Below are 72,089 nucleotides of genomic sequence, written 5' to 3'. Positions count from 1 at the left end.
ATATCCGTCCCTTCAAATCACATGTTGATTTGTTGATTTATTTATTATCTCATCTTGTTTTGAGAAAGCTAATATTTTTAAGGCATTTTTAAGGTATGACTCAAAAGAAAACACTGTAAATGGAATGAACATATAAGTTACAAGTGAAAACAAATCAATAACCTATTCCTTAATAGTGTTACCTCTGACATCAAGCTAAATAGTTCAAAAAATATATCAATATCTTGCATACATTTTTAATATAGAATTTTCTGGAAACAGTATGTGGGTGCGATATGTAGGATTTAAAAACTACGTCAGAAATATGTAAATTATTCTTGGCCAATTCAACCGCATATAAACATAGCGTGCTCTCAGGTTCAATTCATTCTGACACTACTGATTGTGTTTGCATTGTCTGCAGTATCTACGTGAGTATGATAAAATTTATGCTATGAATTGTTTGCAGCATATCTATCTATCTATAGCATCTCTCATGCATGAAAGTATTGATTATTCAAAATTCTTTCTTTGCATATACGCTTTTCATTTTTTTGGGTTTATTGGAACTGCTAATATTGGCCACATAGAATTCGTTCTTGTGTATCTAAATTTTGTATTTTGCTTTCTTATTTCGGCTGAGATTCAAAGAATAAAATGTGTACATGTTTTATCCTTATTCTGACTATACAATGTACTTAGATTAAATGCGATCATAACGTCACTATTTAACGTGCAGTCTTGAGTACCTATATGTTAGCTAATTGAAAACATGTTTTGCAATTTAAAACTACGAATAGCACTAATCGCATGGTAATTGTTTATTGACACTCGCGTATATGTCCGACTTTCTTTGATAGCCTATTTATGTTCGGTTGTGAGTAAAATGTAGTCTATACATATTAGCAACGTAACTCCGATGGTAAACACATCGTAGTGTAGTATATGCTAATATACAAGGTTTTGTATTTGTACGGCGATTTCCAAATGCATCTAAAATACGATAACAATGTTATAGATTGTTTTTAGTGTTATATATGTACCTTCCTCTCATTTGGATTGAAATCATTGTGTAATAACTATTCAAATAATATGACACATCGTGAATACTGTTCACATTTAGCTGTCTTTATTTGCTGTGACGACACGTGATGTAATGTAGTTCAGATATAAAAATGACTATGAACGTTTGTTGGGTAGAAATATTAAAGATCAATACAGGCTAGTACTGTTTTAGTGTTTGTCCCAGTTGTTTTTAGTAATTAAGATGTTGACCAACATGATTTATGTACACGCATACTAATGTTGATGTCCCACTCAACTGTACTATGTACTGTGTAATTACTTAGTGAATATTGTAGCTGCATATTAGAAAAATGAATGAAATTTGTGTTTTGTACTATATAAATATTATCTTTTTATAATAATTATTATTTAACCTGGCTGACTGAAATCAGAAAGCTAAGAATGATGGAAAACACAATAACTTATGACTGATAATGAGACAATCAATTTATATACAAATTATTATTTTCAGAAATCAAGGTATATTCAGAACTAAATCATGTTTATCATTTAGTGGTTTTACTGTGTCATTAGTAACGGTTTTAATATTTGATTCAACAGACTTGGTTACCGTTCAGAAGAATTGGTTACTATGCTTCATATTCAATCAATATGTATATTTGTTATGATGGCGATGTTTGTACATTGCATCAACACAGTAAGTGATAATTAACATACTGATATCAATCAAACTCATTAGTCTCAGCATTTTAAGTTATCGGATCAAGAATTTTAATTTGTTTTATACTTCACAAGGCAGCTTCTTCGGAACCACCTGAAGAAACGGAAAGTCCTAATACTATAGAGTCTGATATAAAGTTAACCGATGAGCAACTAGCTGAAATTAAAGCAATAGTAGTCGCTGAAGCAAGTGGGGTCGGTGCGAGAAAAGCTATAACTAGCCTTTCAAAGCGTTGGAATAATGCTATTGTGCCATATGTGATATCATCAACATGTAAGTATATGTCTGTTTGATAGTTTGTGCTTTCATGTATCAAGTTTTCAGTACATAACATGTATCTATATTATTACAGGTCAATCTGATGCTGCCGTAATAAAAAAAGCGATGACCTACTGGGAGAGCAACACTTGTATTAGATTCCCACCGTATAACTCGGGCGCAGGGCATTCTGATAGAATTAGCTTTAAAAAAGATAATGGGTAAGGTTACTAACAATTTTAGTAACAGTCTTTGAGCATATTAGTTAATGTCTGTGCCGTTGCCGTTTTTGGCGTTGTTGTGTGAAGGTTTATATTATTAGTGATACATTTCTGTATATGTTACCTTTACGTTGGTCGCACTGGTAATGGTGCTCAAGATATTTCTATCGGATATGGTTGTGCATATGTGAGTTACGTTTGTATTTAAGTGTCTTTTTTCTGGTATACTTTTGGTGTATTTTTTGTTTATGAAATAAATATGTGCGTGATATCAATTAAATAATAATTAAATTATAATTATGCTGAATAGTCATTGTTACGTCAATACTGACATAAAAATGCGACTGTTGAATTGACCATAACGTCGTTAGAAAGATATTTACGTAGAAAAATAGTACAAAATACTACACATTGATTTATCTTGATAATATGTAAATCAAGTTAAATGATTATATTATAAAACTCGATTAGTAAGCATAGAATTTTTGATCTTTCACATCGGGTAGTATGAGATTTCACATTCTGTGTAATCCAATCTCTGATAGCTTATAGCCTCTACAACACAGAGGCATGGAGACCAAATTTTGCAGCAATGAGCATTTGAGCATCTCAACACAGATACACGTGCCAATTGTGACAATTTCTTTCCTGACAATTCAGATATCAAGACAGAATATTCGATGGCCCAGATAATAATGAACATGACATATAATCCTCAATTTTGCTAAAGCATTTTGAATCAGTGGCGATCTAAAATGTTGTGCCATGATGTATTTTGACGATCTTCATTAATAAATATTAGTTTGTCTGAATTTAGGACCAATTTGTCAAACAAAACCACAACAAAACAATGCATACATAATACAAGGGTGTCAGAAAAATACATATAATGCAATATATTTTCAAGTCACACCACATTCATCAATTATCTTTTACATACTAGTAATTGATTATACAGATACTGACATTTTCTTATGTGCCCACTCACTTCTTTTGTATGTTGTTGCGTTAAACAGAAAGGAACTATTGCTCACAAAATTGGTCATGCAATAGGATTCTGGCATGAACAAAGTCGCACAGACCGAGATGATTACGTTACAGTCACAATTTCAACAAATATACCTCTGCGGATGTTAATATGTACAACGTGCCATACGACATTGGATCGATTATGCATTATGGTGCTAAGGTAGGACTATATTGTAAATATTAAAACATTAACTGTATTCACCATATGTGATCACTCATAATACGACCGGTCCTATGCGATATATCTTTACATTGGAAGCTTGTATATTAATTAACCCACCGAGTTATAAAGTCAACTTTTGTCACCATTCTCAAATGTCAAACCTACATACTCTTTAAGTTTCCAAACTTATGCCCATTCTACTCGCAATTGTCAATTAAATATAACCTATTTTGCCGAGAGAATAATTATGACTTTCAAAGGGGTATCGTGCAGTTACAAACTAAATATCCCCTCATACATGCAATGTGTGATATTTACAAGTCAAAATAAATTCAGTATTTCAGCACGAATGGACAGAATACAATAACAGCGAATAACCCAGCTGACCAAGACAAAATGGGCGAGCGTGATTATTTGAATAACGCTGATATTTTTTTAGCCAATATAATTTATGACTGCCCAGGTATGTATGTATGTATTTTTGATTTTTTTATTCTATTAATTAATAATGTTACCCAGTTCATTCATATTTGTGATGATGCAGATAAAAAAAAATGATCAGCATCAGAGCAAATTTTTCATTGTTTTACATGTGATTGGACACACTTCGTCATACTACTTTATGGACAAACTTTTATGAACGTGCAAATATCAGCACCGAATAGCATGAACACACTTGTACGGTTACTGGCAAAGCTCATTTAAATAACACCTAATTTTATACAGTTGTGTTTTCTTTGGTTTCTGGTGATATCCAGTTATAATTTAGTTTTTTCACTGTTTTTTTTAGCTATTCGAGCTCGTTTTGTATCAATGTATTACGTTATAAAATTGTTGTTGATAACAAATTTTTCAGCTCTGCCAAAAGCAAGCACAGAAGCAGTGTTTCCGTTTGATAATCAATGTAAATCTCCATATAAAGTTAATAGTCAAGCTAGTTTGAATTGGGCAAGACATGCACTACAACAGAATGGAGAAAATAGAAGCTTCTGGGTTGATGGCACGATTTCAGGCAGTACAATTACATTCAGTGATGGTTCAACAATGTCAGTAGATTCGTCTTTGTTTCACAGTAATGAACAAAATGGAAGTGGGCAATGTCTCCATTTGTGGTGAGTACAAAATACAAGGCCTGTTTTCATTATTACATTTTATTCCGTATTTGCTTTGTATGTTAAAACAGTTTGATGTTTATTTAAACACTGTCAGAATGACGATATACATTGCAGAGTAATTTAATTATCATAAAATAGCTATCTGAACAACTTGTCATGTAGTACGAAGGTCGTGAGTTTATAGGTGAGTAAATCATTTTGAGTACATATTGCCGTTATAAAGCGATCAAATACAATCATATTTACAGGTGGTACAACAATGACTGGAAATTGGATGATACGACGTGCGACTACAATCAGAAGTATCTATGTGCAGGTACAGTGATCGTTATGTGTATATATATGTATTATAGTTTTCCGCAAAAAGTTTCAATGAATACTCACGTTTTACATTTACATTTATACGGCAATACATTCACGTGTTCTGAAAATATTCCATTTATAAGTGATGTCTTATTAATAATGTTGTAATGGTCGTATATTCAACAGATTTACCGCGTCCTAGTTCTAGTACAGCGCATCCGGCTAATGCTCAGTGTGATTCTGGATCTCTATTCCAAGTTGTTGACCAGAACGATTTAGAACGTGGACAGATCGTAATTAAAACAAATGGAGAGAATAGAAGTTTCTGGGTGGATGGGAGCATATCAGGCAATACCATTACGTTCACTGGTGGTTCAACAATATTGGTTTATTCAGAATTGTTTCAACCAAATGAGCCCAATGGAAGTGGTTCCTGTCTCCATTTGTGGTAAGTGCATATGATATATACTATGTATTATGTTGTTTTTGTTATTATTGATAGTGGTACTATGGGAAATACAGAAAGACTAATTACATGTTTTAGCACAGTTTTAAAGTAAGACGTTCCTCAAAAATAAAAAAAAACTATTGTCATTATGTCTTCATTTGTGACATTTTAGGATAAAATGAAAATGTTATTCACAAAATGGTATTAAAATAGCATTTTAGTATAACTTACAATTGTATTCTATGACAAAAATATGTTAAAACTAAGCCAGGTGACTTATCGTGAACAAATGATATTTGTTATATCAATATGATTGTTTCATCAATAATTTCATTGGATTTGAAAAACAAATCTACTCATAAATATAAACACATTTTGACAAAATTGCATTTTACCTTCAGTTGCAAATTTATTAGCATCGTGCTTACAAATGCAAACAATTTCATCGGATTAAAAAATCTCTTCTGTCCTTATATACAGGTATTATAACAATACATGGAAATTAGACGACACTACATGCAACTATGCTCAAAAGTATTTATGTTCTGCTTAAGCTGTAAGTATCATACAAACTAAATAATTATAAATTTGATGTTAGGTCTAACTAAATCTTCTCTTTTCTCGCGCCCACATTTGTTGTAAAATTAACTAAAATTCTTGAAATTGACTGTATAATGTATTTCTGCTGGGCATCATGTTAACTGAATATTTTTAACTGTAGAGCTACCAGCCATTATTTGGGCGCCACTATCTGGCAGCTGAATAGTTTCCTCGGACATATAGCATGTATAGTGGAGAATAAAAAATAGTACATGAAACAATTGAGCATAATAATAATGACATCTTCGAGATTGTCACTGTTTTACTCTTGATTAATTGTAGCCTAATATTGTATGGCTGTAATTTTTTTAATGCAATTTGAATAAAAAAAATTAATAAAAATCTTGTTTGATACTGAAAGTAGATAATTATATATTATATAACTCTATTGGATGCATAATGGACTGATATTGTAGCAAACATCCGATTTGTCGTTTCATGAACCAATACAATTATTTATTAAGTTGTGAATCATTTGTTTTTGTACGTAAACTGAAAATCACTTTTTTTTCATTTTCTATATAACGAGTATTGTTGCATGTCTTCAACGTTTTTATGGATGGTAAACACATCTTTAAATCAAAGTCTTAATTATTAATTCTCTTATTGCAGGAAATCGCCGGAAATGAAGGGTACCTCATTCATGAAATCACTCCGCGAATATATTACTGCAACCGCATGCCTCGTAAATAAATCGTACGTGTAGTTTAGTTTCATGTCTAATGTAAATTTAGTTTATTATTAGTGTTATTGCATGCTATAAAACGTGTTGAATTGCAGGACAATAAATAATCTAAAGCATAAATATTGAGTCTTTTATCGTGATGTGTATCGTAGTGTGATGGCATGCATTTTCGGTGTATGATAATTCCAATTGTTTGAAACTTCACAAAGGAGCAATTGTAGTTCAGTATTGTACCACAGTATTAAAGACCTACAGTCTGTTATGAGTTGAATTATGTTGACACACAATTAATACTTCCCATGTGACCCACAAGGATGCGGTGCGACAAATGTGACACTTAAAATAAACTTGCTAAAAGTCAGGGAGAGATTCATCAATCAAAACGTGACAAGCGCATCCTGCTCTGTTGTGGCAGCCACCACATACCGACACTGCAATATGCAACACAAAACCGATCGTTGACAATTGTGTTACAAATAGGACGTAGTGTGCAGGAAACACACACTACACTTACACTAGGAAGATATCATGTAAACTACTTGATTACTAGTCAGAGAACACTTCCAGCTTTAAAATTCCTCGCTCTGCTTATAAAATTGCTTACAGTTCTACTAATTACTTAGGCGTACGTTATATATTATCCACCAATAACTATAAGCCATTGATTGATCACACAGTTTCTACGCTTCGTCTCTCAAAGGAAAGTCTTGCAGATGCTTACTGCATTATATTTATGAAAACAAGCCATGTATGGCACAGTTATAATAATATAGTTGGAACACAAACATGTCAGATATAGATCCAGAAGCTGATGCTTAATTTTGTGTCTGATTTTCAAACGAGTACGTGTCCATATTGAGAGATATTGACTGGAAAAGCTTTTTAAATACATCTCTATATCGATGACAGGATGTATAATGAATATCAAATTTGAACATGATCAATCGAAGCATGTCAGAAATATAGCAGTAGAACCGCATTTTAACAAACAAAATGGCAGCCAGTTGGCTATTTTAAATCAGTTGGCCATTTTAAATGACGTGCAGCAGGGTTCAATAATGTTTAATGTATGTATAAGGTTGAACAAAATCCAACTGTAAACAGCAGAGATCCGGTTGCGGAATGCCAGAAATGCTTGATTTTGATTATTTTGTATCACAAAATGCCATCTTGAATCAGATCATGAAACAAATCGGTGTGCACATGTATAATATGTACGTGTGAAGTTTGAATCTGATCGGTTCAGGCACGGCTAAGACACAAGTTCGGCCCCACACACAAGGGTCGTTCTATAAGTTCATAAAGTTTTTTGACTGCGTCCAAATGTGAACAAATATGCATTTACCATTAGGTAGGCTATACGCCTATAACACGATTGCTGTTGACGATTCATTGCTCGACAAAAATTCTGCGAAAGCAACATGTACGTGATTCTCTATCAATATGATTACAATTAAATTAACGAAACCATTTACATATATAACCTTGTTTCGAAATAAATAAACCAACAGCAGTTTAAGGTATTACTTCCCATCCAGACATCAGCAATCATTTGTGGCAAAGGTATTTTCCCACAATAACGTTGTATCTGCCATACAACTTTTTGAGTTACAGTACAGAAACGGTATTGTAATAAATTAATGCAACGACATTGCAGAACATGTCAACTGTAGAATGTACACACAATAGGTTGGAGAGATAGGAATATTACTGTATGGTGTGGGTGGTTTATGATTTTAAAATCATTTTTTATCATGAAGTATGATACAATGATGACCAGTAGAGTAATGTTTATGTTCAAAGTTAATAAATAAGTGCCAGTTGTTTCTTTTCCTCCAGACTTTATATTTTCAAATTTCTCAGTTTTGTAATGTCCAATTAAAAGTTAACCAAATCCATACATCACCGGTACTTGGCAGTAAACACAAATTTATACAGTAGTACTCTAATTAACGTATGCCCTCACAAAAGGCGTTAGAGAGAATATACGGATAAAACGCCCCTTTGGCTAACATCAAACACATGATGGCGGTATGAGACGATGCAACTTTAAAGGAGAGCATCAAATGATGTAGCTGGATCAAATGATTTTTAGTGAAAAATTGATCCAGTTATTCTACACCAACACACATATCCTACGTAAAGTCATGTCATGCATATGTGTGAATGGCCGTCCCATCCTCAAAACCAGAGTGACACGAATTCGTCTGATTAGCAACTGTAATTTCCAAAAGCTGAATATAGCCGTCAACAAATAATACTGTGAACAATTAAACTATTTTAAAAATATAGCTTGAGCATGATAGTGGTCGAGGTAGGTGGATATCCATCTGCGAAAGACAGATATCATGAATATTGATGATCTCGAAGCGCATTTTTTGATACACTAATAAAAAAACGGCAACTATGAAAATGTGATGTACGCGGAACTAGACGCATGCAATTGAAAGGGAAGCGATCATATCACACCATCATGGGGTAAAAACTGAGTGGAGTAACCAAAAGGTTGCAAAATGCTACTTTTATCTGACCATCTAATCCAATTGTCATTTGTGATAAATATGAATACCCAATACACTACTAGTTTACATATCAAAAATAACGTCATGTGTAATTACTGATGTCGTTTGAATCATGCCCTCCGGTGACTGAGTACTTCTGTATGTAGTATGTAGTCTATTTGTTTGTCGCCTATAATATAGCGACATTTCTTTAAAACATAATTTTCTTTAAGGATCAAATCACAATGATACAAACGTGTGACTTACTTGCATTACGTAAACGCTTTTTACACTAAAGGGAGATTTGTTATAGGAATTTTACATTACAAAACACACAAAATCTGCTAAGTTGCCTTCTGTGCATGAAAGCCGGTTATTGATTTTGCTGTTCTTTTTTCGCATTTTTTTAGTTGACCCCTAAAAATTTAGGTAAACATTCTATTTGTTTCGCTCAACAAGGTGATTGAAACAGATCTGTTAATGAATTGCAGCTTTTTTTTTCAGTGAAAAATGTTGCTCATAAATTCAGATAAGTAATATTTGTCATAAACTGTGAGAAAAATGTTTCCTTGGATCAGATTAAAGGTTGATCATTTTAATATTTTCACGTACATATGTATTCGGGACATTTGTATGTATGTTATTACCAGGTTTTGAAAGAAATATAAATTTTTATTTTTTCCCCCACCGCCATTCAGTTCAAAGTGTGATTTTATCTGTTTCAAGGACAATTATTTGAGTAAAATGCTACTGACTGACCGAAATTTGCTCACAACACTTTTACTCACTTTTCCATTGTAAATTACAATCACAACAATTACTATTTTGGGTATGTGGATAAAGCTACACACACAAATTCACTAACGGATACCACTTTGGAGTAGCCTTGGGTAAGGTCTGCAAGTGCTCCACTTATCAACTCTTGGTTGATATCCAGTCTATGTATCTCTCCCTGATTTGACAATGTTGTACGTTTTCTTCATGTTTTCTTCAACTTGCTTGTGGATTCTGATGTTGTCGGAGTTTGCTTATCGACGTGTAATATTGGCATTCTATTTTTTCTCGTACAGAATAATAAAGACAAAGGATTTGCTTAATCCCACAGCTCGGTTTTGATATTTTGAATACTATGACTTTTAACGAGTTATTTTAAGCGTCACATTTGTTGCACACGGATCACATATGACACAACGCACAGAACAGTTATGTGTCTACATAATTCTAACGCATAATAGACGATTACTGTGGGTCTTTAATGCTGTGGTACAATACTGCACTACAATTGTTCATTTGTGAAGTTCCAAACAATTAGATTTATCACACAACGGAAATGCATGCCACCACACTATCACGATAAAAGGCTTATTTATGGTTCAGATTATTTAATGTCCTGCAATTCAACAAGTTTTATAGCATTCGATAACACTAATAATTAACTAAATTAGCCATGAAATTAAACTAATATTAAGATATTAATTTAAAGATGCAATTTGTATGATACTTCATACTGTCCACCAAATCGGATTAGTATTTACCATACACAAAAAAGGCTGCGTTTGCTGTAAGACATGCAACAATATTCGCTAGATAGAAAATAACAAACAATAATACGCATGTGCAGTGACTTTCATTTTACGACAACTCATATGTGTGCTACAATGTCAGTTTATTTTGAATCCAATAGAGTCCAATATATGTATCAACTTTCACTATCTAACAGGAATATTAAAAATGTTCTTGTTCAAATTGCATTTAAAAAAATATTCTGAAGATGCCATTATAATTATGCTCAATTGTTTAATGTACATATATTTTTGTTTTTCATTGTACAGGCTTCATGTCCAAGGAAACTATTCAGTTGCCAGATAGTGGTGTTCCAATGATGGCTGGTAGCTCCACAGTCAAGGACACAAATATTCATTTAACATGAGGCCCAGAAAAAAAAAATTGTATGTAAGCGGTCAATTTTCACAGTGAAATATAATAATTTAAGAACAAAAAAGTGTGAGCGCGCATTGCTTTTGTAAAACAAAATGGGAAGATTTGTTTAGGCTTCACATCAGAATTATTTAGTTTGTGTACACTGCAAATCTAAGTGTTTTAAAATATGACACATTTTGTTCCCACCTTTAAGTGACTTATATTTAAACAGTTTTTTTTCTTAAAATCGCATATGAGTTATTTTACAACACTACTGTTTTAACGAAAAACGACGAAAAACTGTGATAATAACCTCAAACAACTAATTTAGTAATTTTATAAATTTATTAGTTGTCTGGGTAATAACCAAGGGATGAGAGACTTTTTACCTCGTCGAAAGCTACGGTAATTGCGACCCAATCAATTCCGGGAAACGCAGTGACCATGCAGTGAGGCCCTAAATGACACACACCTTTATGCATTTTGGATATGAATTCAGTTTTATTACAGACTTCCGGGTAACAAACATTCGTAATGTAATTCACTCTGGTGAGGGAATAGTCAAGGATAAATAAACATGGCGACAATAATGCTACATTTTATTTCCTGTCTTTGCTAGTTTTCGCGCCCATATAAACTTATGTTAGTGAAATATGTTGTATTTTTTACCTACCTATTTAATTTGTTTTTTGCAAACATGTTTAGGCAGAAAATTTGGATACTTAGAGGCGCCCGGGAACCAAAATTTTGGACGTGAATCCCTCCGGCGACGAAAAAACGGCGATAATATCCAGGGGGAGATTTGTTACCTCGGCGATAGCTACGGTAATTGCGACCCAATCTATTCCGGGAAACGCAGTTACCAGTGAGACCTTAAATGATGTAATTCTCTCTGCTGAGAAAATAGTCAAGAATAAATAAACATGGCGACAATAATGCTATATTTTATTTCCCGTCTTTGCTAGTTTTCGCGCCCATGGGGTTTTATAAACTTATGTTAGTGAAATATGTTGTATTTTTTACCTACCTATTGAATTCTTTTGTTGCAAACATGTTTAGCCAGGAAATTGGGAAACGTTCTTAGGGGACATACATAAATGTTTCGTAAATGTAAAGTTACACCAAAAATAAACGGCAAGACTCAGAATACGACAGTGGCAGACACCAAAACGTAAAGGCAAATAAACACGTGAAGCATAATCATTTTTTGTTGTTGGCATTTTCATTTATTAACATACAACATCCCCCGGAGGGGATGAAAAGGATTACAAATCAGATATTAGTAAAAGAAAAATAACTACATGAAAAGTGAAGAAACATAAAGCATAAAGAAAATAAAAATGATAAAAAATGTGTATACAAGGAATGCGTTACTGGCTTAGTTTATGAAGGTGCTGCTGTCTTATATTAAAACAGTTTTTTTTAATATTGAGCTAAAAGCAATTGATATTTTCCGTCACTTAGTAATGATATGAATTTATCTTCATTACTAATTTTGTCAAAATATGGTATACATTTATTAGCTACAATGTAAAATTAAGTTAAACCTATTTCATTGTAACGAGTACAATTTAAGACAAAATGTTGTTCATCTTCAACATGGTCATTGTCACACATATTGTAGATTCTGTCTTTAAAATCCAATCCCATATGCCGGCCTGTTTTAATTTTCAGACAGTGGTTGCCAAGTCTAAATTTTGTTAAGGATTTGCGAAGTTCACTGTTTTTCATAATTGTTAAGTAGTTTTCTTGTTCTATTTTGGTTTTAAAAGGTTTCTAGGTTCTTAGTTTATTTTTAGAATTAGATTTTTCTGTTGTTATTATTTATTTCATCTTTCCACTCAATTGTAAACTCTTCTTTTAATTTCTCATCAATTGTTTTTAATTTTGATGAGATAATATTTGTTACATTTAAAAGATAAGAATGGTTTATATTTTTCAATATCGAATCAAGTTTTTTAAACCATTTACTTTTAATAATTTTATTGACATGGTATGCTTCTTGAAGTAGAGTATTTCTGGAGTTTGCAATACTATTGGCATATTTTATCATTTGTTTCTTAATAAAAGAGTCAAGAGGCAATTTTCCCAATTCACTATATATTGCCATGATAGGTGTATTTTTTGGGATACCAAGAATGTACCGATAGTATGTAAGCTGAACATCCTCTACAATTGATTTTGTAGAACTTTCTTCTCCCCAAATGTCGCTCCCATACACAATAACTGGTCTGATAAGCTCATCAAACAGTGACAGTAGTATGGACATGTCCAGATCACCAGATCCAATTTTGGCCTTTAATGAGAATAAAGCTTTTATTTCTTTTCTTTTTAGTTTTTTCATGGCATCTTTAAATTTACCATTTGGACTCATAATTAAGCCAAGATAATTGAAATCTTTAACTATATTGATTTCTTTTCCTTCATAAAAGAATATTTCCTTGTTTAGGAGTCTGTTACTTTTTTATTGAATATCATTATTTTCGTTTTATCTGTGTTGACTGACAACTGCCATTTTGATGTGTAGGCAGAAACTTTATCCAGACAGTTTTGTAATCTCTTTTTGGATTTTGAGAGAATCACAATATCGTCTGCATAAAGAAGGCAATTAATGGGTGTGTTGTGTAACAGTGCAGGGTCAAAATAATCATTATCAAAAATGTCAGGCAGGTCATTAATAAATAAATTACACAGACTTGGACTATGGTTGCATCCATGTTTACTCCGATATTTGAACAAAATGATTCTGTTAAACCGTTTCTTGTTTTCACCTTATATTTCACATCATTATACATATCTTTTATAATTTTGTACATATTACCGTTTACACCATTTTTTAACAATTTATAAAAAAAGACCATCATGCCAAACACTATCAAAGGCTTTTTTGAGGTCTACAAAGCAGGCATAAATTTTATTTGATATTTTTGATTTATTTTTATCATTTGCCTGTTGGATGATCTCCTTGTCATGATAGGGGTATTTATTAATAATCGATTTCAGTATAAACAGATTGTCTGTTGTCTGACGGTCTTTCCTGAACCCAAATTGTTTATTCCAGAGAATATTATTTTTTCTAGATATGAAACTAGCCTTGCGTTTAAAATACTATTAAATAATTTACCTAAACAACTTGAATAAGCTATTGCCTTCTAATTATAAGGGTTTAAACGACTGTTTCCGGTCGTAGCGTAAAATAGGGAAATATACCATTGTTGTCTTTTGAGGAGAATGGAAATCAGTCGATTTGAGGGTGTCACAATAACCGAGGGAGCAAATCGTTTTTATGCTATGAAAAAGTAAAGACCCTGAACGTACTTGTTGTACTTTAGTACAACGTCATTTTTGTTTGATTACCTAACGCTTTTAGGTTAATGTGATGCAAGTTACAGAGCACATACCTAAGCGGCCGTCCCTCAGCAAATAATTAAGCCAAGGCATTTTCCGTGTCAACAACGCAAAACTACCCGTTTTTACGTAATCTGAGAAGGTGGAATTTGGGGCGGACCATTTGAAAACCTGAGGGGCGGCTTGGAAGATTTCATTAAAAAAAAGTTTTCTTGGCTCAGCTGAGAGAAAAAAAAATCATGACACAACAGTCTGAAATAAAAAAAAATAATAATTTTACCTTGATGGGGGGAAACAAATCCAACTGATATTGAAGGAAATGAAAAAAAATTAAGCAAAATGAAAAAAAAATGGCATCTGAGTGAAAAATGTTTGCATGCACATGTTTCCGTGCAATCGATTACACACAACTGACTTTATTAACAACTTTAATAACAAACAAATCAGTGTACATGTATATAAAGGGAAAAATCAGGGAAAAACAAAATTGTTTTGTTTAGGTGTACCATTGATTTTGCCATTGGAGGTGGACTACTTCATAAGGAATGGGAAAATGAATAATGAGGACACACCATTTTCAGTTCATTTGAGTGGTAATAGGTATATACTCTTTAACTTATAAACTCTTTAATTTATAAGCTGAACTAAGCTGGTGTTTGCTTTTGATTGGGTATTCATTGAGGTTTTACATGGTTTATTAATATGAGCTACTGTTATTCTCTAATGTTCTTTTCTTAAAGTGCCTGTGCAATGCCCACCCACACGTTTCCCATTTTAGATCTGTGTCCCACTGAAATGGGCAGTTTTTGATTACTGATTACTCGTATCCAAGTAAATTTGAGATATTTCTCGTGTTGTAGCCACGCCCACCTATCCTGAAACGATCGACCAATTGCCAAAATATGAGAGGAAGCCATACCCCTGAGCCGTCATAACACTGGTCATTCATTATACTTTTAAACGATATACATTTTTCGGTCGGCGTTTCTTTTTTTTTGTCTATTTTTATTTTTGAGAGAGAGTTTTTAGAAGTTGTTTATGATGGTTAAACGTTGTGTTGTGGGCGATTGCAGTGATACATATAGTCATGGTGTAAGTATTGACACGTTTCCAATCGACCCGAAGGTGCGACATCAGTGGACGAAAGCCGTGAAAGCAACGAGAAAAGGTTGGGGTGGACCTTCTCCTTACAGCGTCATATATAGTGTCCACTTCAACTCAGATTCTTTTTTTCGAGAAACTGTCCTCGTCCATAAAAAAAACTAGGTTTTAAAGAGAAACGCCGACAATTTAAACCTGGCGCAATACCAACACTTTTGAAAGAAATAGATTCTGGTGACCAGCCCATGGTCACCGAGGCGAATTTCAGAAGAGAGAGAGACTTCGGGTAAGTGTTTCAAATGATTTGACGTTTTTGCGATCCCGATTATCGTTTTATAGAGAGCTTTTAGTCCGTGTTAAGTAAAAGATAGCAATAATTTTGATAGTGACCCGAAAACGAAGCGTCGGACAAACAGGAAATTACGCAGTCCTTACACACTGCTAATTGTTTTTATTTTCACAGGCTAAAAGTTTCTGAATTATTCGGTGATTGGTGTTGAATGTCGAATTCACACCTCTGTTACCTTTACTTGCAGCTTGATCTGCGTAATAATTTATGGAATAAGAATCCGGGCTGGGATGTCAATGTGTTTCCACCAAGTAAATTTTTAATATGATGTCATAATTATGACAATCACGCTAACTCGAATCCACTCTGAATTTGTCTGTATGTGTGTCGCTCTCAATTATTTTTGTTATCCACTTAACGCCGCCATTCACGCACTTGTCCTCGTCGTGACCCGACGCGTTCAACAAAATGTCAATTTATTTCCACGCGCCTGTCATTTATTTAGTAACTGTGATTTGTCGATTTTTTAATTATTTCTCTATTTTATTGATCACTGTAGTTTAATGTTCAGAATGTCAAAATATGTTCTCTTTTTATTTTCATTTTGAATGTTTTTTTACTCAGACGATCGATGAAATAAAAAGTGTAGTGACGTGCCTAGTAACCTGCTAAATAACGAGACAAATCAGGCGTCAAGTTCGATCGGTGACTGTGACGATCACGGTGACCAGCTACACCAGAAATTCTTTTATATTCCAAATGGCTTTGAAATGAGCTATATGTAATACATTCTGCAGGAGGCCTAGTCATTATATGTTGTGCGTGTCGATGTGCAGGTAGTGAAAACAAACATTGAGGACAAAAAAAACACGTGACTTGATCATGATAAAAAAAAAGTTTACAAAACAGGTGTAATGAAAAAAAAATCTGTACACCAGTATATTAAAAAAAAAAAATAGCTAACAATCAATCTTCAAAGCCCCCCCCCCCCAGATTTCAAATGGTCCGCCCCTTACTAAACGATGTACAGAACGACGAAGCTGAAATATCCAAGAACCAACACATACCAACAATTCGTGGTGTATTTTAAGTTTAACCGGACCGGAAGTGGGAATTTGTTACTACTTTAAATATCAAAACATATTCTAGTATGAGGTAGTAAACAACGCCAACAAAAGGTTTACTATCTGAAGCGGCTCGCCCGTGAACCCGGAAGTTATGTGGACCTTAAAAACGTAAATCGGGCGTACGGCACAAATCGGCGTGTGTACTTCTTTGAAATTATGTCGATTGAGACGATTTTAAATATATCAACGCTGTCGCTAATACGAAAATACTCAAATAAACCTCACAAAAATACAGCTGCGAATGTGAGCTGAATGAGGTCAACCTAAAACCGTTGGTCGTTGCGGGCGTACATATCAAACCCTCGGCGTTGTTACCGTACAGGCCAGGCCAGGCATACAGATGTAATTTCTTGCTTAGTTTTATCTGAAGTTATTCACGCAGATTTACTTAGCTAACACCGTCATGAGTTACGTAAGTGTAAAATTATCTACATATATGTTTATATTAGTTAGTTTGTTAAAAAACATACTTCCAGATGACAAACTATTCCTGTTTTATGGTATCTACCACTGAGGTCACGGTGTGACCAAAATAACAACAGGAACTTTTTACACAGATTTGTACACCGTATTTCAATTCAATGCGATAACCATGACATCATACCGTAATGTAACAATACACAATATGTTCCATGTGAACGTTTAATACATGATTTAGAAGTTATACACATTTAAGGAAGTCTTTCCCTAGACCATTTTCCCGGAAGTCGAAGATACGGCATGCCCGCACATACTGTTTCGGGGTGTAATGTAAACTTGCACGCCTCATATTCTGCTTGCAGGTGGATTGCCATGTTTTATGCCGGCCCTGAACCAAACACTTGAACCAATCCCAATTTCAAGCAATGTCAGATATTAAAAATGTAGACCATATTAATTATTATTAACATTATGGTATCATTCATTTTGTACTTATTTGGCTCAATCTGGAAATAGGAGAAAGAACAGAATTGTCAACTGGGAATTATAATAATTAATGTTCAATTTCATCATGAAAAACCAGCTAGACTCTATATAGCCTGGTTAACTTTACAGTTTTTATGAGGGTGACACATAACAAACTTGAAACAAAAGAAACCGTTCAATTCAAAGATCCTGCGTCTTGCTATTGCTATTGCTAAAATGTTGTGGTCAAAAATGTTAGAAAGATTATTTAGTTAGAAAGTTAGAAAGATTATTTATAAGAGATGCCCAGGTAACCAAAATATGGAATGTAAATCCCTCCGATGATGAAAAATTTTTGATAATAACCAAGGGGATGAGGAACTGCATTTTATATATATATATATACTGTATCTATAAAATTATTTCAGACATCATTTTGTCGAACTGTTAAACTTCCACAGCGACATTTCTAATATACCCGGTATAAGCTATTCGCGGTTCAAAAAGACCGACCGACAATAAATATGAGACTGTGCTTAGCATGAGAAAGACAAATACAAACTTGTAAACTCGCCTAACAACTTCAGAATGTTTGGCACCAAATCATGTTTATAATGTCGTAAATATCATGTTTATTGCACAGTTTACTGCCAGGATGTGTCTGTAAATTCATAAGACGTTATCCCTTTGTTCAATAGACCTTATTTTGGTCTTATTGACAACCACATGAATGAACTTTATACACACTAAACAACACTGTAATTTATAGAAACTTCCACAGAGACATATCTAATATACCCAGTATATGCTATTCGCGGTTCAAAAAGTCCAACCGACAAAAATTATGAGACTGTTTTTGTGCTTAGCATGAGAAAGACAAATACAAACTTGTAAACTCGCCTAACAACTTCAGAATGTTTGGCACCAAATCATGTTTATAATGTCGTAAATATCATGTTTATTGCATAGTTTACTGCCATGATGTGTCTGTAAATTCATATAAGAAGTCATCCCTTTGTTCAATAGACCTTATTTTGGTCTTATTCACAACCACATGGATGGAATTTACACAGACTAAAAAACACTGTTATTTATAGAAATTATAATTGAGGTAATTAGCATAACAAATTTCCAAAGTACTACACTTATTGTAAAATATTTCTGCTGAAAGGATGATTCAGTGAAAACAAATCCAGTGAATATTCCTTTTTTGTACTCATTAAAAATCAGTAAAAAACACTACATACAAAGCACTCAAAAGGCCAATGCGGAGTATTGTTAATACAATAGCGTTGGTGTAATGGTTCCAGTGTTTTCATTGGCTCTTGTATGTCAAACATTTTCATGTTTGTCGAGTTCCACATGATGTTTTGACACTTATATAACCTTTGTATGTTCAAAAAGTTGTGATCTTGGTTTGATACAAGTTACTGTAGAAAACAGATTTGCATATAACTTGTTTGCATATTCGAACTAAAAGTCCATGTCTAAGTCACCCAACTACTTTTGTCAGTTAAAATGTTAAAATATGCTTGATTGGCATAACAAATTGCCATATTAACTAGCAAGGTATGTTCTATGGCTGTCAGACATGGAAAATTCAAACGCAGACTTTGAAGCCAGAAATATTATTCATATTCCACAGAAAACAAAAGAAGTCAGATAATAATAGTTTGGTTCTCATTAACAATTTGTTTTTTGTAATAAATTATAGAAATTCACTAGTATAGTTTTGAATAAAACCCAGCCTATTTTTTGGCATATACAATCTGCAGGTCCTAGTCTTGCTGTTTTTTTGTAATTCTTTGATACTTTGTATGTGAAATAAAATTGGGGTCACGGTCCAAATTTGAGATAAGTGTGACATTTCATTACATTGATTACATTATTGATTACGGAGTTGTATTATAAAAAAACTGATTGCTGCTGGGAATAGCTCGCTGTAAAACTACCGCTGATTAATCTCTACTTGCGCTTTCAATCATTTTACCGATGTATAGCGGTTAACGATAACAGAATTATGAAATAGTAAGTAATTAACAAACAAACAAACAGTATACAAAATTACAAGTTTTGTTGTATATCGCTGTGGTAATAATCTGGAATACAGAATAATGATTGTTTAAATCATGTCTAAAAGATGAACAAATAACTATCATATTTATTTAAGATCAAAAACAATTCCAGTTTAATTATACATTTACCAGCATTGACATGTCAAAATTTTCACAATAAATATAGCGAGTGCTATGTTGTCATTATTGAATAGTGTGGTAGTAATTTTATTTGGTATAAACAAATTAAGCACAAATAAAGCAGACTATTGTTGGTGTAAAAGTGTTTGGGACATTGACATTTAAACTCAAGTCTTTGAAAACAGTTATTATTATGTGCTGTACAATGTGTCAAAATTTATACCCAGCATTCCCTCTACATTTTACTACTATGTGATACTTGTATTATATTTAAGTCCATTAATGTCTGAATCTATGTTTATTTATCATTATAATTAGACGGTGTATGGTGCTGCTTATGATAATGATATTGATGGTGTGAGACGTTTACTAGCAGCAGGTCGACCAGTAGATGAACCAGATCCAATTTGGGTATGTCATTGTTTTGTTCAACTTGTGTAAAATTGTTGTAACATTTTACTGTAACAGGCGGAAATATAATTCACTACGTTCAATTACCCACCATAAACTCCGGTCAGTCAAAATGACTATTTTGAACTGTAGGCATTAGTCTGCGATTCAGCCAATGATGGAGAGAGAAGTTTAGGTAAGGGGAAGCCCCATGACCTCATAGATTTTCTTCCACATCACATAACACTTGACCGAGGCGAAGAGGCCAGCGCCATCTTGCCACATCTTCACTTCCATCGCAGCAGAACAGTGTGGTTCAGTCAACAGATTTTTCAACTGAGTTTTCTGAGGTACCCGTCTGTGACCATTGGTAACAGAAAGATGTGGTGTCTGGTAGGATTATTTTAAATTCTTACTAGGGGCCCGTGTTCTTTTTGTACCCACAACAAATACTCGGATGACGCATTTGACTTCTTTTGTAGGGCTTTTTAGTTTCAGTTTCAACTGTAATTCCGTTCCACTCATGCATGCCTTGTTCATTTGTTAAGCGTAGTTGAATGGACCAGAAGGAAAGTAAGCACTCCAAGAAGAGCTCATCATCTCCCGCGTCGTCGCCTTAAAAAATGACTCGTTCTTTCGGGAATTGCCACATAGCAAATGTCTCCATTATTTAGAAGGCGTTTGGAGTTTTATGCAATGACTGTGTGTGTTTTAATTGGAACCCGAAAACCTGTTTCAGAACTGCATTCATGCAGAGACTGACTGCATTGCCCAAGCTCGGGCTAGTCGCGCCGGCAGTTTGGGCGAGGCCGTGCTCCTGGAGCCAAGTCCTCCATTGGGGCCTGTTGCGGTTCCTTTGTGGGTCCATCCTTGCCGGGTACCGGGCTTGCCTCCGAGATTCGGACGATGTTCGAGGGCCTGTCAGGACAACTTTCGTCCCTTTCAGGTCAGTTGGACAAGCTGCAGCAGGTGTGTATCGTCTCCACTGCAGATGCCTCTTGGTCAGCAAGCAGGAGAAAGCACCATAGGAAGTGACATTCGCGTTCAAAGGGGGCTTCCCCTGGGATTTCCCAAATCCCAGCTCTGACCTCCCCACTTATTGGGAAGCAGGTTGGGCACAGGCCGCTGCTAGTGGGTCTCTGCCGAGGCTTAGCCCACAGATGGTCGATGGGGTGTGTGTGTCAAACCTCCGATATAGTATGGAACCAAGCAGGGCAGGGCATTGATTTTGTCTCTCCCCGAATTCCTACCTGCCAGGGATCGTCGATGGAGCCAGTACTGAGGATCTTACTTTTTTCCCAGAATACTGCCTCTGCTACAGGTCTCTCCCTCTTCGATGACCCGCAGCATTCATGTAGGGGACCAACCCGACTACCAGGCTACTAGGCGTTCGGACATGCCCTTGCTCACTTCCTTATAAGTAAAAAGGGGGTTTGATGATGTCTGACCTTGCGAGCTCAGGTGGCCCCTCTAAGTCCTTCTCTGAAACGACTTTGTGAAGCACACCGTATGGGTGATAGGGAGGTCATCAGTCCTAGTGACCTGATGTTCATACCCTCACCCTCGGTCCTGAAGCAGTCGCTCTCGTAGCGCCGTGGCTTCTGGGATCCGAGATGGTGGGATCCAAGGCAACACCGACTACACAGCTCCCCTGGCCCAGTAGTTTACTGAATGTGGCTGGGCGCAAAGACGGTGTTGATGGGAGGGCATTGGTCTCTTGCGGAAGAGTATAGTCGTATATATGACCACTGGACCAAGCGCTATCCGATTTGTACTGTGTTGGGTACCGGCGCCAGCAGAGTCAGGAGCCAAACGTCATGCCCCCAATGGGATCCTGTGGTTCCTTCCCCCAACCCAGGTACCACGAACTTTTGTTTGCACGGGATGGGTAAAGGGGGATGGCCACACTCCGTGGAGTTTCTCAGCAGCTTAGTCAGAAACAGTCCACCACATCCTGTGAGCAGAGTTGTGACCTATTGACTTTCGGGGCCAGCACACTGGAACGTATTATGGTGCGTTTCCAGGACTCTGATGTCCCAGAGGCAGAACACATTTGTTAACAGGACATCATATGGCTATGTGTGATACCCTGCGGTGTCATTTAGCTTTTTTGGTAGGGGCTACCTCTGTGTAGCAGGATGCCGTTTTAGTGGCTTGTGTTTACGCCAGCAAACTCAGTCACAGGGTGCGTCACCACCTCAGTTACGCAGGCTAGACCTCCTCCATCTTTGAGGGGAGATGGAGGGAAAGTCTTTAAGCTTTGGGAAGCTGCTGACCAGCTGGTAAAGATGGGACCCCAAGCGGAGAAAGTTAGGAGCAGCCAGGAGGCAAGCAACCCTACTCTCCTGGGGGAGAGAAGGGTGTCGGCGCATCTCCCAGGAAGAAGGGAACTTTTAAACTCTTAGGTATCACAAGAAGACTCGCCTCAGCAGAGGAGAATTTGTGCCAAATGTAGAACCGCCAAACCCGTGGCCACATATCCCTGTCATGCACAAGTGTATTCTGGCTAGGAAGCAGCGTATAACCGACCCCTGGACACTCCAGGCTCCTCCTCTCCTCCTCCCCTGTCGATGTCCCCAAGAGGTAGACAATTTGCTTACAAAGGATGTCATACACAGGGTAGAAGACCCGGCAGTAAGTCAGGGCTTCTACTTGCATATGTTTGTAGTTCCAATGCTACAGGTGGTCGGCGTCTGGATCTAAGCAAGCTAAATCAGTATGTGTTACTCGAGATACCAAGCACTGTTTTACTCTCTGTGCACCGTTCGATTGGTTAGCTGCACTAAGATTTGAGCGATGCTTACCGGCACATACCGATGCATCCAGCAAGTAATTGACTCTTTTGAATTCGAATTTGGTGTGCTCTTCTTCTGGTTATGCACACCTCCATACGTGTTTACCAGAGTGTTGAAATAGGGAGGCTGCTGCGGCATCAGTCGTCGATACACATCAACCCGTACCTAGATGACTGGTTGCTACACAACCCAAAAAGGGGTGTTGGCCAAGCAGGTAAAGCTAACACAGGATTTACTACACTAATTAGGCTTTCTAAGAAATCTAAAAGTCACAGTTGGTGTTTCTGGGCATGGAGTTTGACACAGAGGCAGGCTTTGTGCGCCCATTGCAGGCTTGTTGCCTAGTAATAAGCAGTCTAGTTGTACATCTAGTCAGCATTCCCTCTATGTATCTCCGAGAACTGACAAGCATCATTGGGGTGACGTCAATTTGCAGGGTAGCTGCACTGCGCAACCACCCAGTACAAAGAACTTTTTGCAACACCGGCCTCACCTCAGCCGAGTTACTCTCTCGGACCAAGCGGGATGCCTTGCCCTGGTGGGTGGCAATTGGAAACCTCAGGCAGGGGGCCCCTTAGACACTCGCCAAGTTGTGACTCTGGTATCGGATGCCTCCCTCACAAGTTGGGGAGCACACCTATTGGACGAACATGTCCAAGGAAGTTCTGACCTGCTTGGATTCACGGCGCCATATCAATTGGTTCAAACTGAAAACAGTACACTTAGCACTGATAGACGTTCGACCCATAATTCGGGACCACATAGTCTTTCTCTGCTCAGACAACACAGCTCTGGAGGAAAGCAACGTTGAGCTAACTGCACACCACCTTCCACTCTGTGACGTGACACTCCTGTCGACTCCCGGAGCATGGGCCATGGATGCATTATTGATCCTGTCGGTCCACACGGACGCATATGCCTTTCCTCCCTTCCTGCTGATTTTCCGGGTACTTGAGAAACCTCAACAGGATATCACCTGCATCTTGTCGCTGGTGGCGAAGAAAGAAAACGAAGAAAATTTTAGTCAAGACATTGGTAGTGCTTCCAGACATCCCAGATCTGCTGCCCCAGCGGAATGGCACACTATCAATGAGCCCAGCAATGCACCACTCACAGTAGACCCGCACAGATGGAAGGTTTATTTGAGCGGATTGCCAATGTCCTGGCTGGGGCAAATAAAGGTACCACCAATGCAGCCTATGACTTCAAGTGGCGGGCATGCATTGATTGGTGTAGTGGAAAATTGATCCATGCCACCCTACTGTTGGCCAGCTAGCTGATTCTTCGTCCACCGGTTTGATGAGTTAGGTTTATCTTATGCAGCAATAGCTGGTTATAGGTCAGCCTTGTTCATCTGCCATTGAGAACAAGACTAGCCGATTGTCCTATTATTAGAAGACTGTTTACTGCTTTTCATAATCGAAGGCCGAGATCCCAATCTAGGGAACCTCCCAATTGGGACTTGTCGGTTGTGCGGTCAACTCTAAGCAGACCACCCTTTGAAACGGTTGTGCCACCTTCATGGACAATCAAGCTGTGCTAAAGACACAAATCAGGTTTTTCTCCAAGAACCAAATCCCAGGGCACGATCCACAGCCGATCGTCATCCCCTGTCTGGCCGATTTTGTTGGAGTGGAGGATCAGGAAGAGTTAGTTGCTTCCATGCCCAGTTCGAGCTTTGAGAGACGTACTAGGGAGTCAGGGCAGGGCAACAAGCACATGTTTATGTGTTATGGCTTGGGTAAGCAGGACAGACCAGCCTCCCTGACTTCCATTTCTAGGTGGATCACTTCAACAGTGTTTGGGGTTTACGACCGGTTGCCATCCTCAGCACAGAGAGCGCATGAGATTCTTGCGATTGCAAACTCATTAGCTCTTGCGTCAGGTGCCTCCTCAAACACATTCTGAGGACAGGCTTCTGGAGAATGCAAAACGTCTTTATCAATTATTACCTAAGAGACATGCAATCCATTGAGGAAGGTATTTTTAGGATGGGTCCTGTTGTTGCGAGTCAAACTTGGATTGTTGACCCAGCCCGAACGACCACAGGAATCCCTGCACATAAGCGATATAGCAGTCTTGGCTACAAATTTGTGCAGAGAAGTTTCACCCATCAGCTCTCCTTGGACATCGGCCTCTCTTGGAATGCTAGTTATCCCCAGAAATTGGGTTTGGGTCTAGCGTCCTCGGGAAATGCCAACCCCCTCACCCGATCAGCAGTACGCTATTACTATGGGGTGACACTGGTGAGGTAAGACAGCGTATTCACTGATCGTAGCTAGGTGGTAGTCATACGTACTTTGAGTACTCTTCTGTTTCTGTTTTGCTCAGAAACCTGCCACCTCCCATCGTCTGACTCTGCCTGCAGTTCAAAATAGTCATTTTGACTGACCGGAGTCTATGGTGGATAATTGAACATAGTGAATTTAGGCAAAGGGTTTTAAACCCGCAAATTCACATAGTTCATACCCAATATAGACTGTGGGTCCATCCCCACCACCAACCACCCCACTTTCCGCAGCGATTGGCTCAGTCCTCATATACAAAGAAAACAGGGGAGTGAAGATGGGGCAAGATAATAGGCCTCTTTGCCTCGGTCACGTGTTACGTGACGTGGAAGAAAATCTATGAGGTCATGGGGCCTCCCCTGACCTAGATTTCTCTCTCCATCATTGGCTGAATCGCAAATTAATGCCTACAGTTCAAAATAGTCATTTTGAACTAAATCCATAAAATAAAATACAGTCAAACAAGTTTCCAATATGTGGTTTTTGTATTTAAGTTTGACCACTTTTTCATATACAGTATTTAAAATTTGGTGCATTATAGCATTTTAAATAAATGATGCAAATTACCAAATATTTAATTTAGATTTATCCACCTAAACTGATTTAATGACATCCAAGTGTATTTCAAGTGTATCTTTGCTAGTGTATTTATTTATCATACTTGACAATAAATGACGACCAAACATGTTTGGAATGGTGTATATCTGTTTCTTGAAATTTCATGTTGTACAAGATATTTGGTTGTGAGCCTAACCTGTTGCTCAAATATTATCCTTATTGCCTCATTGATTTATGGTCAAATATATTATCAAGTTTTTTAAATATGTTGAGATTACACATTTAAAATATATGTTCCCCATAATATTTATAGAAGTGCCAAATATTTACTGCGCTTCTGCCATGCACCATTTATGACCATACACTTATGAAAGCTGCTACTTTGCTTATTAGTTACATTGATCCCAAATCACACTCATCTGATTATTTAAACAATGGTAATCTGAATACTATAGAAGTCAGCCATTCTTACAAATGTACACTACTTGGTTGTCACTGAGTGGATACGAGAAAGCAAGTAATCCATGACCTATACATGCAGAGGTCAGTTATAGAAATGAATGTGCTTTTTTACATTTATTATCAAAGCGCAAGTAACCTGGTCTGTGTAGCTGTATCTTTGACTTGTATTTAGTAATTCAGTACAGTTTATTTTCATTTAATGTTTTTTTTACACAACTGAATCTTTGAGCTTTTTGGCTTCTGACTGCTGAGCTTCTAAAAAGTTCTAGATTAGAGCGACCAATCATAAAGAAATGGTTTAAACTATTGGGCGTGATTGAAATTCCTTGCCCAGTTTTGGATAAGCGAATTAAATACATGTTGGGCCTTTGTATAATGTATTAAACTAGATACAGTCTAAGATCGTGAGACTTTGCAAAAACTGTGAATATAGACTAGTGAATCGGTATGATGTTTTGTGCCTGATAGGTGTGTGGGGAGGGGGGGTATTTTCAGGCCAGTCTATGTATGCATATTATCACAAAATTATGAAGACTGCCAATTCTGTATCGACTACACAGTTACATTCGCAGTGATTTACCAGGCCATTATTGGTTGTACTAATAATGCACACGAATACTGAAATACAGTGCTAAACAATTTATAAAAAAATACAAAAATGGTGCATCATTGTATGACAAACAACTTGGCCATGCAACATTTACCGCAGTTTAGTAGCAAAAGAAAAAAAAATACCTTAAAATGAAGAAATGTTATCTTCCATTGAATTTGACTATCACTTTTTTCATATGCACTATTTGAAATTTGATCCATTATTGCATTTTGAATGAATGATGCAAAATACCAACAATTACTTAATTTAGATTTATCCACCTAAACTGACTTAATCACATCCAAGTGTATTTTAAACCATATACGTCCAGCCCAATTAACTTGAATTATAGTGTTCAGTCCTATTTTGCATATTCAAAAGTAAAAACTTGTCTTGGTTGGTGTATATATTTATTATAATTGATTAAAAATAAATGAGCCAAATAAAGTCAAAGGTCTTCAAAATGGCGTATATTGGTTACCTTAGATTTCATTTCGAGAAATATTTGGTTGTAAATCTTACCACAGTCTCTCTGTCCCCGGTGTGTAAACGGTCATTGTATTAGGTGTGAATTGGCCTCCTTCCCTGGCAAAGGCGCGTTGCGGGTATGCGCAAAATATTGTCACGTGATCAGTACACAGTCGGTCACTATTTTTGACATCGTCATTGCTATGTGGTTTTTACAACTTAGTTGTTTATTCCAGAATTCGAGCTTTTTCACATATTTTTTAATCAAGATATATGTATAAGGTCATATTTTAGCCGGCGAGTAGTTTTTTAATTTATCTATTTTACCAGCAACGACACATTTTTGCAACAAATTGTTCTACCTTCACCCGAAAATTGTTCGTGTTTGGTAATTGAAATGATCTCTATTTTATTGACCCTTCTTCACGACGCGAAACCAATATTTGTCCCCGATTTTGACATATTATGATCGAAACATATCATTAAAAATTGGTGGGCCGATTTTTTATTTATCACATCGCATGTATAAGAGGGGGAGTCGTCACCTACGCATGCGTCAGATGGCCATAGCGCTTCATTGTTTACAAACAAGCGTCTACCCATGAACCTTTGCGTTTTAGCGTGTGTTGTTATCGTCGCTTGGGACTCAATTCTGGCGCGTGCGCAGGTTACGACCCGCCCGCTTTAATGTTAAATTGGGCGATTTTTATGAACCCTCTTTTCGATCGTAAATGCAAATGGCGACGTTTTGAAATGACAATGTACGCTATTCTGTGTTAAAAAAATCATTTTTATACAAAAATTGAAGCATTGTTTTAAACTGGTGTATCGAATAATGTCAGTAGTTGTTGTATAGTTGACTTGAATTATTATGAGCCCCCGATAATCAGAAATATCACAGTTTTTTCGATCGACCACGTTAACATTAACGACGCCATTTTGACAAGATTTGTTAGCAATGTCAGCATGTTGGTACGCGTTGTTTTTTCTCTATTGAAATTAGAAGATGAACACAATTCCCGATATTAATCTTTACATGGTAGGCTGGTTTTGGTACATATCAGGGTTCAAAAACCCAAAATTCCATAGTGCTAATTTTGTTTACATGTTTTGTTTACGTTGTAGTTGCCTCAATTTGAGGTCAAAGTGAAGTCATACAATGAGGTATCGCTTTGCATGACGGTAAATTTGCTGACATGTGTTATAAAAATTCTTGCTTTGTCTGACCCCCATTTTGACAATAACCTGATGTACCTTTGCGTAGATTAAGACCTTCTGTAAAATGTTGATTTGGTTTGTAACAAGTCAACCAGCCATTCTTGGTTGTACGCAGAATGACTGGATTCCAAGCTAATAATGTATGTGACTACTGAAATCGTGTGAAACAATTATTTGGTATAAAAAAGAATGAAAATGGCACATAATTGTATGACAAACAACCACAGTTTACCGGTAGTAGCAAATGTATACAACTACAAATTGGAGAAATTTACTTTTCATTGAATAATCTAAATATTTAACAAAATAGCATATCAATTATATTAATTTGCCAAGAAAATGGTTTCTGAACTAAATTCACCGCTATTTTGGGGGGATTTGAACTTACTTTAAAATGTAATTTTCAACTAACTTTAAAATCATGACATCTGTTTTTTAATACTGTTGAGATGAATTTTAATTGTACGTTGAAATAATGGATAACTTGTAATTACTGTGTGGTCATCAAATACACAAATTTTAAATTATAGGCAGGAACTATTGTTTGATATGTCGGGTCTGCTAAACATTGTTTGTAATATTTAAATTATTCCTCTACATGGTTACCTAATGTATGCATCACATGTTCATATTACAGTATAACAGGACTACATTACATCATACTGCATTGTTTGGATATACAGCAATAGCAGAAGTGTTGATTTCAGCAAATGCCAATGTGAATGCTACCGATAGGGTGAGTATAATTACTATATCGCCTTGTTAGAGTATAACTTACAATGTGGTATATTGAATATCACGCACATATCACAGACATACTTTCCATCCAGGTAGTTGACAAAGGCAAATGTATGTCGTGTGTGTGTAAATACTTCCATGACTTCTGTTTGTAAACTTGAATTGTTGATTTAGATTAAAGTAATTTACACCAAAAAGTAAATGTCATACATAGCACATCAGCATCCTGTTCCCATGGTTACTACCAAATAATGTATTTATATACATAGCTACTATATTCATTGGAAGCCCCAATTTGCAAGTTCTAATCATAACATTTCAATGAAACTTGGTACATAGATGCTCTAGAACAATGCATAGATCTGATCAGTTTTTGGTTAAAGTCTGTTTATATTAATTACTTAATTTGCATAATAATTAGTAACTTTTCTGCTTTCCATTGATATCTCAGGTACTTATCTTATAATAATAAATCTTGATACATGTGACAACCATGTTTTGGGTTCAAATATCAATAATTACCTAATTTGCCTAAATTAATTTTCGGCTTTCCCACCATTTTTTTTAAAGAATTTGCATACTATGCCTAATCATCATCATCACTTTTCGTTGAAATTTATTGATTATCTATTTTTTATAAGGAAATTTCTGATAGCTTAAAATATCAGATTTAAATTGCCTGTGTGGCTGAGGTGCCCCGAGATGAATTAAGAATACAAACCACAGATTTTCAAATGTATTTTCTGTGAGAATTGTAAAATTCTAAAATGTGGATCACATTGTTTTTATGTTGTGCATCTTAAATAGCAGACCAATATTATTCACCTCGCTTGAGGTGTGTTTCTCAAATAATACTACATGCTCTATATCAATCTCAGTGTCCTTTATAGCATAATGTAAAATTAATTGTAAAAATATCCCAAATAATAGTATAGTAATGTAATACTGCCTATAAGGTACTCCTCCTCGGGCAAATCACCAATATGACTAGCTATCCACTGGCAGATAAATTTCTGTCATGTCATTCAGTCATCTTTGTTTCAAATCTCACCTCTGTACTTCCACCAAGTACAGCAATCTCTCCATGATAAGCAACTACACCTGCAAGTACACTGTAACCTCAATATAGTGAATACCTTCATAATGAATTTCCTGATATAATGAACACAATGCATATCTTCCGCTCATAGCAATGTAATATGTGCTTTTTATAGTGAACACTTCACTATAACAAACTAACTAAAAGAGTTTATTATAAAGAGGCTACAATGTATAACTAAAATAATAACTGCTATAATTATTACTATATGCCAGGTTTGGCTGCAATCTTTTTTGTATAAAAACATGTTCCCCATTTATAGCCACAGAAAAATGAAAAATGTTTAATCAGTCATGTGGTTTGGCCGTCATCTTGGATTTTGTGAAAATGAAAATTGTGCAATTACATGTGTTATATTGGTCCGATTGGGGTCAAATTTTATATGTGCTTTCTACTTTTGAGATACATTATTACACCTGAAAGGCACATGGCTAGGTTGTGTGACTGGGTGTCCATGAGTGGGGGGGCTTCTAACCTCATTAATATGCATAACTGTTATATATCAAGCACTGTTGCAGTTATAATTACAACGTTGAACATGAGGTTTGATTAAACTAACAGTTGACCATATATGGTCATGTGAGCTCATTAATATGCATAACTGTCATATCTGAAACACTGTTGCAAAACGGGACATGCAAACAGTGTCATAATAAACAGATTAAACATACGATGTAACTAACATAAAAGATTGCCGTAAATAATGTACCCTCATTAATATGCATAAGCACATGGCTCATTATATATTCATTATATATATACCATATCTCGATAACCAAACCAGGTAAATACATAGAACCAATAGCGTTTCGACCTTATGGTACAGATCATTCAAACTACCTTAATTGCAATCCAGTGATAACATATTTTATGGAATATGTCTCATACCTTGGGTCCCGCTGACGCCGCATGCGGCTTTAATTAGGGACCCAAGCCCGAAATCGACGAGTCACATGGTTTGGCCGCCATCTTGTATTATTGACAAAAATTACCAAAAGTGTGTGCATTTGTTTCTCATTAGTGCTTCAACCAATCAACTGCTGATTTTGTATATAACATGAATAGCCATAGCTTGTTGCAAGAAAAATCTTATAATTTTTATGAGTCACGTGGTTTGGCCGCCATATAGGATTTTGTGAAAAAAGAACTTGTGCAATACAGTTAAAAAAGCTTCTTAAAAAAAGAAAGAAACGAAAGACATGCAAATCAAAGTTTAGAAGATTCTACAGGTGATACTTCACACTTTTGGAAACTATTGGGTGAAATGTAAGAACATCAGTGAGTAGTTTTCCCAGAAAATCTGCCTGCCAAGGAGCAAAAGAACTATTTCAAAAATCTACTGGAAGAAAACAATTTAATTAAATGCAGCAAAGAATTCTTCTATGGGTATTACAGAGGAGCTAAAACAATGAGAGAAATATGATTCAGTAGAGTGATGAAACTCTAAATAGCAAAATTAATTAAAAGATAGATAAAAAAGGCTTAATTCCAACCATTCAGAAAATTTACATTTCTAAATAAAGTTAATAAAAATACAATAAAAGTTAAAATAATAATAATAAAATATTTTGATTAAATCGTGTTACAAGATACAGGTAGTATGATAATGCCACTATAATATTATGGTGTTTTGATTCGAGTATAAATTGAAATTGTTTTGTTATCAAATTTTGTGAATTTACTGTTTATTGAGTTAATTGTGTTGAACAGTATGTTTCTTTCTTTGTTGATTAATTTAGAGTTCATCAAATGATGTTAAATCATCTTCTATATTATGTTAAAAAGTAGGGCACAATATCTTACTACTTACTACTACCAATTTTTAATTGTGGTAATTAAGATGCCTGAATCACGAAAGACAAGCATAATAATGCCATTAAAATTAATCCGGTTCAAACAAAGGTAATTCTATCTCAAGCTGCCATGGAAACTATTCACAAACATTTTAAACACTAGGCTAATATTATACTTAATTATGAATAACCTATAATCAAAACAGCAGTTTGATTCTAGAAAAAAATTGTCAAACTACAGACAACCTATTTATATTAAAGACAATTGAGGACAAATATCTGTACCATGAGGAACATTCTAAAAGCGCTAAATCTGAGGCCAAGAAATCTAATAAAATTTATTTATTTATGTTTCATTGACACACAATTGGCTAAAAACATCTTTTTGCGGGGCCTTCAATAGGCATTTTTTGCTAGCTTCTGGTCCCTGATAATAATAAAACGTATAGTATAGCTAGTGTCTAGTTGAGTCTAATCTAAAATAAAACTGAATTGTAATTTTTGTTTATTTTAAGAGTCACCTCTAAACTTGATTTTAGAGTTCTGGTGAATAAATCATACAAAATCCAAATCGTTTTAATATGATACTTACAGCGAAGGTCTGAGGTTTTATACAGAATATGCAATATCTGAATGCAACTTTAAATCAAAGAATATATATATAAGGTCTTTTAGCTATTTATCAGTATTTGGAGCTTGTGTTTCTTATTCAATCTAAAATTGTTGATAACTAGTCCTTAGTTGGCATCACAATAAAAAAGAATTGAGTTGTCGAGTCGGAGTTTCAGAGTTTCAATCATGATTTACCGGAGCTGAACATCTTGTAATTCGGAATGTGAACATATATTTGCTAGCTTGATCTAAAAAATGTCCTTCATGACAAGATTCACCTCCATTACAATTAATGTGGCCTGTACTAAAAGCACACACATAACTTAATGCATATTCAGGTGGCCCAAGTTGTCCATATCACGTATGTGACATTGGGTGCCCTGTTCACCCAATCTGTCAGCTGCCAATTAACCTCAAGTTTGGCTGCCCAACCCGAATGTCAGACCAATCAGAGATAAGCTTGCTTTCTTGACACTTTTTTTTTTTCATTTTCCAGGTCATTGAACCCAACCTTGCGTTCAATCTTGTTGAAAGATGTACATAGTAATACATACTTTAGTTGCCAGAAAATTAATTGTAATTACACATGTTTCTTTCTTTCTTCTTTTTTTATTGCAAATACACCATCGGTCAAGTTGATGCACAATATTAATGTATTGAGATAATGGTCATTATTACTCCTATGAATAGAAAAATCATGAAAACCTATAGTGCATTTTTTCATGTGCTCAAGTGAATGGGGCAATACAAAATGTTGGAATTATGCACTGTTTCTGTTCTGAGTACGTGTACAGGTCAATGAACCAGGTATCACGTAGCTTATTTAGTTATTGCATGACATGACCTAGATTTCTACAATGATAAATGAATAAATCGTGTTTGAACTGACCAAATCTTCTTGTACATTAGAAATGCATGTTGTACTCTTCATTATATTTGTTTTCCAGAATCTGAATACTCCCTTACATTTGGCTGCATGGAATGGACATACATCTGTTGCAGATTTGTTATTAAAACATGGTGTTGATATCACGGCTGTCGACAAAGTGAGTATACCGTGGTGTTGAATGAATGTACGTTTGTTGTGAGAGCAATGTCAAAGGTCACCAGTAAATTATGATAACATAACAAATTTTAGCGGTTTAATGTTGATAAACAATGTGCAGGCATGTGTACCACATTACCTCAGCCTGGAACTTTGCATGTGACACTGTCATACCCCCATACAATAATTGCTTTCACATCCATGTGTATGTACATACATATGGATGTAAAAATGGCCCAACAAACCTGGATTTTTTTTGTGTCCTATGATTTACAAACTACTGCCATACGGCAGAAACTGAATTATAATTTCCCTGTCAAGGAATCATTTTGTACACATTAATTAAACATTAATAGTGATCCAGGCATGTGCGCCACATCAACTCAGCCTAAAACTTTGCAGGTGACACTGTCATACCCCCATACACTCATTGCTACAGACAGTCTTTTTTGTCCTATGATTTACAAATTGCTGTTATAAAACATGAACTGAATTATAATCTTCCTGACAGAGAATCATTATGTACATTAACTTCACTGTAAATCACATAGATCAATAAATATATAGAAATTATCAACATCAAAACAAGTCTATGGTTTATTATGGTTTCAACGATAAAGCATGGATTGTACGTATTTGTTTCTTGTGAGAACAGGGCTTATGGCAGGAATACACTGCCACGTTTATTATATGCAGATGACTTAATTCTACTATCAGAGAGCAATTCAGGTTTGCAGAAAGCACTAAAGAGTCTTCAAATTTACTGGAAATTAAATAAGCATTGATGTAAATAAATCAAAAACCATGGTATCCAACAAAAGCGGAAAACACATTAAAAAATAAAATTTTCACATAGATGATGTAGAATTAGAAACAGTGTCAACCTACACTTATCTTAGAATTAAATTGAAAACAAATTGTAAATTTGACTTGGCGCAAGAAGATCTTAAAATTATAGCTATGAAAATGAAACTAGTTATTATTCTCAGATACATATATACCAGTACAAAAACACCTTAAAATGTTTGATAGCATAATAATACCTATATTTGTATACTGTGCAGAAATCTGGTCAGATATTATAATTAAACATCAAAAGCTGTATATAAATATCATGTCACTAATAGAACAATTACACATGAAACATTGCAAATACCTACTCAAAGAATTAGATTAGCCGTGGTTTCGCGGCGTTTTGAGTCCGGGAAGGTATTTTGCTTTGTCTGTCAATTATATACACATCGTCGGTATACAGCCGGACCCTATATACCGACGATGTGGCAGACGAGGCAAAATACCTTCCCGGACCCAAAACGCCGCGCAACCACGGCTACCAATTAATTACAGCATGTATAAAACAGATGATAAGATGCTGGTCTAGAATAAACAAAATGTCTGAAAATGTCTCGGCTTAGAACTAGACAACTCTGGCACCTACTACTGGGTTTCTGAACTTATCCTCAAAGATCTAGATCATTTGTGACATCAAGAAAAATGCAAAACGTGAACAGTGTAATTATAGATGAAGTAATATCAGAACAAATTTGAAATTTTTTTTTAGACAATAACAACGGGGAAATCAAAAAAATAAATTGCGCACTTACAGAGAACTGAATACAGACTTTGGCTTTGAAAACTACTTACACGTAGACAAAAATACCCTTCACAGGTCATCAATGACAAAATTAAAGATTACCGTTCACAGACTACAAATAGAGACTGAGAGATATAACAACACAGATATACGTACCTGACAGAAAGTGTCTATTTTGCAAGAAGAACACCATAGAGGACGAAGAACATATTTTTGTTAACATGTGATCTTTACGCAGGAGAAAGAAAAAAACTTTATCAGCAGTTATCACCCCCATACTTAGCAGAAAATAAAGAAAAACTAAAATATGTTTTAAATAATAAAGACGAGAAAACAATAATACCAATAGCAAAGCAAAAGAAGAAAAACTGAAAATAAAGTCAGCTACCTCAAGATAGGTCACGTACATGCACTAGTAAACCAAATATTCACCAACTCAAATAAGAAAAACAGCCAAATTTATTTTTCATTATTTTTTTCTACTTTAATTTGCTTGTTAGTTTTGTTATTTTTCTTTGTTTTTGTTTTGCTTTTTATGAGTCATTAAAGGAGGTGAACAACATAACGCGATTACATTATACTGATTAATGTAATGTTATTATTTCCTTTCCAGGACCAGGACACTCCATTACATGAGGCTGCATGGAATGGACACACACCTATAGTTCAATTGTTATTATGTAAAGGTGCCAATGTGAATGCTGTCGATATAGTGAGTATGTTGCTGGTACCAGTGTAGTATATCAACCCACATGCATGTAACAGATTTGTTGGGGAAGAAAATCTATTTTGTAACTTCATATAAAAATTGTTTGGGGAATTAAAAAAAAAGTAGTATCTACGATTAAAAAATTATCCATGGAAGAAAATTGCCAATAATATTCATCAAATAGAAGTAAATACAAATATTTTTGCAAGAAATATTCCATACTTGAGGCAGTGCCATTGTAGGTTGTTTTCCAACAGTCGCTGTCTGAGAGCGTGTAGGTGGGGGTACAAAATGACCACTACCCGGTAGCTGTAGTGAATTACACCATAGCTAAGCGCATACACGTCAATGAAATGTGCTCTACAAGAAGTGCATCTCCAATGTAATTCGAATGAGTTTTGGAATTAAATTGAGAAAAATATCTAGCAAAGTTCAAAATGTATCTCAGGAAAAAAATTAAAAGATTTTCCTAAGAAATGTCATATTTCAGGCAGCATCATAGTGGGGAGTTTTCCAACATTAGTTGTATTAGAGCAAGGTCCAACATCATTACAATAATGGACAACACTGTAGCTACATACACAGAAATGTGTTGGTTCTGGGTCATAAAAGATATCTGAATTAATGACTGTAGAGGTTGTTATGACAAGCATTAAAATCAACTGCCCCTATGCCCACCGATTTTGCCTTGGAGAATAAAATGTTTCCAATATGCTAAGGAAGTGCGATACTTTTACGGTGTAAAATTTCACAATGTTGGCAACTGAAACCTTAACCATAAATGCCGTAAAAGAGTTTCACTTGTCGGTCACAACTTCAATGCAGCACATGCTTTATTTGCCTCTCTGGAGGGTCTTAATAGCTGCCATGTACATTTTAAAATGTTTTTCACACAATATTTGTTTCAAAATTACAGTACACAAGAACGCAGTCCGAAAACGGGAACCTATGTTTTGACCTCAGTGCGTCCGTGTGTGCGTGCGTCCCGACCTATATCTTAGAAATGCATGGACCAATCACAATCAAACTTCAGACATACATCATACATGATATTATACATATGCACATCAATTTGTTTCACGATCTGATTCAAGATGGCCATTTTTGTACTGAAAAATCATCGAAATCAAGCATTTCTCGGCTGTTTAAAGATGGATTTTGATTGGTATATACATTGGACATTATGGGACCTTGATGCAAATCATTTTGTTTGTTAGATAAAATTCAAAATGACTGACTGGCGGCCATTTTGTTATAATAAATGGGCTTCTAGAGCCATATATCTCTGACATGCTTTGACTGATTATGTTCAAATCTACATATTCATTATACATCATGTTATAGATATACATGTATTCAAAATGGCTGATTTTGTTTTAAATATGAACAAGTACTTGTTTGTCAATCAGATACAAATGTCAATCATTTTAATGTTTAACAATCATCATAATCATATTCCTGACATGGTTATATTCCAGCTAAATATATTACTATAAACAAAACTATATATCTTAAATTCGATAACTAACGGGGATAGTGCCATGCATGGCTTGTTTGATTACTGAGTTTAATGGAAAATATAGGGGGAAAGGTATATTTGCTGGAATTTATTTTCATTTTCATTGAATCATTCCTTCAATGAAAATAGCAAAAATAAAGTATTTACATCTAAGGTCTATTGGATGTATTTCATTTGAAGAACGAGTATGCCTAACACATGTTCACACTGGAATTTCCTTGCTAATCTATTTCTTAGTACTGGCTATTCCTAAAAAAAGCTTGAGTGAAATGAATACCGAACATAAAAACATAGACCATGGTAATCATGTGTAAAATACGCTACGACAATGTTAATGAAAGTGAAATGCGGTAAATATTTCACGCCATTTCAGTTTACCTATCAAAATTGCTAGTTACCAGTCTTTGAAAAAAAAATTCATGCCGTTTATTCGCCGAAATAAATGCCAACAGATCGTACTGTGACATTGATAATTCACTTTAATTGGCATGTTGATTGGTTAATAACAGACCTGACCCATTAGGTCAAAGGATGTTGACTTTGACTGTTTTCCAACAGACTCCAATATTTTTAACCTCGTAAATTAACCTCGTAACCTCGTAATTATTATTGTAATAAATATTGTTTGTGACCATATCTGTTTCTTCATTGTAAATGTCAATGAATATGCTCCCAATTTGTCACATAGTGAACTAAAATTTTCATTAGCTCTCTTTTCCGAGGGGTGCACGGGTAAATCCACATAATTATACAACATTTTTTTAAACAATGTGATAATTATATGCTACAAAAAGTAGGAAATTAAATTTTGTAACTATACGTTATTCCCTTCATTTAATTTCATTCTTTATTCAACCAACCATTTAGTTGTCAATTTATAGTTGTAATTAGTTAGATCTCGTCTTCCACCTAGTACTTCATTGTTAAATGGCTAGTGTCTCATCAATTAGTATTTGTTTCCACTCGTCATGTTCGTCAAATTATGTATTCATATTTTGTTTTGCGTTACTGATTAGTGTACAAGTACAAGATTATGTTCAACGACAACTTCATCGGGTATGGGAGAAAATGTGTTGATATTTTTCTAGAAGAGTCAATTTTCATTTTGCTCAGTTTGGTGAAGTAATTTCTTCATTTGTTTATTTTAACATGGTTTTTAAGATTTCATGAAATTAACATTTAATTTTGTGAATTTCCAGTGAACCAACATTTGTTCTATTTAGTCAAAAAATAGATTTTGTTTGACGTCATCATGCATGTCAGTGTGAGACCTGTGCCTCGCACATTTGTTCTCCAATTTTGCATACTGGTGAAGTGCGCCCATAAATGGTAGTATGGGGAGAATGTTTTTGGATTTAAATTGTAGGACTTACAACATTGTAGTTCCACATCACAGCAGTAACAATTACAATCTCACTATAATATAAGACTTTAATCATGGAATATGCCAGTCACATTGTAACCACAACCGTGCTCACCTATGCAGCATCTGTAATAGCCAAGACCACCCAATGATTCATCACAACAACAAGCCCTCAGCTACGCCAGCATAGCCCTTTCCGAACAGAGGAAAACAAACCAACAGCACGCCACACCCCTTTCGACCAAATGACCATACCGCCTAGCATCAACTCAATCCATCCATCAACACCACTTCGACTAAAAGAATTTGCAAAAGAACACCATAACCATCCAGACAAACCATTCGTTGCTTCCATCATGCACGATATATCAATTTTTTCTGGTACCATTACACACGAATCACATCCAACGCAAAGACTGCACTACAAAACCCTGAAGCTGTCAGCAAGGCAATCCAGAAAAAAATCAAAATTGGACAGACCATAGGACCATTCCCATCACCACCACTAAAAAACTTTGTCACAAACTCAGTTGGCGTCCGCACCAAAAAGAATAGAATAGTTAGGCTAATCTTAGACCTCTCACAACCAACATCAAACAGCGCGTCAACGATCACATTCACAAAAAACAATACTCCCTCACATATGCACGTATTGACGATACCATTGCTATAGCAACAAAATACGGTTCAAACACACTAATGGCCAAGATTGACATCAAACACGCATTTTGGTTATGCCCTGCCAGACGACTGGCACCTGCTTGGTTATAAGTGGAAAGGCCACTATTTTTTTGATTTGGTACTTCCATTTGGCTTACGGTCAGCACCATATCTGTTTAACCGTATAGCTGAAGCCATAGAATGAACAGCGCGCAAATACCGAAGACCTAATTCACTACCTTGAAAACTTTTTCACAGCTAGTCCACACAACACATCCTCCTGCCACAACATCATGTGAACAATGCTACAAACCTGCTTGGAGTACCAATTGCAGACAAAAAATTGAAGGTCCATTTCCTGTCCTCACCTCCCTCGGTGTTGAACTCGACACAACCCAATGCTCATTTGTCTCCTGAAAGACAAACTGAACCATCTCTACAAAGTACTTCCGTTATGGATCCAGTGAACCAAATGCACTAAACGAGAGCTAATATCCCTCATCAGCACCTTATGTTTTGCCTGCAAATGCATACCAGCAGGAAGAATCTTCCTAAGATGCATGATAGCGCTGAGCACTACAACCCATCACATCAATGGTAGAATCACCCTCATCAACGCCTTTCGACTGGATGTTGCATGGTGGGATAAATTCCTTCCCACCTGGAATGGTACTGCATCCTTTATCCAACCAAAATATATGCCGACACCAGCTATGAACCTGTACACAGACGCATCATCTACGCATCAACATCACAGCTGCATCCACAAGGAGAACATATCAGGTATGACAGACCAGGTACCTGGACTTCTGCTTAACTTACCAACTACCTCCCATGCCAGTTACAACTAGCGACACCATCCTATTTGTCACACACCTTGCTTTAGAGAAATTAGCCTACAAAACAACCAATATAGGCATCTGCGATGCAGGCAGCTACTCCTCGCACAGCTCCAGATCCGGTGCAGGCACCACAGCAGCCGCCGCCAACGTCCCAGACTGGCTGATTAAAACCCTTGGCAGATGGCGTACCAATGCCTACCAGGTTTACGTGCAGACATCTACCAGCATTCTTCATTCAATACCAGCGCTACTGGAAACGCAACACAAACCCTAATATCATCAAGCATTATCAAACTCGTTTACTTGCAGAGTACAGGGCATGTTTGCCCATAAAGTACTTAATTGATATCTTTCGAAATTTTTCCACAACCTAATTGTCTACATTTTAACTTGATCTAGTCGGCGTCTTGATCCAAGCATCTAGTCATTTCTTATTCTATCGTTTTGCCTTTTCCGGTTTATGTACCATTTCATCAGTCACAGGGTCCAGGCACCCTCCACTTTAATTTGGGGGAATTGCCATGCAGAGCATGCTTGATCTACTCGGGTATGACGTGACCACTACCATGACCTGAGTCGAGCCTCAATCGTCTCTCGCCATGGTGTTCATTGCCATGATGCCCGCTTGTGGAACAACTTTACGACAGGTACCGCTCATGCTACGCCTTCCATCTCATGATGCTACTCAAAGAAACAAGTTCCATCATGAGGTCGGACTGCGCCACAATGTCCGCTTGTGGTATTTACTTGCCCCGCACTTCACCCAATACCTTGCGTCTGTGTCTTTACTTAGCATTAATTTTGGATTTAAATTGTAGGACTTATAAATAATAAAAGCATTACTTGTCTCAGTGGTTAAACAAAATTGTCAAAAATGACGATAGTCAGTCTAAATAAGAACATGTCTTAACTCATACCTTATACTGGGCAAAGTTGTCGAAAATGATACCTCGCTATCAAAATGTGTATGGAAACCAGACCTGTATTGGGCGAAATGCATGCTCAGTGCTGTTCAAAAATATAAAGAAAACATGTTTACACTGGCGGAGCCAGAAATTCGGTAAGGGGGGGCGCTCCTATTGATGTAGCCGAAGTTGGGCTGGGTTTGTCAAATCCCGAATTACCGTCAGACGCGATTTAATTCTATTTGCGCGTGCGTAACCAACCAAGCAACGGGCAAGGGTAGAACAAAAATATAAAATGTAAAAATAGCACTTGTAGACATGCAACCCGGAAGAAGTCAGCGTCATATTTTAAACAGTTTTTAAAGATATCGGAGTGAGTGTTGGTGGGAACAAACGAAGGCAGCGAGAAGAACTATTTAAGACAGCTGAGAAACAGTTGATTTCCAGTTGAAAAAGATGATTTTTCATAGAAAATGGACTGGAATTGAGATGGAACGTGTGTGTTTCACACAGTAAATATGACCGTGACATAGTATTTCAACTACCCATAAAAAATGTGAAAATATTACGCTATAGCCAAAGATAATTTGCATGCTCGTTATTCTTGCTTAGACAGAATAGTGTGCAAAATTTCAGAGGCTGGTACGAGTTAGTTGAAAGATGATGGCAGTTTTATTTCAGGTGATTTTTTAAGTTGCGAGTTGGAAACTGTGATGTTCGGTGCACTGCGATTAGAAAAATTCGGAACATTCAAAATCTGTCCTACCTTTCGGTTTGTTGACCCCAGATCACGCAACATGCGCAAGGGCACAAACGATGCACGCGCGAACGTTATCAATTCGGAACCCTCAATTGATTTGTCTTTTCTTTGTGGGCGTGGTTTATCATAGTATAAACACAATTCAATAGACATGAGTTGAGATAATGGCAAAGGTGAGTCAGGCAACGTCTCCTGATAAAAGGTTTTTAATCAACAAGTTGCCTATCACCATAGTTAGTTGCCCATGTATCCATTATTGTCTCATATTTGCTTATTGTGTTGATGGTGCTGATTACAGTATATTCTATTTAAAGGCCACTGTTATAATAGAGTTTGCATGCCATGGTTAGCAAAATAGAGCAGACTCTCAATCAGATTTAAAGCAAGTCTGTTTCTGTCTTTATTTTGTTCACCAATACTCATTTTTTTATTATGACAACTGCGTCGTCTAGGTACAAAAAAACACGGTATACTAAAGAACATGAGTAGAAATAATGATTTTGAAAAAGAAAATGTACTTTCTATATAAATGTACTTTTCTTCAAATATAATTTTTTTGGAATAAATTTGTTGTTCATTTAACATAACTCACAATCTTCTGTGAAGTATGACTAAATATTGTATTGATATGTGGTGATGTAGATATATCGCAATATTTTGTGAGATATATCTATAACTCTCATACAGATGTGCTATGTATAACTTCAGTTCTCTAATTTTGATGAATGTTTTTGTAATTTTTGGTAAAAAAGTGCTATTTCTAACTTCTTGAAAACTACCAGCTCAATTGTGTTGATACTTGGTATGTATATGCCCTGAGTGGTCCTCTGTCAGATTTTGCATTTTCATGTCAGTATTTTCAATTTTCTAATTTTGGCAAATATTTTTGTTTCTGTTGCTTGAAAACTACTAATTACTTTGATACTTGGTATATATTGTACTAAGATAACACATTTTATTATCATTGGCAACAACCATATAAACTACCATAGTTTAAATTTGGGGTTAGTTCAGTCAGTCAACATGGGTATTTCAGATAGGGCATGATGATATTTTTTCTCTCTATGTATACACCTGACATTCACTTGGTCGGGTCAGAGACAAGCAAGTGTGTCCATACAGACAGTCAACAAGGGTATATATACATCAGGCAGGGCATTTTTTTTTTCTCTCTATGTATATTTTCAAAAATCACTTGACTTACCAGGTTTGGGACTGGCATCAACAGTCATACAGAACGAGATAACATGTGTACATTAGAAAGGGCATGATGTTGTATATTTTTTTCAAAGCATATTGTACAGATAATAGTTTAGACATTTCACAATTTATACCACATTCATGTCATTTAACACAATTATTATTTGTTTTTGCTCAAGAAGACCCCACTTTATTGTGCATTAGAAAATAATCATAAAAATTCAGTTGATGCATTTCTGTCAGCAGAAGTCATAGACAGAGTTGATAAGGTAATGTTTGCCAAACTGTTTATTTTGCGAATTCACATATGCATTCCTAATTACGTCTTGGGTCACCATACTAATTATGTTCAGCTTGTACAGTCGTATAGTTTTCTTTACATCTTATTTTTGTCATTTCGTCACCTGTTATTATACTTGTTTCAGGACAACAAGTCTCAACTACACTATGCAGCTGAGTATGGTCATACTAAATCAATTAAGGCACTGTTGTCAGCAGGGGCTAAAGTAAACATAGTTGATAAGGTAATCTGTAGTTCAATGCTGTTCACATTACAAATTCATGTTTCTACTATTTACATATTGTGTAAATGAATTTATAATAATAATAATAAATGTGTTTTTCTATGATAACTGTACTCGCCGTCATGGGTGTATAATATTATTACATACATGATGTCGTGCTACAAAGTTTATGAACTGCTTAAATGTATGTTATTGATAGAATAGAATTAATAGAATTCACCATGATCTTTTCCCAGCAATGTGTTAACAAATATTTTGTTAGCAGTGCAACAGAAAGTTGTGATCATGTTCAACATCTGGTGAAGGACACACCTTGCTATAATTACTGTCCATGCGTAAAATACAATGAATGAATACAATAATTCATATTCATTAGGCCGTTATGATGTGATGGCATCTTGGAAAGCTCTTTTATTTAATCTTAACAGTGAATGAAATATTTATTCTTCAGCCACGTACAGTAAATTAGGATGACTTGTATGACTAAATGTATTGTGACTTTTATTGTGTAATTAATCACGTCTCAATACAGGAAGCTATCACAATAAAATTTGCATAAAAGCATAACGGTGTTTGCAACAACCGATGCGTAAATATTATACATCTATTTCCCACTAGACATAAAAGCCCAAACATTTGCATTGCCATTCTATGTTCTATTACACACACATCATTCTGTGTAAAACAGGAAAATTGTTTGAATCATTCTCCAAGCATCAATCGAGTGCCCCTAATTTAGTGGTCACACTTTACAAATGTACTAATTCACTATCTTCAAGTACCCACCATAGACTCCGGTCAGTAAAATGACTATTTTGAACTGTAGGTATTATTCAGCGATTTAGCCAATGACGGAGAGAGAAATCTAGTTCAGGGGAAGCCCCATGACTTCAAGATTTGTTCTTCACGTCACGAACCACGTGAACGAGATAATGAGGCGACGCCATATTCCTTAATCACTTCTGTTTTTTCTCCGCACCGTGCGTGTGGCTCGATAAAAACGGTGTGTTTCAGTCATCCAGATTTTCTCCTGTCCGGGTTTTTGATTAGGCTAGCTGTCACCTGCGTGGCAGCCAACGCTGTGGCTGGTAGGATAAGTCTTTTTTATTTTTTACCCCTGTGTCGCCATTTTGTGTGCATTTCTTACAAGAAAGAAAAAACCTTGATTGACGCAAATTTGTCCACTTTGCATGTCTTTTTCATTTTTACCAATGTGTTTTTTAGAAATGTATAGGAAGAAAGGGTAACACGCCAGAGTCTCCTCACCTCCTTTGTTGTCGCCCCAAAGATCGGGGTGGTCGTACGGTAGTTACCACCAGGAATTACCAGCTTGGAACCCACATAGCAAATGTTTGTGTTTGGACTGTGTGCAGGGCTCGGGGTTTTACCTAGTGAATATTTGTAACAACGGGGGTTCTGAGGCCTGGGATACGTTCCATGGCTGCGTGCAAATTGACGCAGTCGCACGTGCAGTAATGTGAGCGTGAGTGAGTGGAGTGATAGCATGAGCGAAATGTCCTCCCACTTGTCTACCGGTGCCTTGAGTGCCGCAGCGACGAGTGAGAGGCCCAAAAGTGGAGGTACCGAGATTCCCCTCCCCTCATGCTGATCGTAGGGCTTCCTTGCAGTCTTCTATTGCAGGCAGCAGTTTGCCCGATAGTACAAGCAAAGGCGAGGATGTGCCCCAGAGGTTTTTACTTCTATGGGGCCTGTTGTGGGTCCCTCTGTGGATCCGTCCTCGTACGGCGCCAGGTTTGCCTATGAGATTCAGGCTTTGGTTGAGGACCTGACGGGAGAAATTGCATCCCTTGCAGGTTGGGTAGACCAAATGCAGGGGAGCAGGTTGCCTCCTAGCAGGCCTCTGATTACAGAGGAGACCAAGCAGGGCAGGACATTGGTTTTGTACCCCCTGCACTCTGCCAGCCAGGAATCGTCTGTCGGACCCAGTGACAAGGGTTTATATTTTTCCTGAATCCAGCTTCCACTATGGGTCACTCCTCCTTCGAGGACCCGCAGATGCTCCCAGAGGGGACCTGTCCGGCCATCAGAGGGATATCTGATTCAGCTGGTGCAACCTTGAACAGCCCCTCAGAATCTGTTCTTCATAACGACTCTGTGAGCCATGCCGTGGGGTGATGTGGGGAACATCGATTCTAGTGACCCGATATTCGACCCCCACCCTTGATCCTGAAGCAGCCACTCTCAGTAGTGCTATAGCTTCCGGGATCCAGATGACGGGATCCAAACAACACCAACTGCATAACTCTACCAGTCCGGCAGAGTGCTGGACGCAGTGGGAATGCTCAGATGGTGTTGATGGGTGGACCTTGGTACCCTGCAGAATAGAGGCCTAAGTCCCTAGGGTGGGGCAATTTCATGCTTAACCCTTTCTGCTGGACCAATCGCTACCCGATCAATGGGTGGTGTTTGAGACCGGAGCCAGCAGAGTCTCCAGAGTCTGGAGCCAAATCTCACGCCACAACCATATCCCTCGGTTCCTCCCAGAGCCTTGTACCACACATTTTTGGTTCAGTGGGACAGGCAAAGGGGGATGGCCGCATTCATGAAATATTTCGGCAGTTCAGTCTGAAACAATCCATGCCCTGAGAGCAGAGTGGCGACCCTCAACATTTGAGTTGTGGCCGGCCCACTGGAATGCGGTTTTGGCTGTTTTCACTGGGCGTTTCACCGCCTCAGTTACGTAGACTGGCCCTCCCCCACCCTCTTTCGTTTGGGGATGGAAGAAGCAGTCTTGATGCTTCAGGATCCTGACGACCAGCTGGTACAGATGAGACCCACAATCCAGTTTGGCTTATGCCAAGGGCAAGCGGAAAGAACCTGAAGCTGAGGAAACGTAATGACCAAAGTCAGCACCCACTGGCCTAAAGTAGCCAGGAGGCAAGTGTCCTGGCTCTTCTGGGGGAGGGAAGAGTGGTGGTCCCCCTCTTCTACGGCTGGTCGCCCACCAAGCTCGCAGGGGAAGCAAGTTAGACGCTTCTGCCTGTGATGAGGGAGATGGGCATATGTTCGGCGGGAGTCTGAACCTATCGACTTCTACATGCCTTGAGGGGTCTCGCCTCGGTGGAGGAGAGCTCACCCCTGATGTAATCTGCAGAACCCACATATCTCACACAGATTGTGCCGGTGTATTCCGGCTCAGAGGCAGTGTGTCCCGACCCTTGGACTCACCAGGCAGTGATACACGGTTACAAGATCCTGTTGCAATCTCCACCCCCCTGTCACCAGGCCCCGTTTGGGGTGATACCAGCAGAAGCAATCTGACAGGAGGTAGACAGTTTACTTACAAATGGCGCTATACACAGAATAGAGGACCCGGCGTTAAGTCCAGGCATGTGTTGGTGTTTTCAAAGGATACAGGTGGTTCCGCCCAGTTCTGGACTTAAGCAGACTAAATCAGTATGTGCTTCCTGGAAACATCGAGCACTGATTTATTCTCTGCGCTCTGTTTCTACTGGTTAGCCTCGCTAGATGCTTACCCGCACATACTGATGCACCGAGTGAGTCAGCGACTCCTTTGATTTGCCCATTTGGGCCAAGTTGTCGAGTTCAGGGTGCTCCCTTTCGGGTTATGCATGGCCCCATACCTGTTCACCAGAAGGTGGAAACAGGTGGTGCTACTGCTGTGCCAGGCGTCGGTATACATCAACCCGTACCTAGACGACTGGTTGCTCCACAACACAAACACGGAGTTGTTAGCAGAACAGTAAGGCTAACACAGGATTTACTACACCAGTAGGGCTTACTAGTAACTCAAGCAAAGTCACATCCTCGGCCAACACAACAATTGGTGTTCCTGGGCATGGAGTTAGACATGGAGGCGGGCTTGGTACGGCCATCACAGACCCGTTGCCTAGCACAAATGACGGCTATAACTTTTGTGATGGATACCTCCCTCATAGTTTGGGGAGCGCACCTATTGGACGAACAAGCTCAAGGAATATGGCCCCTGCATTGGCCATATCAACAGGCTCAAACTAAAAGCAGTGCAGTCAGCACTGATACACTTTCTACCTATAGTTCGAGGCCACTGAGAATTGCTTTGCACAGACAACACAGCAGTGGTCTCCTACATCAACAAGGAGGGGGGACCAGATCCCCATTGTTGTCAGTCCTAGCGGAGCAAATTCTCCATTGGTGCCTGGAATACAATGTGGAGCTAACCGCACACCACCTTTCAGGGGTGAGGAACAGTCAAGCTGATGCCCTCTTGTGGTGACTCCGTCTCCAGAACGTGGAGTGGGAGATACCCCAAGGGGTAGCCTTCAGTCTGTTTCGGCGGTGGAGCGGTCAAAAGTTATACCTATTCACCACACCCCGGAATCCGAAAACAGTCTTCCTACTAGCCCTCGCCTCAGGTAAGCATGGGCCTGAACTAGGGGCCCTGTCATTCTGGGATGGGTGTGTCGCCTTTATCGCCTTTATTAAAATCAAGTCATGCTAAAAACATGAATCAGGTTCCTCGCCAAGAATCAAATTCCAGGACACAATCCACAACCTATCATCATCTCCCGGCTGGCAACATTGTCGGTCAGGTGGATAGGGAGGAGTTGCTTCTCTGCCCGATTTGAACACTGAGTTGCTAAGAGAGTCAGGAGTTGAGGCATGGCACGGGTAAGCAGGACAGACCAGCCTCCCAGACTTCCACTGATCACTGTGACACAGGGTCTACAGAGACACCGAGTACGAGCACATGCGGTCTGTGCGATTGCTAACTCATTGGCTCTCGCGTCAGATGCCCTCCTCGAGCATGTTCTGAGGACAGGCTTCTGGAGAACGCAAAACGTCTGTTAACACTACTACCTAAGAGATACCCAATCCATTGAGGAGGGTCTTTTTAGGGGGTCATGTTGTAGAAAGTCAGGCTTTGATTATTTACTCAGCCCAGACGACCGCAGAGGCGATAGAACAGTCTCTGCAGCACATTTTTGCGGAGAGATTTCTCCCGTCAGCGCTTCTTGGAACTTTCCAGGTCTCCGAAAACAGTCTTCCTACTAGCCCTCGCCTCAGGTAGGCATTTTCAAACCAGTATACTAAAACAGAAATGCTCAGCGATGCAAAAGAAGGATAGATATTACTTTTCATTATACACATCTCTGTTGATACTATCCCTCACATATTCTACTCCCAAATATTCCTGCGTAAAATGGAATAGCCTCTTTCCATGTTGACATTTTGAGTAAAATCACGTGATAGGCTGTTAAAATTAGCTGTTACATACTCTTTCGCCGGTCTGGAAAAGTGTTTAATCAGCTTCTCATTCAAGCAACAATGCAGATTTCCCAGTGGGAGTGAAGCTAGTTCGACTCTGCCATTAAAAAATAGGGGTGTTTTCAGCAAAAAAAACGAGTAACCCTGGAGTGCACAAAATACACTGAATTTCGGAACAAATCTTGCATTAGTTACAGCAGCAGAATACCACAGAAATATCAGACGAAACATGAAAACACTATATATTGTATTTCGGTCTGAACCCTCTCTATTGTAATTCCAGGAATTACCCCCATAAGTGCATCCATTTTCCACCTTGGTATCACCACCCCTGAAAACAAACTCTTAATACCACGCTGAAGCGTTTGGTAATAAATGCACTACACAACATGGTAAATGCACTACATAACTTGATATTTTACGACTTAAGATAGCTGTGGATTTCAATAACAGTACAAAGAAATCTATTTGTTGTCGAATGACATCAATTCCATATGCATGCGTACTACCAAGTATATAATCATAAAGTAGTTCATAATTCATGGCAGAAAACCATGATGTGTTGCACAGTTGGCCACACTGTACGATGTCTATATCGTGTTAAATATCCGTGTAGTGGCACAGCATGTACCGGCGTGTTCATTTGTTTAGTCGTGTACTGTGCCGCTAAATAACTGAGAATGCCGACCACGTTGCATATGTCAAGAAATCAGACTAGATCTGATCTGGGTATGTCATATTTGTAAATCGCGTCGATTGGCTGTTTTTATATCGTGATTAAAATTCAATGACTTTGAATAATCGACGATTTGGAAATGTCAATACTGTAAATTATTCTGTTGCTCCCGCGGGCCCGACTGAATCTCAACTACTACGATTGGCTGGTTCAGACTATGATTAGCGGTTCTCGTTGACTTCATGTATACTGGCTATAGGTGCAAATACACTTGGCTGTGAAGTCCATTCAGATATGCATGCGACGTTGGCGTTCTGTTGATGGGTTGACAACATTTTCATTATCAACCGTAATCAGCTTTCTCATTACAGCAAATGTATTGGTCAACCTTTTTATGGTGGTTTCTGCAATTGATCTGTCTATGTTTAACGAGTAATGCGGTGTATCCTGCGGCTGTACTTTCACGAGCGATTATTTCATAATAAAGAAAGAACATGTAGCAAACCGGGATGGAATTTAGGTCAGAGAACCCCATTGCCCATTAATATGTTCCAAGATAGTGATACGGCATAGCAACGCGTGTCAGTGAAAAACGCGTGTCACTGTCTGTATGGAAATAAAATAATCAGACGTCTAATCTGAGTCACTGTCCGAATAAATAACTCGTGGACGTTTAGTTGGGACCACGACAGAACCGGAACTTGAACTGGACGACTGTGATACACAGTTTATGTTAAAGTTAAATGTTCCTCCACAGATCTGTGCATTGGCAAACATGCCGTGCAGCTGCGGTACTCCACTGACAGGTTGACTTTCGTCGACAGCGGTCGTCGATGAGCTGCACGCCTACGTTTGTGATGTGGCTTGCTGGTCGTGGGTTGAAAGAGTCTTGGTTTCCGGATAAAATGTTGCTCATTTGGCGTTGGTGATCTTTATTTGGAACTGAGTATCGGTTTAGATTGCTCACATTTTTGTGTCCACTTGGTTGTGCTGCTGTGTTTGGTTGTACAGCGGCGTCAAGAAGACGTTGAACCCCGGCATTGAACGCAGGTTTTACGTGCGCTGTGGTTATATATACTCAGTTTGCCAGTTAAGTCCGCTTTCGACATTGTCTTCATGATCGTAGTCAGCTTATTTATGCCCATAGGTTGATTTCGGGACCATATTCCCTTAGCAATGGTACATTGGACATACTCAATTCCAGGGTAGAATGGTGCTGAACTACAGTTCATTCTGTCTGGTTGATGAGCTGCGTATGCTTTGTAGGCTCTAACCGGGCAAATGTCCGGGGGTTTCAGTGTAGCATACGCCTTCGGGGCAAAGCTTCTAGTATTACCAGGCTCCGAGTCCCCGTGACGAATTTTGGTGAGTCTCTCATTATACACTAGTAACTCACCATTTTCGTCACTCTGTAGGACTACATCACCCCATTCCATCTGACGGTGTTCGTTGTTTCCACGCAAACCGAAAAGCTTTGTGTTGTTATACCAGACGGTGTTGATCATGGCTGTTGCGGAGTCTACACCAAGTTGCCCAGCTTTCAGTAACGCCTCCTCTTGATCTTTCGTAATTGGTTGTAATTTGTTAGGCAAATTCCCAAATACTAAAATACACTGCAACATCGATGTTGATGGTTGCGGCTCCATAGCAATCGCTGATTTTACTGTGGGTCGATCTTCCGAGAGCCGTTCAGGGTAATAAAATTCAGTTTCTAGGTGGTCAGCATACATTAAGTTTTCCCAATCGTAGTATTCCATGTGATGTATTCCTAATATGCCAAAAATTTTGCTGAACGATTTGAACCGGATAAAAATAGCAGACGAAGTTTGTTTACAAAAAAAGTAGTTCGGTCGCCAATGGAAATACCATGTTCATTTGCATATTGACCGTGAAAATACCGAAAACATTATTGCATGGGTGATATGCAAATTAGTTTTAGTCAAAATAAGTGACTGCCTAAAAGTACCATTACTGTTGTTTAAATTTCATTCCACTCGGCAAGTATATTCATGTACCCTAAGGGGAAAATATCGTACTTCTAAATATTGTTTATTTCTGCTATGTTTCGAAAAACGGTACTCCTGAAGGGTCTTCTTTGTTTGCTCTCAGACCTCATTTGCATATGGGGTGTGTAAATACCGATTTTGATTTCAAGGACGAATCAAAATAAACTGCAGCACATATGTAATAATGGGTTTTACCTTTCTGAACAAGTTAATCAAGTTAGGTATATTTTCATGATATACATAAATGTTTTTAGTAGTGTGTGTTTTGTATATTTTTGGAAAAAAAAAGTTTTGTATATTTTGCTGGTATTATTCTAAAAGCATGGGTAGTTATTTGACGATGACATAAAGAATATTGCTAAAATTATCTTGGTAACATAATTATTTTACTGTTACTAGTTATGTTTTGAAACCAAACATATTAGTAAGCCTAAATATATATCAACAGAAAATGGTTTTCATGAATTTCGATTAAACTGCCTATTACGTCATTTTATTTGGTTGAAAAATCATATTTCCGCAAGATTGATTTTGTTTGATTTTTTACAGCTTTAAGAAACCTGTATGAAGAATTTAAAGCACAAAATATTGTCTTTTATAGAAAATGTCTGGGTTTGACCTTTTCATGTCAATTTTTATTTGAATACTCGGTCAGTATGACAATATAATAAATAGACAAAGGCGCCTAAATTCAATTCCAAAAATATTTAAAATAAACCAGAAATTTAACAATAAAAGTCACATATGTAACAGCTCTTACCGAATTCATGTTGTGCGTATCGTAGAAAATGACGTGGAGGTCAGAAGTGAAAACAATGAAACCACAATGAAACCAAAAATATCAAATTGTGAGCCACAAAGTAAGCGGATTTTAAAAACAAGTCATGGGACTATTTTAATGCTGCATAATACATCAGACAGCTGTCAATAAACTTCATTTAAATACATACCGAGCAAAACAATCAGTAACCATGTCTTTCGTAATAGCATCATCAGCGTAAAAAACGAAGAAGAAATATGGAAACATATCTAAACTACAGAGGGCCTCAGCGACAATACAAGATCATATTTATAAAGTTGTTTGAAATTGTAAGTAAACCTCTCAAATGTAAAAGCGATGAATCAACGCTAACATCTCTAGCGTAGCAAAACTATGTATTTATGAATCGAACACATCCGTTTCAACGTTTTTGCTATATAATTGCTATTTTAATCGTGCCGAGTGTGCAGAAAATTTCAATTTTCATTATTTAGTTATTATAATCTATAGGACTTAAACCATATTTATATTCGAATTATTTGCATACAGATACCATGTACCATTCTGGCATTAACATTCAATGCGCTTATTCGAATTTATTTAGCAATGAAATATACGAGTCTGTACTTAAAGATAATGGTATTTATTTATAAACAATGCATTTTGTGCATGAAATGTAAATATTATAACGTACATTTTTAATCACAATTGTTTATATATAATTCCCATCAATATAAATAAGGAATATAATACGTTGATCCTTGGTTTGTAAATAAATGCTGCGATCTTTATATCTATAGAATAGAATTTAAGTAATGAAAGTATTTTTTTATAAATATTAATCAAGATTATTTCAGAATATTTATAAACACAGCCAACACGATAAAGGAAGAATTCTATATAATTGATTGGAAATATCATTCATTAATAATGAAAAATTACCACATTTTTTACATATAAGAAGCTTAAATTCATTAAAAAATGTTACATGAATAAATGCAAAAACGGCGCCATATAGCCGCCACCACCACCATCATTGTCACCGCCATCCAACAAACTACCAAACTGTATCATTAGTGACTGGTCTATATGCAACAAACGGATCCGTTTTTTGAGCAACAACAGGAACGCAAACAAGCAACCGTTCAGTAACAAACCCTGCTAGCTAAAGTGGTACGTGTACGGCTCCACTAGATCACAGTCGTGTGACACTCCCGGATGTCATGGTCACTGTACCACCCTTGGCAGCGACGTGTACTTTCGAAGACGCATGGTACATGGTGTGAACACAGTAAGTTGGTGTGTTAATTCATCTAATTATAGAGTGTATTTGTATTTTCTACGTATGCCACATGTGGCTTAAAGCGGGAGAGTCGTCACCTGCGCAAGCGTCAGATGGCCATAGCGTGTCATGAGCCTTTGCATTTTTAGCATGTGTTGTTATCATCGCTTGGTACTCAATTCCCGCGCGTGCACACGTGACGACCCTCCCGCTTTAACGTGAATTGTAAGTGTGCCCATTAAATTGAAGTGTTACTTATATATTCTAATGGGCCCGTTATGCAGTATTTATGATGGAATCAACTGCACTGCATCTAGTTCCAGCTTTTTTATTATAGGATTGTATAACTGGAAAATGTGTCATTTTTGAAGCTAATTTTCCACCTGAATTGAGTAAAGCGTGATCTCTGGCAATACAACTTTTCGCTAGCATACAATTTAAAAACGTACATCGGACAGGTTATTCGGATTTATCATGCAGTGATTTCATCAAGCCATGATTTTTTCCAAGTAAAAAACTTTTAAATGTTTTATAAATTACAACAGATCCGAACGCTATGGTGGAAATATGCAACCTGATGAACACGTGTAGAGCAGTAACTTGGCCAATGATGAAAGAAAACCGGGTCCCGCAACGACTCATTGGTGATAGATGTTACCAAACGACTTCTTGACAACGAAAACAACTTATTTGTATTAGAATTAGTCGTGAAATTATTCTGAGGTAATTTTTTTTTTAAATATTTTATAATTTTCTATAAAAACCGCCATTTTAGACCGGGTTGTATCATCTGCCGAATATTATAATGATGCATTCGTATTGTTTGATCAAAGCTACTTGGAGTATATCGCTATTTTACATTACTTTTTGCTCATTTGTATAACGATTTGTTACCCAAGTATTCAATCTGTCATTTGATTAAAATCCGATGTAGGTATGAGGCTCCAATTTTTTTTTTTTTTTTTTATTAATATTTTTTTTTTATAACCCTTTATATTATATTTGTTTGTATTTTAGTTTGAATATGTCGATTTTTTGTTTTTTCTTGCCGTTAATCAGTTCTTAGAAAATCGTGTCCCAGACGCCTCTAACTACATCTGACTCAATGCCTATACAAATCTCGTACAATTCTCGCCCAGGGACCAGCCAATCAGATCACGGGTTACAAACGCGCCTGGGCATTACTCAAAACATGGCGGCGTATGGCAGCTACTTTTGCGTGAGCTGGACCTCATACAACTTAATAACAACGCAGTTTTTTCAATGATGGATCGTTGTCTAAAATAACAAGTAAGTAGCATTCATTAACCAGTTTGGCCTTGATTTTATTTCATTTCTGTTTGGTGGCAGATGAATTACATGTGCCAGTAATATTTTTGTTTTGCCTCTGGATCGGCGTCGGTGATCCGGTATCACCTTCAAGTCGATCTTTACTTGAAAATTCCTTTTAGTCGATCGTTTCTAAACTAAGAATTCATGAGGTATGGATGCTTTTTCTACTGCTCCCGGTGGACAGATTGGTCACCGTCAACACGCATGTTTACGATCGGGCCAACAACGCTATCAATTCACCATGTTCCATGTTTGTTTGTTTTTTTCAGGAAGAACGTGACACCCCAGAAACAATTATCCTCCAGGGCAGAGGAATGTGTTATTTGTGGATTCGGAAAAAGTTACTTTTGTACCCCCCATCCCTAACCCTACCCTCCAGCACTCCCCTCCTAATGACATATATAGTTATCTAGAGGGGGCATATACAAATGAATTGGATAACTGGGAGTGAGTGTTAGAGTTAGGGTTAGGGATGGGGGGGTACAAAAGGAACTCTTGCCGTGGATTCAGTTTTAGAAACAAACTACTAGTATTCGCGTGTCGATAGTATATATTTATATAATTTACATAATATTTATGTTAATCACTTATATTGTATTTATTGATGTGCATTGCTAACAGCACAGCTATCTCAGCTGAGAGGCTGCAAGCATAGTGTACTTTTTTTCGCCAACTCTTGTAATGCAAATTTCATACAATTTACGTTATGAGATTAATGCAGCACATGGAATAATTTATCATGTTAATTAGTATTTTCTTAGACATGATGCTGTACTATATTTGTTTTATACCAGTTCAGTTTTTTTATATAATTATTGATTACTTCATTGTTCTTGTCTATGTCTGATCAGAATTGATTCCATCTATTTTTAGTCAGTGTTTTTGATGCAAAATTTCTTAGTTTATATCTTTGGCAACACAAAGAAAAGATCCACCAGGTATCTTTAGTATCCATCAATTTGTTATTTAACTAAGATTCTCAACAGGCATTTGGGAATAGTTGTGCTATTTTGATAAACAGTACCATCACAATTAACTACTAGGTAGCCACATAACCCTGTTAACTTAGCAACAACAAAAATTAAAATTCTAAAACTGTGATGAATAGCTGTCAAATACTTTTGTTATTTTCAGTAAATTAGTGATTGACAAATATATTTTTTATTGAGAGATAAATATTTATTGATACTTAAATAAACCTTGTTCTGTCAATTGTTTGTTTTAAGCAGATGAACATGTTATGCTTATGAAAACAGCTGGAAAATAAATTAATGGCTTAATATACCTGTAAATATATGCTGTTTCATGACATTAACCAAGATGTCACTTATTTAGGTGATGTGGTTTATTGCTCTTCATGTCACAGATCTCTTCATTTGATGCAAAATTTTCAAATAAGTTAACCCTCCTACATACTGTTACATTTATTATATAATTTTTTAATTTACATGATAAAACAAGACTGCTGAGATGGTTCATCATCTCTACCAACTCAACCCGACCCCTGTATTATAACTTTCAATATCGTAAGAGGGATCTAAATGGAGTACATGAGTTGTTTTGATAAAAATGCCCATACCAAAGGCTGTGTGGCAGAATATTAATCTCAAACTTTAGTTGGACACTTCAGCTATTTCTTTTGAATGCGATTCTTGTACAATACTGCCAGTTTCCCTATAGTACATTCGCATATAAAAACTGACTGGGAATACTCGTCTTTGAAATAATGATAAAGAGCTAATGAACAATAAATAATTGTCTGTGGGAATGTGTCTTTCTCTTCTCTTATTTTGCCAACCATCCAATAAAATATGGATGCACTGTCCGTCCCTAGGAGTCTTTACGACTGACAATCCAATGTTCCCTATTTGGGCAAATGTTTATAGTCTTGCAATCTGGAATAATGTAATGAGGCTGTCTTTCAACTGGGACTGTAGAGACTTTGAGGCAGTTGTGGTCAGTGCAAGGACTGTAACATCAGATGAAACAGCATAAAAATTCTTTGAATGAACTTTGTTGGGTTTTGCGCCTGCTTTTTTCATCTGGTTTTTCACCCCTACAAAAAAGATCACAGAAATTATCATTTGAAGGTAAACGTGTACAAGTTAGGATTTTGAATAAAAAAATCTCTAATAAAACATGTACACTGAAATTTTGTTAGAATGAGCACTTTTATAATGAATTGCCCAAATAACTCAATGAACCAACACAGCTCTGTACACATGCAGTAGTGGGGGAATATGTTAACATATTCGCATTTTATCAGAAAATATGATATGAGTGGCTAAGCCACTTTTAAACCGTATTCCAATGATCATTCAACATGAACTTCTACAATTTATAACACACATAATGCAAACTATGATTTTAATGTTGAGTGGAAATCTTACCTGAACTTTCATTAATGAAACCACAGGATAAACTATGATAACCAGGACGAGGTTCCTGAATTATACATGGATAGATTACTGATTAGTGATTTAACCAAATCCAGTTGGCAGGATGGCTTGGACATTATTTTTGATAACAGATATGTTAGTGCCTCCTTCTTGCACACCTTAAAGAAAAGGGAAATGTGCACATTTAATATATCGCAATAAAAAAAATTGACTTGGCAAATAAATTATTCACGTTACTTGTTCATGCATATAGGTCACAGTCACGGCATGAAGACAAAACTGTTACTGTTACTCACAGGCGCTCGGATGTCGTCGAAAAGCTAAATACAAATACGAAAATTACTTACATGAAAGCCATAGCTTTATCATAGACTCACAAAAACATTGCCTGGTCGTAATACATCAACTCATAATGCAATAGTTAGATCGTGATGACTGTATCAGTATAAAGTCGAAACAAAATGCACGTATGGCTTATATTGCGTCGAATGCGACTCGTTAACATGATCGAGTAACGCCGCCTCACCTGTGGTAATACAAGGTCATCAAAGTTGAAATCCGAATTATCTCAAATGAATTACATACATCAATCGTGATTGCTCACAAAAGATAATTAAGTTTTTGTAAAAGTGACTAAATTCGGAATCCTCTATTGATTTCACATCGGTTCTAACATTACTTGCAGCCATCTTGAAATAACCAGGAACGATGAGTCTGGCGCATGCGCAAAGTCAGACAGCTATTTTTGTAAGCCGCACTATGATTGGTCGACAAAACTCGTCGAAAACTGATCTCGTTGTACGAGATGTGTATAGGCATTGAGTCAGATGTAGTTAGAGGCGACTGGGACACGATTTTCAATAAACTGATTAACGGCAAAAAAAAACAAAAATCGACATATTCAAACTAAAATACAAATAAATATAATATAAAGGGTTATAAAAAAATTGAGCCTCATACCTACATCGGAATTTAATCAGATTGCCCAAGTATTATTCTTAGGAATTACATGTGTTGATGTGAATTTTCCACTTGGAATAAAAGCAATATGTAAACAATATTGTATGTGTTGAAACTGTCACAAAGCAAAATTTGCATGACAACATACTAACTCTTTTATTCTATTCGAATACGTAAACTTGGGAATTCATTTTCTTTTCCTGGTCCTCTTAAAACACAATCAAACTCATCCTGTCACTGGCTGTGATCTTTGAATTAACTGACCGGCTGTCAACACGTCTCGTACTGTCACTCTGAACTATTTTACAGTTCTGTGTTTTAGTACAACGCTTGACTAATTCTTGACTGTTTGCTACTGATGTTGACTTAAGGTAGAGATGCAGGTTCGTGGGCACTTGGGAGTGAATTTTTTTGTTTTTGCTTTTTATTATCCAAACAGTCTTGGCTATAGACTATATTAAAATTTTGTAGAATTGTGAATAGTGGAACATACTCAAAAGACGATTTTATAGTATAGATAACAGGTGCAAACATTCTCTCTTTTGAATGCATAGCAAGATTTAGCAAGGCTGTACATAAATAATAAAAAAGAAACATGGTGAAAAAAAGAAATGACGGGATCTCCATATTATGCACTATATTTAACTTTTTACAGAATGATAATACATTTAAATTTGGGACTATTACAGCCATTTTAATTATGAGCATTAGCAAACTTCTTACTGAGTGAATTGTTATGCAAATTAGCAATTATCTCAGCTTCTTTTTAGTGCACATCCCAGAACTTTAAAAAAATAGCTCCTAGACGCTTTGACCTTTTGTTTTGAAATTTTCACAAATGATTGACAATGTGTTTATCTTCAAAACGCCGTCGGGGCATTGTTTTTTGGTGGAACAACAATCGTACAGACAACTAGCCTGGGTGTTAATTTATGCATAAACTTGAAGTAGTGAAATTTGAGCTGCTGCCCTGCAAAATTGACAACTGGTAGACAGTTTTCAAGACGGCACTTTCTTCATAGTAAACTGATGTACCCATAAACCATAATTTTTAAATTCATACAATAAGCTTTCCGAAAATATATAGTTTTGTGGACAAGGGAGGTCATCTTGGTTTCCTAATTAACTAATTAAAATACCTGTCAGGTAAACTGTATCTCTACCTTAATGACGACACTTGGTCATACTATACTTACTGATTAGACTTGCTGCCCGTAACTGTTTGTTATTGAGTCACCATGACTGACAATACTGACAAGGAGCGGCGAAAGAATCTTTTTTTTTGGTCTAAAATTTGAAGCGAAGAGCAAAGTTTTTTTGTTTTTTGGCTTAAAAGTTAGAAGTGAAAGGTTTTTTTTTTTCATTTTTTGCATAAAAGTTGCAAGTGAAGCAGAAACTTGTGTCATATAAGCAGTGGATATTTAAATAAAATCACCATAATGCCATACTATTTTTATGTTTTTATTTGAAAACTAAATATTTGAATGTATATAAGTACATTTAGTCGACAGCCTCATAACTCACTGTGTTGACTAACAAGCTGATGATTTTTAAGGTCAGCGTTTTTTCATGAAACTCTGACCCCATGTCTTTGCATTCTGTCCGTTGTTGTGGAGTTTGGTGCACAATGGTCCAATTTATTTATCTTTAGATATTCCAAATATACGTCCAGGGTCAGTGCTGACATTTGGGTAGGTCAGTGAAAGTAACGCACTTCATATTAAATTCATCACAAACCAAAACTCCCGTACCTGGTTTCACAGTAACATTTTTCTATGGAATCTTCATTTATTTCAGAACATCGACTGTCATTTTGTATGCATTGCTTAACAAGTCAGTAAATGTCTGATCCAAATTCACGGAGATCAACGTTTTTGGCATTAAAACATTTCCACCCTCAGGGCGTACACAAACTATAACGTTAATACTCATCTCAGTTTTTTATTCGATGTATAAACCATCACCCAGGAAACAAAATTGATGAAGCAATGCAGATAAAAAGATAGCAGTCGACGTTGCTGTCATGAATAGAGCAGCCGACCGATCGTACGAATGCGTTTTGGGGACGCACAGACAACTCTCGGCCTGAAGTGTCGTACTTTGCGAGAGTCTCGTAACAGCGCCGCCAACGGTCAAGTAATTTTTCAACGCAAACAAAAAATGCGATATGATACGTGCGCGCGGGTCCGATGAACAAGTAATTTTTTTGGTCTGGCCTAATGTCATTTTACTATTTCTAAAACATTATATAAAGTGCTGACAATAAATGTATTGTATTTCTTAGACATACCAAACTCTTGTCCACAGTACATAAAACAAAATATGTAAACAAAAAACTCTGATGACAAGACCCCTCTTTAAGACAATTCAGAGTAAATATTATAATTGCCAACTATTTTTGTTATTCTTTTTTAAAACACGAAAAACATGTGTATACAGTTGATTAATAATACGAAATAGTCTAGCTGCCATAATGCAGAAGAGGAATTGTGATGACCCCCCCCCCCAGTGGGAAAAGATATACCACATTCAATAGTTGTTGCAGAACATCAAAATAAGGGTAATTTTATTTAGAAATGTATTATTTAAAACTAAACAGTACATTCTTGTAATTACTAATTTTGTATTGTTTTATATTATGTACCCATGCTTATTTTGCTGGTAAATGTTGCTACGTTGTCAATGTTGCAGAAATAATTACATCGAAGACGAGTATCATTGTTGTTTTATTTTTCCCATATTCCATGATTTACGTGTTCAGTATATCCAGTTATATTATCGCATCGATTGTTATCCTGGTAAAATTTCGTGAGTTGTGTCAACATTTCTATATACGCAATACAGCTAAATTTGTTAACCTCGAAACGAAATTTGTTTACGAAACGAGACATGCTTTTTCAGAGTATATCACTTATTTTGTCCTGTATATTGTGTGTCCCCTCAACTATTGAATATTTAATGATACTATTATTTTGCTTTTGGACAAGTGGATTAAACACATTATTTATCATTACCAACTTTACCTTGAAGACATAATAATCGACAATAGCAACAGCATCTAAGATCATAACCATCAAGTAAATGTTTATGATTAGTAAATAAAACAAAATCTGTTCCTTATATATACTTATATATACGTGCAATTGCTAATTTAAAGAATTAAAAGCAGGCACTGACCCTAAAAATGCTCGGTCAAAAACGCAAACAACGAACTAATGACAACAACAACTAGCAGGCACTAGACTAACAATGAAATATAACCCATCAAAAGCACGGACTGGCAGCTGATGACAGGGATAAAACAACTTTTAACACAGTACATACATATGCGTTTGACGCCCAGAAAAAAAAAACATGTGTGGTTGGAAAGTCTAATATCAACTAAGTGATACTCAAACATAGAATTGGGGATTAAAAATCACATTGAATCGGGCCATAAGAAAATCGATTGTGGGCCGCCCACAATTCAGCATTTCCCACAATCGTTCTTACGCAATATATGTAGGGTCGTAGAGGGTCACAAAGTGTTTTAGGCGAGATGTCTAGCGTTTTAAGACATGTTTTTTGCGTTTTGCGAGACGTCATTGTCGGGGAGTCTCAATGAGCGAGCCTATTAAAACTTTTGATTATGGTGCAAACTCAACTCCACTTATGCAACGGCTAGATAACGCGGTCATAATATCATCACTGGTAAAGTTGCGAATTCTTTCATTGTTAGACTAATACTGTATCGGGTCAATTGAATGATGGGTTACTAACATTGATAGTATTAACTTCCGCCCATTACACTAGTTTGTTACAATTGTAATGATTAATATTAATGAGTTACTTCAACATCATCCAATCAACAAGCCTTTCATTTTAAATACGTAGATGGTTTCAGTTGCTATCTCTCATGAATATTTGCTTGTGCATTATGGCGTCAGTCATTTTTAAATATTTTAATTTGAATGAAAACTTGGGATCGGTATTAACAAATTGTTATATACATGTTTATAAAATTCTGCTTTTCAATCTATTAGGGTTCAAACGTACGACTTATAATCATTGCAAAGTAACGTCTTTAACTTTCTTTTTTTCACTGAGACATATTTTACGGGCAATTGCCAAATCACTCAAGATCTTTTGATTCATATAAACCTTTTAACTTGTAGTGTGAAGATTAAACTCACAACAGTGTGGTTTATAATTATGTGTTAACAACAGCAACAACTTTATTCACATTATATGCCAACAGGTTTTGTGATTGTAAACCCACCCCAATGTGTATAATTACCTAACCTAATCAATTTACTGTATGTAACACATAGTAATATTTATATTTTTTTTTATTTCAGCACTCACGTTTGACCCATGTAATTCATATACACCGATTGATGAGTTCTGGCGAAGTACGAATTATACTAATTCTAACGAACCTAACTGTGACAATAAACTTAATGATGGATGGTATAGGTTCATAAGCCCTGCAGGTGGTGAGATGACGACACGCGATGACATCCCAATTAATCATTGCGGTACCCATGTACCCCTGTATCTGAATTTTACCCATCCAACTATAAACGATGATATCGTGGAGGGGTATGCTTGTGGCAATGACCCAGATTTCCCAGACGAGAAATGCTCTTGGTCTTACGCTGTGAAAGTAAAAGCATGTTCTTCAGACTACTACGTCTATTATTTGACTGAAACCGATTGTGACTTAGCATATTGTGCAGGTACGTTCTATCAGTTGAGTTACATATGTAATGCAAATTAATCAAATGCTACACAATAATATTGATATTTACCACTAATACTGTGAATATCACAGCTGCTTATATAATAGTGTCTTGTTGTTACATTGATTTAATAAACTATTCATATATTTGAATGTGAATATTTTATACATTTAAAATTCAACATAGGGAATGCAATAAGTAGACAGATTTAGTTGGGTGTACTGTTTCAATTTTTTTTTCATATTCCAGAATCATAAGGGTTATATTAAAAGTTATTTTGAAATGATAAAATACAATCAAATTAAATCAACACAAAATTCGAAAAAGATCACAAAATACGAAATATGCGAACATCAATTCAAATGTATTTTACTTTAACACGGACATATTTTCATACGAAATTCCAAGTTATGTTTTGTCTATTTAAATTATGAATATTTAAATTTAATTATTATGTTGTTATCGAGTAAACAACTATCGGAAACCATTGATATTGCGCCTGAATAAAATTGTAATTGTATATTTTTATTTTTATTTTCATTATAGGAACGGAACTGAAGTGCGAGTCTGGATATGTGTCTGTTAATGGAAATTTTACACCTGGATGCATGAGTAATGTTAATCAGTATTGTCTTTGTGTGAAACGACATTTCTCATAATAACATCTCTTTTTTATCGGTTGCCTTTAAGGTAGTAACTGGGGGGTAAACGAGTTAATAATTGATCTATGATTCAGAAATTCGCACAAGTTACCAAGCAGGTTAAACAACCTGTACTTTATCTGAATAGATATAGACAAATACGGCAGTGTTCCGACTATTGAAAATACCGTTTTTGTCATGTTTGTTTGTGATGGTGTAGGCTGGACAATAATGTCGCATTTCTTGTTTTTCGATATCTGCCTTTGTTTTTGGAAGTTTTACAAAACGATGTTTTTAATAGTAAAACTAATCAAAATGAAAAATAATAAAAATGCTCGTCAACATGTTTGATATTGTTTGAGTAGTTTTACCTTTTTCACCTAACTACTTTTATTTTTGTAGCAAACATAGTGTTGATAAATGTTTTCTATTGAATGCGTTTGTTCAGAAAATGTACCGGCTTCTATAATTCTGTCATGAATTTGTTTTCGCGTATATGTTAACCGACTTAATTAGTTGATTATTAGCTGAATTGCTGTGTTATGTCTGTCATCGTTTAGGCCTATTTGAAGTTTTGGACGGAACTTGGCTCAGTGGTTTGGAACTAATTACCAGATAACCGCCGCCATTTAGACTATTCATTCTGACAGTTTATATTCCATAGTTATTAATGTAGTGAACGATTAATCAAAAGATATGACGTATTCAGTACTTAGTGTGATTGGCTTTATGATTGAAGGTTACGCCCTAGAGTCTTTTTACTGCTTTGTAATTGGTTAGAGTTTTGAAAATGAATAAAGAGAGTTTGAGTTGGTCTTGGGGAGCACAGCACAGTAGAGAGAGTGCAGTCGAGAGTCCAGTCCAGGGGCGAGCCTTGAGGCAGTCCAGTCTTGGGCGAGTCTTGGTTCAGCCTTGTGAGAGTCTTGGGGATTTTTCCCCAGGGCGCTGTGTCTTATAGAGTGCTCGATTGACCGACTAAGACGAGAGCTGAAACGTATTTCGTTGTGTGTGTCTTATTTGACTGTAAAGTTAAAGTGACTTTCCCGATCCCGTACCTCAAGGGGACGAGATAGAGAGACGAGACGAGTTTCCCCCCTGACAAGTGTGGAGAACCCGAGAGTACAGAATTTATCCCCGTGATACGTTTTGGATGAACCCGGGCAGGTGTTTTACACACATTGACATCCTGTGAAGAGAAGTGAAATGGCGAAGATGTGTCTTTCTTGCGAACCGAACTAACAGCTCCATGGCAGAGACGACTCAGAAACCGCGCTTGACGACTAACACCTTTACCAGTATGGCACCGATGTACAACGCTGAAGAGATGAAGACTTCTGAACCCTTTATGAAGGACGAGTATCGTATAGGACTGAATAATTAAGAATTGAGCGACATTAAAGACAAGATGAAGAGAAAGAACGACCCGGACTAACGCGACGACAAAAGAAGAAGACGCTTATAGACTTTGACTTTAGCTATCTGTGTATTGCTTAGAGAACCGCTCGTTGGACACTGTAACTGACACTGTGTAACTCAAGGACGTTGAACTCTTTTCCAGAACCCTAACCCTATTGCTCAGTAATGTAATGTATTGCTTGCTTTTCCTATCGTTTTTTCTTACCGTTTTTTTTTTGTGATGTTGAATTGTATGTATGTAGGCGCCCAGATTTTCGTTTTGAAATGATATTTAGTGACGTGCGAGGTCCTTTATAACGATTTAAGCGCGCCTCAGTGGACAAGTATTTGCAACACAGTGTTTTGAGTTTTGTGATGTTTTATGGAGTTTTTATGAGTTTATGAGTACGGATTATGATGGGAGGAATGATGCCCCCACGTGTTTTTTTAAGAGTTTTGAGATTTGTCGAGTACAGAGATATCGACGTTTTAAGAGTTGTTTTTGTTTATGTGTTGTTTTCCGGAATACTTCTGACGCTTTTTGAGTTGAGAGCACTTTGTAACGTTTTTTTATGTCTTTTTGAAGTGAGAGTTTGGTGCGCCTATATACGTATTGTTTGATAACGCAAGCTTTTGTTCATGATTGACAGGTTTATATGTAATTCAGTAGTTTCTATCGTTTTGCCTTTCCCGTCTTTAATTGCCAGAGGAGTAATGTGTTATGAAAGCGACATTTGTCTTTGCATTCTGTTTCCACGCCGTATGACTTTTGTTTAGATTAATGACTTGTGAGTTCAGTTGAAGTTTATAAGCGTATATGAAAGGAGTTTGATTAATAGCTTTTTATTCATTGTTTATTAGTTACCGCTTTGCAATGCTTTAACCGAGAGACACATCCCTGGTAATCACGTGATCATGCTGTCGACTGCAGCAATTGGCTGATCGCATGGTTACACCGCCACGCCTTAGTTTTTTTTTTGACCTTTTGATATAGAGTTTGTAACCTTAGTAACGGAGAAAGTGAAGCGACGGGTTACCTCAGCGAACCTGTTTGAGAAAAGTGAGTCGATTGGTAGCCTTTCCCTTGTTTTTGATTTATAACCGTTGATATTTGAAACTTTATAACCATTGTATTTAGACTTTATAATCATTGTACTTAATAAGTGTGTTTTACTCTTTTTGATTTATTCCTTTTATTAGTATTGTATTTAACCCTATGACGATGAGTGGCTGACGGTATCTTTGATTTATGAACGTGTAATGCCGGGAGGCATATCTCTCAGTTTGGGTGAAGGGATGTGTCATGAATTTGTTTTCGCGTATCTGTTAACCGACTTAATTAGTTGATTATTAGCTGAATTGCTGTGTTATGTCTGTCATCGTTTAGGCCTATTTGAAGTTTTGGACGGAACTTGGCTCAGTGGTTTGGAACTAATTACCAGATAACCGCCGCCATTTAGACTATTCATTCTGACAGTTTATATTCCATAGTTATTAATGTAGTGAACGATTAATCAAAAGATATGACGTATTCAGTACTTAGTGTGATTGGCTTTATGATTGAAGGTTACGCCCTAGAGTCTTTTTACTGCTTTGTAATTGGTTATAGTTTTGAAAATGAATAAAGAGAGTTTGAGTTGGTCTTGGGGAGCACAGCACAGTAGAGAGAGTGCAGTCGAGAGTCCAGTCCAGGGGCGAGCCTTGAGGCAGTCCAGTCTTGGGCGAGTCTTGGTTCAGCCTTGTGAGAGTCTTGGGGATTTTCCCCAGGACGCTGTGTCTTATAGAGTGCTCGATTGACCGAGTAAGACGAGAGCTGAAACGTATTTCGTTGTGTGTGTCTTATTTGACTGTAAAGTATAAGTGACTTTCCCGATCCCGTACCTCAAGGGGACGAGATATAGAGACGAGACGAGTTTCCCCCCCTGGCAAGTGTGGAGAACCCGAGAGTACAGAAATTTCCCCCTGATAATTCCTTCAATATTTCATTTTAATTATTTATTATTTTCCTTGCAGATTTTGAGGAATGTGTCAACGTACTATCAAACTGTTCACAAATTTGTATTGACACTGTAAGCTGCATTTGTAAGACGACTTACAGGTGGATGTTAATGAATGGGTATGCTACGATATGTCAAACTCGATGCCTACCAATGACCCAAACAATTCTATTAGACCTTCAGTGTGTTTGAAAACAAGTATTCTGTATATTTTGTACTACATATTGTTCATCACACATGGTTTAAATTAATAGCGATACACGGATAATTACTTTGTATATTGAAGGGTAAAGACTATAGCAACTCTAAGAATGTAGAGCGCAAAGTTATCCGCCGACCACCCTTGATCGTCCGACAACGGTTTCCTGTTTCCAAACACGGCAGTGACCTATGTATTGTAGTATATCATATATTGAAATATTTGACTCATTTTCACAATTGTATTTTGTAATGTTATATTATCTTGTTTCACTACTTTCTAAATGTAACTGCATGTTTAAATTTATCTGCAGTACTTTTAGGTCAAACTGACATTTCTATTTTAACTTACTGAATGATTGATAAAATGTAAATCGAGGTGACTCAATATTTGGTTGTTTTACTTCGACTAATGGGATTCAATAATTAAACGAATATCCAACCAATGTATGTAGATTGTCTTTACTGTGACATATAAGGGATATGTGACGTGATCTTATCATGTGAGACGCCTGGCAAGCCTTAAATAACTCAGTCTCAGATTGATATATGTTGTCAAGGACTTGTCACAAATATATATCCATATGGTATGCAGTATAACGTCGTCCATCGATTTTGTATGATTTCTATTTTTTTTTTGATATACTACTCTTTTCTAACATCCAATAGCGATTCTCATGATTCACTAGGAAAGTACTCTTTCATTTACAAAAATTCAGCGCAGTAAAAGTCCGAGGCCTATTAACTAGAATATGTACTCGAAACAGGCCGTTAACCAACAAGTATAAAGATACTTGCTGGATTAAACCGTTTTACAAAAAACATCGGTGAGCGTATAGTTAACTCTTTTTATCATGAGTTTTGTAAGTTTTACTAATTTCTATTGCTGATCTAGCAACGTCTGGAGTTAACAATGAGACAGAGTTCGTCACGGCTTCAACAATTGACAATTTGGCCAAAGGAAGGGTTCGAACCCACCACATCAAGCACAGACGGTAGAGACTGCAAGTAGCATGCTTTGAATTATTCAGGAGCAAATGATAAAGCGTATAACATACGTTTGTAATGTAGTCGATCGCTTATATTTTGTTCGTGGTACAACAGGAACGCAACCCACTGTCATAGATGGCGCGTATTAGACATGTCACGTGACATGTTTCCGATAGGCCAGCAAAACTGTTATTTTAAACACCATAGTCTTTGAAAATTTAAAATGTTCTGCCATATATGATGAAATCTAGTTGATTCGGGCAAGCAGTATTTTTAGAACCGCCATGCTTCTCTTTTCCTCGACTTTAGCGAGGGAAAAGTAGGTCATCGAAGCGAGTTGTTATTATTCATAGTACCGTATCTTGGCATGTAGATGGTGCATATATATATATATATATATATATATATATATATATATATATATATATATATATATATATATATATATATATATATATATATATATATATATATATATATATATATATATATATATAAGCGTTTATGTGTTTATATGTTTCCTCGGTGCTTCCATGAATAATACACGGGACAATTAATTACAATATTACGAACAGTAATACGATTGGAAAAACAAATAGTAATATACAGCTACGCAACTGATAATAGAATGAGTTTACAAGGATTAGTTATCACTCATTAGTACGCCTAATTTGGAAGAAAATTTAATCACGTTCACATTTGCGACTCTTTTATCCTGACAACATTTCATTGTGGACACTGTAAGAGACGTACCCCCCCCCCCAAAAAAAAATTGTAAATTTTCAAATATTAACCTTTGAAAATGTGGCATTGTCAAAATTGTGTATAGCTTGTTTTTTACTTGATTTTGCAATCCCATTTTTTCATACACTTCCATTTGCATTCCATAGTAGAAAAGTCATTTACCTCCATTGTCTGATAGAAGACATTTTTATTTCATTATATTTTTAAACCTTTTTTATGAAAACGACTGTTTTGGTAATACTGAACACGTAACGTTTGTTACATTATTATACATATGTCACGGTAACGCCATAAGTTACTGCGTGCTGTAATTTTTCAAATATGGAATGATTACCCGCGTAAGTGTCCTCTAATAACAAAACCAATCATGATTGCCACCAGGGTTTCACCGGACTCCACACACAGAAGTTCGCTGATTCTGCTCTAAACTTTTTTGAATTTCGGCATTCCCATAATGAATCCTTGGAAGGAAAAGATGTATAATAATAAGGTTAATACTTTGAAGTATCCTCGTAATAACCTCATATTAGCCGAAGTGAAACACGTTAGAAACATTTCTGCCTCAGGCTAGATACTTCAGAAAACAGGCGCCGAGTAGTCAGAGCTAACGCAAAAATTTTTTGGAGTTTATAATATTATAATACTTATAACAAGACGTTGCAGATTAATAAATAATAAACGTGTACCACGTACGGTACACACATCACCGTGTACGTTAACCCAGGGGTGAGGACGAATAAAACAAACTACACTGAAACCTTCAACGTGATCCCAATTTAGCGAGAAGACAACCAAAGACCGAGAGATTCTGAGACAGCTCGATAAGAAAAATCCTGCTTCGCCAACGTAGAGAGACAAGCGGTTTGACATGCACGCCAGTGCAAAGGTCAAAATTGTAACGCCCACTGAGTGTAGCACTAATATTTTTATTTTAAATTATGAAATAAAACATATATTTTGTCCTAGTCAAAACAGAAAATGAAAAAATGTTTTTATAAAAAATGCGACACCTACAAAAACGTCAAACTTAATGTTTTGATTTTGAAAGGTGAACACGAAGGTACTGCATGATATTTTAATCCATTGTTGATTTTTGATGTATACCCTATATGACTTCTTTGCTTATGAGACTTGCATATTATGCTTTTTGCCCAGGATTAAAAAAAATACTGCGAAAAATTACCACATCACTTTCGCATTTATATAACAATTCCGCTCCGTTGGTGGCGCTACTCAATTCTAATAATCGCGCCCAATAACAGTCAAAACGCTTGGCTGCGTTCCGACTGGTATATATAAGAAACACACACTCGAATGTGAAGGTTATAGGATATAGCTACACATGTTTTATCTGACTCCTTTATACCGCATTGCTGCGTGTTCACGTGATTTGCAAACATCGAGGAAAAGTGTGGCGTTATATCCCATAACACACTTTTTGTTGGTGTTTTTATTAATGAACACATAACCGGCTTTCATGTCCAAGAGTTTTCTAATTATAGATAATGGCACCTTGTAACGGTATATTTCAAAAAAGGCTCTATTCATTGAAATGTTGTACATATCACTTGGCGAAAAATGCGTTCTTAAAATGTCTACTTTTGTATTGCTTATCCAAACCAAATCACTTATGAAGCAGGGGTTAGAGATACTGAGTTTGATAATCTTTTTCGATGATTTAGAATAAACTCTCAATCACATTTACAATTCCAAGTTCAGAGCTGCATAATAATAACAACAAGTGGGCGAATTACTAATCCATATGTGCAATACCAAAACTGTGGATGTTACTAAATAATTAAATATCCATCTAACAAAAACTGTGACGATAACTAATTTACATCTGATTACAGTGGTGATTACTAATCTGCAATGAAAAATACAAACAACATTGGTTCTATGCGAAAACTATAATATGAATATATTAACTGTACATGTGTTTTAACTATGCTATGTCTGATTGGTTGGTGTATTGTATAGTGCACTAGCTAAATGCACAGCGCATATTGTTTATCGGGCGAATTATTATATAAAACAATATTATTATCTGCCCATATTATACTAACCTTTGATACACAGTCCATGTACACAGGGTGGAATGTTAATTATCATATTGAGATAGCAGTACACATGTTACACACCCTTTCAATCGCAGAAAATGAAGTATGAAATGCCTATTCAAACTTTCACGTAATACTATCATCTTTTTTATTATTGTGGCCGATAAAAGAGCGGTATTGGCAATGATCAAATGCAGGTTAGACAAAGAGGAGAATCCCTCCCCGCAGTATGTTGTATGTGGTGTGATACCGTGCATGCACCAAACCCTGTAAAATAAGATTTGAGATGAAATTGATGCCATATCCGTATTTTAAAAATGTTCATTCTTTGTAATTTAAATTGCAATTGTGCATTATGATAATAAAATAGGTGCGATTTGAATTAAAATACCTGTGTGTGTTAGGAAACTTTCACGGTTACATTGATATTCATTTAAGGATGAGAACCAGGTTCGTGGACGCTTATATTCAAACCTGTATTTCACAGTGGCATTTGACTACCTACATGTTATATAATTTTAGTTAGCTCTGTGTGTGAATTGTGTGAAAATATATTTGTTTTCTCTAGTGAAGTGTATGTGTGTTTCTCTCGAAAATAGTTTTTTTTTTTTATAGTTTTTTCACTCGAAACAGACGAAAACTTTTCAATTT

At 36.6% G+C, this 72,089-nt stretch overlaps 2 protein-coding genes and 1 long non-coding RNA gene across 3 annotated transcripts; 2 read left to right on the top strand and 1 right to left on the bottom strand.

Moving 5' to 3' along the window:
• The first annotated feature begins 323 nt into the window (after positions 1–323).
• Positions 324–1,894, top strand: LOC146733974 (uncharacterized). Its single transcript, XR_014931675.1, has 3 exons — positions 324–410; positions 1,606–1,702; positions 1,801–1,894. It is a non-coding gene; the product is annotated as an uncharacterized LOC146733974 (long non-coding RNA).
• Positions 1,895–50,969: 49,075 nt separating this feature from the next.
• On the bottom strand, positions 50,970–51,683 carry LOC144346259 (uncharacterized protein KIAA1958-like). The gene has a single exon (XM_078007130.1). It carries the CDS (start codon positions 51,681–51,683, stop codon positions 50,970–50,972), a length of 714 nt encoding a protein of 237 aa, XP_077863256.1.
• Positions 51,684–52,785: 1,102 nt separating this feature from the next.
• LOC146733973 (oncoprotein-induced transcript 3 protein-like) lies at positions 52,786–68,090 on the top strand. Its single transcript, XM_085508449.1, has 4 exons — positions 52,786–52,819; positions 63,030–63,410; positions 63,960–64,025; positions 67,463–68,090. The coding sequence occupies exons 1-4, from the start codon at positions 52,786–52,788 to the stop codon at positions 67,636–67,638; spliced, it is 657 nt and encodes a 218-aa protein (XP_085364575.1). The 3' UTR covers positions 67,639–68,090.
• Positions 68,091–72,089: the final 3,999 nt, after the last annotated feature.

Source organism: Saccoglossus kowalevskii, chromosome 15 (genome assembly GCF_978046115.1).
Source record: "Saccoglossus kowalevskii chromosome 15, keSacKowa6.1, whole genome shotgun sequence".
Classification (NCBI taxonomy): domain Eukaryota; kingdom Metazoa; phylum Hemichordata; class Enteropneusta; family Harrimaniidae; genus Saccoglossus; species Saccoglossus kowalevskii.
Note: the sequence above shows the minus strand (reverse complement) of the source record. Positions and strands in the feature narration are given on the sequence as shown.

Coding starts and splice junctions, on each gene's coding strand:
- LOC144346259 (XM_078007130.1), bottom strand. CDS start 51,683: ATGTATGCTGACCACCTAGAAACTGAATTTTATTACCCTGAACGGCTC.
- LOC146733973 (XM_085508449.1), top strand. CDS start 52,786: ATGAAACCAAAAATATCAAATTGTGAGCCACAAA. Junction 52,820..63,029: donor ATCAAATTGTGAGCCACAAA/GTAAGCGGATTT, acceptor TTTTTATTTCAG/CACTCACGTTTGACCCATGT. Junction 64,026..67,462: donor TTTTACACCTGGATGCATGA/GTAATGTTAATC, acceptor TTTTCCTTGCAG/ATTTTGAGGAATGTGTCAAC.